Source organism: Bidens hawaiensis, unplaced genomic scaffold (assembly GCF_021521415.1).
Source record: "Bidens hawaiensis isolate Kalapana, Puna unplaced genomic scaffold, B.hawaiensis_p1.1 tig00009076_1, whole genome shotgun sequence".
Lineage (NCBI taxonomy): Eukaryota > Viridiplantae > Streptophyta > Magnoliopsida > Asterales > Asteraceae > Bidens > Bidens hawaiensis.
The window spans coordinates 608,867-673,231 of NW_027491666.1; the positions used below are offsets into that span (position 1 = coordinate 608,867).

The 64,365-nt window shown below is 33.7% G+C and overlaps 1 pseudogene; it reads left to right on the forward strand.

Moving 5' to 3' along the window:
* The first annotated feature begins 37,382 nt into the window (after window positions 1–37,382).
* LOC143531068 (protein LIGHT-DEPENDENT SHORT HYPOCOTYLS 10 pseudogene) lies at window positions 37,383–38,724 on the forward strand (annotated as a pseudogene).
* The last annotated feature ends 25,641 nt before the right edge of the window (window positions 38,725–64,365 follow it).

The window sequence follows — 64,365 nt, forward strand, 5'->3', positions numbered from 1 at the left end:
TTTTGTTAAGAAAATTCCGAAAAGACAAAAAGATTGTGTTTTTTTTTTAGTTTGTAAAGAGAAAAACCAAAAAGATTTTTGCTTATGATCGTTGAAAATTATGTCATTTGCTTCTATTTTTGAAGGACATATACTTGTATATGTTTGGTCCTGATAATTTCTTGTAAATCTTCGGGTTAGCCATTTACCTGACGAATGGATAGTACTTGGGGCGTTCTTTAAGCATTCTACTTTACTTTTAGCTGAGAATTTAGTCAGTTATTTAAGTTTGTGAAGCGTGCATGCATGTTTTGGTCCCGTTCTCTACTTGTAGATGAATAGGATAGCCATTAATTTATGAACTTAAATTAACTGGGGCAATTTAAATCATTTTATTTCATGCTTTTTTAAAGCAAAAAGAGAAAATTATAGTACATTGATTATTTGACCCCAAATCCAGAAAGAAATAAGATTAAAATACTGTGTGCTTAATCATTGGTGCATTGATAGGTCTTAAACAAGCTGCTAGAGTAAAGTAAGTGATATAAACTAAAAGAAAAGCCAAATTGAAAGAGGTGTTAATCTCTAGTAAAAGTCTCGGTAAAGATGGCAGAAATGTAATAACCGGTCATACTCAAGCCTTATAATTGTTGATCACCCAAAAATATAATAAAGCAAATAACAAGCGTTAGGATTCTGGACATTGTGAGTCTTTATGCGGCTTAATCATCTGGGTATTCATAAGCATGAATATTTCACTCGCTTTCTAGAGCAAACCCAAAGTCATTAAACTTGATCACTGCTGTACTTTGTACAATCTAAATTACTGACTTGATCAAAATCCGCTGTTAGTCATACAATTGTTCCTTCCTTGCGTGCGTCTCAATACCAATAAGAAACGGACCCCAGGGGATACAATGTATGTAAGCCGACAGATGGACTCGTGCATATTCACTAACAGTAAAGGAAACTTGATGCATTGCTCAAATATTCAATAATTTCAAATTTTGATCAACGTTATAATGGTTTAAGTCAAGTTGGGGTGATTTGGCAAAAATCAAATTAAGCTTGAACCGAGATTAGGGGCTGATAGTTTCTGATATTCTGTGCACTAATTGAACCATAAATCATATCACAAAAATGCTCGAAGGTTTGTTATAAGATTTAAGTGGACAACAATATCAATAACCGACTTAACGCCAGTCATAATATCGCTAAAATATAAAACTGTGATGGAAGGGCATTTTGGTCAATATGATTCTCTGCTCAAACTCATCAAAAATACAAAAATATGTTTTGTTTTTGATAAATCATTGAAAAACACAAAAAAATTGTCTATTTTTAATGTTCGGATATTCTTTGGTAAATACATTCTTTATTTTTTTACAAAATACCAAAAATATTTTCTTCATTTTCATTTTACATATTATTTAATGGTTTTAAGTTATGTTTCGTAAAAATGAAACATTTTTAAAGTATTTTTGTTATCGGGATAAAATGGTTCTTGGAAATTAATTTAAGTTAATATATATATATATATATATATGAAATTTATTTGATTTAATTTATTATTTAATTCATTTAATTTAATTTAAAATTAAATAAAGATTTTAAATTCGTTGAAAGTTACTTCGTTATTTATGGATAACGAACTAGGTGATTCTTTAGCGAACTAGTTTCTAGTTCGCTCACCTAATTCGCTTCCGCACTCTGTAACGAATCATCCTTCTTTGTTATACATATTTAACGAATCATAGACACGAATTATGTCTCATTCGCTACAATAATGTAACGAACTGTCATAGCGAATCATCTAATTCGTTATTTATAATTCAAACGAATTGGGTAATTCGTACACTGTGTACCTCGGGTAGCGTGTGAGCCTATATAAGACAAGAAACACGAACAGCCCTTCACTGTTCATCTTCTTCCTTCACACTAAAGTCACTCTATTCAAATTTTTTCTGAAATTTCGACTTTCACTTTTCGACATTTCAAGGATATCTCTGTGTGTCTAAGGTATAGATGATCATGGCGATATGATTTTCGTCGAAAATGACTGAGCTTTGATAGTCTAATTATGGATTTTTGTGGTCTAAGTGTTTTCCGAGTTTATAAACCCATTTTATTTATGATTTGTGTTGATGAACTTGATTATTTATGTTTCAATGAAATCGGAATGCATTTCCGATACCCTTGGTGGACTTTAATCGATGTTTGATTATAGTTTGCCGGGTTGATTATGTTTTCATGGTTTATGTGGTTCTATTTGCTTCGGTTAACCTCAGTATATCTGGGTTTTGAGCCTCAATCCCATCACCATCAGCTTATGAGTGTGTATTCGAGTTCAATACGCTCATTATTCTGATGATTCAACGATAGTTATGGACTAATTGATTCTGGGTTCATAGTGTTGACTATCGTTGTTCATCTTAATTTGACTTTGACATTGCAGGTCAAAGATTAAGTCTAATTGACCATTCGTTATCCTTAGCGAATTGGAACTGCTTCGTGTCCAATTCGTTAAGGAATTACACGAACTAGCTCAGCGAATAATTTAATTCACGAATCAGATGTGGATTCGTTAAAATCATAACGAACTAGATCCTTAGTTCGTCATTTTGAAAAGTAATTCATTAAGACTACTTCGTTAGCTTATTTACCTGATAGCGAATCGCTCGATTCGTTACTGAACAGTAACAAATCAGAGTGATACTTAACGAATGACATTTTAATTATTTAATTAAATTTAAAATTCGCTTTTAAATTATATAAAGTATTTCAATCGACTAAACGCGTAAAATAAATTAAATATACATATCTTATGACAATGAATACACCAATTAATAATAAAACATATTTTGATGATTAATATAGATTATATCTTCACATTTCTCATAATTATGTATATTTATACAGTTCAAATGGCTGATCAAGGACAACATGAGCAACCACCACCAGAACAACCTCCACAAAATCAACCACCACAACAAGAACAACAAGACGATGTTATTTTGCTACCCTTTGACAAGAAACATAATATCTGTGCTTACGTGAATCAAGATGTGGCAAATGTGGATGTGTTTGGGGATATGTTAGCCTTCTTACGACGCTCGGCGATACACTATGCTATAACTGCTAGACCTAAAGTGTATCTGAGTATTATCAGGCAATTTTGGAACACGGCTGAATATGTTGAGGACGATAAATACATTCGAGCTACAATAAATCAAACCCCGATCACGATTGTTGTTGAGGTTATTCGCCGCGTACTTCATTTTGGTGATAATGATAACAACCCAAGTGAATTCGACAGGCCGCTGGTCAAGGGTTTATTCACATGCTTGCGTTATGGTGGCGACATTAATAAATCGATGTTGAACAAGAACGGATTATGTCCACCGTACAAGTATCTTCTACATGTTCTACTTCATTGTATGAGTGGTCGTCGTGGTGGGTTTGATGAATGTAGACTCAGCTTGCAGTTAGCTTTTGTTGCTTTGATTCTGAACAAGCCATTTAATTTCTCAGAGTTAGTCTTCGACCATTTGACAGAACAAGTTCAGCAAACACTTCAGTCAAAGAAGTTCTTAATGTATCCTCGCTTTCTACAGCTGATTATTCAAGATTTAATTCCAAATTTGGCTGTTGATCAGACGTTGGTGAACGATGTACTTCATATGGAACACATGACAGCTGAAACTGTGCATCAAATGTTAACTTACAGAAAGGAGAAGCCACAAAATAAACGGATGATTGGTCATATAATCAATCCGAATTATGTATGTCCTCCTAATGAACGCTGGATCCATGACGATTCGGATTCCGAGCATGAAGGGGGAGAAGGTGGGAACGTTGATGGTGGAAATGATGATGATAATGATGGTAATGGTGGAGCTGGTAATGCTGCTTTTCAAGAGCAACAAGAAGCAGTCAATGCTGCTTTAGCTGCCACCATTGCAGCTCAACAAGAAAGGAAAGGGAAAGGAAAAGCGGTGGCAACTGGTGAGACATCAAAGAAGAGACGTGTTTCAGAGGGGGCTGGGGTAATTATAGGTGTGCCACCACCACTTCAATCAACTCCCCAACGCTCGATAGTGCCGCCTACTACTAGCACTCCGATGCTTACATTGACGACAACGTTGGTGTCACATGAAAGGCTTGGTTTAATCCCTCAAATGACATTATCCGAGATACCAAGGCCTCCTGCTACATTATCTACCGTTCCTTCAACACCATCGATGAGGCCTCCTCCTCCTCGTCCTCCTACTCCACCACCTCCTAGTGATGTCTCGTTTATAAGAATCACTCGACCTCAGGGACCGATTCAACCAGTTCATCCATCTCTGTATAACATGCCATCAAACCGTCAGACTGAGATGCTACTGAATCTTCTACATCTTTATGAAAACCAAATGGCAGCTGATTGTCAGAACCAAGACAGACTTATGGAGAATCAACGACGATTGATGAGTAATATCTCATTTTGTCAGAAAGAGACTAAGTCGTTGCGTATGATTGTTGAGTCTCAGGGGTGAAGTTAAAGGAACAAGAGGAGTTAATTCTTCAACTAACATGCAAAGAAGATGCCCTGAAGAAAATCAAAGATGATGATAAAGACCCTGATGAGTCTGGTGCAGGAGGTGAGCCTAAACAATCGCATGGTTCATCTTCTGGTGCTGGTACTAGTGGCGGTGAAGACTCGGGTAAACAGATTATCATATATCAAGATCCAACTGCTGCTAAGCCAATTGAGATGATTGCGGCTAATACTGTGATATTTGTGGATGAATCAGGGGTAGTTAAAAGTGTGGTGAACAGGGATGAGATAGAGGTTGGGGAGTTTGCGGAGAGGTCTCTGACACGGGAGCAGATTTCCATACTGCTTGGGCTGAATGACGAATAATTAACCATGTTAGAAACTGAGCCAGATGTTGAGGTGGTAAACGAGGAAGGATTAGAAGATGATTCGTCTATTCAGATGAATACGAATTTTATTTATGAAGACGAGGATATTGAGATGGAAGACGTCACTGCTGAGGAGTACCCTGACTTCTTTCAACACACTAATGTTGATCAAGGTGCTCCAGTATTCGATGAGCAGACGTTTAAAGAAACAAAGGATGAGTTGGAAAAGATCTTGAAGTGTAAGCGGACAGTTCATTCACTTGAAGTTATAACGGATGATGATATTGCACGATGGTTTAAACATCAAAAAGTGGGTAAAATTATTAGTGCGTATTGATATGTTGATCGAGAACGGAAAGACACAGCTGCTGCATGGGTCAAAGCAAATCAAGTGACCTCCTTCAAGACTGTTTCCAAGGTACATGGTGACATTGTCTCCTGGTTGTATGATTCTGAGCTTAAAGTATGTATAATAAAATGGGAGAAGGGGATTCAATATTACAAGACGATAATGGTTGTTCTTACTTTGCCGCGGTGGGATGTTCGTACCCTCGCGAGACGTCCATTTATCAATCGTGGGGGTTACCGAACGGTTGAGTGGTTTCACCAACACTTAATGTTCGAGGTCAATCACGGCTTCAAGTTCTTCAAACCCCAAGTCCCAAGGCGTAAGCGTATTGACGAGATTGATCCGAGGACTGGCTGGAGGAAACTTGTCCTGAAGGTAAAGCCGCCAAAGATGATGAAATAGGTTCCTGTGAAGACGATGCCCCAACAGTTGCATCTCTCATTCAACCACTGGTACTATGACAATCGTACTAGCGAGGCAGTAATTGTTCTTGGCAGATGACTGGAGACTGAGCTCATCAAGATAATCGACCCGATGTGGTTGGTTAATTTATCAGAGACAGACAATGACGTGCTCCACAGAAAGCAGATTTTGTTGGAGCGCCAAGAAGACTATGACCTGGCTATGCAGTTCCAACGAGTTGTTTGTGTGTGCCATGAGCATGGAATTCATAGTTCCAGAGACTGGCAGTCCAAGCGCTTCAAATAATTTAAAGACAAAGAGCTTAAGACGAGGGGGATTCTGTTAGTGCACGGTTTTGCTTCTTGAGTCTTTGTAATTGTCGTTAACGTTTTGTTTATTATTTAATGTAATAATTAGATAAATTATTATCTAGTTCGTTAGGTTTAAAGTCTAGTTCGCTAGGGGATGTTAGCGAACTAAGACATTAAGTGCATTCCCTCTTGATTCGTTAGGGGATGTTAACGAATCAGGGGGTGTTTCGTCTAATTAATGTATGTAACGAAGTAGTGTCTGGTTCGCTAGGGGATGTTAGCGAACCAGACCTATCTTCTATATATAGTGAACACTGTTCACTGTTAATTTAAGTTTTGAGAGTTAATTATCGAATCTCTGTCCAATCGTTCTCTCAATCTTCAAACTAATATTATACGAATTACTAGTATACATATACTGATAATATATAAACACATACAACACTAAATCTATAGTAATTATGAGCTAGATCTATATAAACGTATTAATCGATTATCCACAGATCTAAGATCTGTTAGTGTTATAGTTATTAGATTGATATGATTCCACACTAACAATGCGGATTGATCCAAGTAAAGTTTTTAGATCCATCCCAAAGAGGACCTACAATTGGTATCAGACCTTTCGTGCTCTACTAGTTGTAGATCTTGGGTCACAACCTTGGATTTTGGTCTTGTTTGTGTTGAAGACAGATTTTCAAGCTTTGTAGTGGGTTACGGGTGCCTTTAACTGAAGAACAAGTGTTCATAAGTTCATAATTTTGTGGGTTCAAGCTTTGAGTTAAAGTTTGTGTGGTCGTTTATGAAGATTGAAAGATTAAATGCTTCAAAAATTTTAAGATTTGGTGTTTGAAAAGTGATAAAGTATGGTTGTTTCTTATATCCATAAAGGATCAAAGTGATTGAGGTGACAAACTTAAAAAGGAAATCTAGAAAAAGTTAGAAAGTTCATTTCGTACTTTCCGCAAGTACAGATCTATAGAATCGAACAAGGTTCCGTTGAATTGAATCCACTAGTTGAATAGAATTTGATTAGCAATCTAATTGAGTTCAAATCTGATCGAATCGAACAAAGTTTGCTTAATCTAATCGAATCCCAAGTGATCTAATCGAATAACAAAGGTAACGAATCGAATCCAGTTTCAATTCTAATCAAATCACAACCTAATTGAATCGAATCATAATTCGAGTAGATTAGTCCATTCGATTAAACTGAATCTCATTCTATTATATGCGTTCATTCGATTAGATTCGTAAGTCATTTGATTACTCTATACTTAACTATTTTCACAAAAGATGCTTAACCATTCGATTACTTTGCGTTCGATTACATTGCATTCGATTACTTTTTACTTGCGTATTTTCAGCAGAATCCATTTGTGTTTGATCTTCAGTTGTTTAAGAAATGGCTAATGCAAGTGAAGAAGCTATAAATGAAGCTGTAAGAAGTTACTTGATCTTTGAGAATGAGGCTGGAACTACAATAAGCCTCCAAAGCTAATGAAATTGGGCAATGACTTTGAAGAGTTCAAATGGCGTTTTACGAATTACATTAGAATTCTTGGTTATAATCATCTTAGACCTCTTGAGCAAGGTCCACACATTCCCATGACTACTACTGATGATGGTCAAATTCCTAAGCCTGTGACTTCTTATGTTGGTAATGATAGAAAGATGTTTAGTGAAGATCACAAAGCTTTTGGTGCGCTTAGTGTCTGTCTCTCACATGAAATTGCCCAAACTCTGAGAGATTATACCACTGCCAAGAATCTTTGGGATGCTTTGATAAGTAAATTTGAAGGAAATACTGAAATGAAGAATAACATAAAAGGAATGTTGAAGGGTGAGTTCAACATGTTCAATCATGTGCAAGGAGAATCACTCACCAGCCTTTTTCACAGATGTGAGACTCTGATTACTAAAATCAAGAGTGCTGGAATTGATTATGATTAAATTGAGATAAATGACAAGTTGTTGAACTCTCTTCCGTACTCCTGGAATAGCAGTGTGATCACAATCAAAAGGACTACGAATCTTCAGATTACCTCTCTTGCTGACTTGACTTCCATTATAAAGTCATTTGAGATGGAAGAAAAGCTCAGATTGGGTAATCACATCAATTCTCTAAATCAGTTGGGCTTTCCACTGGTTCAGGAATAAGCATAACATTTCTGAGCCACACACATCCTACTGTTCATACGGCTAATACTGCCTTCAAGACATATGCTGCACCTCAAGCACCATCAAGTTCAAGCTCATTCCAAGATGTCGTTTATAAAGCCGTTACACAAGCCCTTAAAGCTTATGGGATAAAGAAACCATCAAACAATCAAGCTCATTATGCTCCTCAAACCATGTCAGCTGATGACTCCAATGTGGCAATGATCCATGCTTTTATGGCAAGCCATGAGGAGTTGTTACAAGAAAAGTTGCTTCCTCCTTATTTTGAGCAAGGAGACCTTCCCAAGATCTACAAGAAGGATCTCAAGAAAATGGACATCAAGTACCAGATGGCCATGGCTGTTCATCGAGCATCAAACTTCATGAAAAAGTATGGAACGAGTTTTAGAGATTCTGATGGGTAGAACATTGGGTTTGAGAAAGAAAAGCTGCGTTGCTACAACTGCAATGAATCGGGTCACTTTGCAAGAGTATGCACCAACCCACCTATGGCTGTTAATGACATCAAGATCACCGAGATGTCTGACAATGAGGGTGCTAAAAGATATGACAAGAAGCCCATTCCAAATTACACCTCGAAGTCAAGCATCCCAAGAATTAGTCAAGGACGCACATCCAAGGGAAACTTTGAGTTGAGCTCAAAGGCTATGATCACTAGAACTGTTGGAGCAACTCAACCAGATTGGGAGGATGACCAATTTGAAGAGCTGAATAATCCTCTAACCTTTGCTGGAATGGCCTTCACCAATGAAGCAAGCTCCTCATCATGTCCGTCTACTAGAATACCTACACTTACCTCTATCATTCCCGAGGTACACAAACTTTACTCACAAGCTTGTATAGATAAGGTTATGAACTATAGAACTTATAATGCTACCCTTATAGATGAAAATCTTAGCATTAAATGCTAGTTGAATGATCTAAGGAAAGCTGAAAAGATTTATGTCACTAGGATTAAAACTCAAAAAAATGATATGGCTAAGCTTAATGAAAAACTTTTCTAAGCTGAAAAACTAGCTGAACATCACGAGAGACGTGTTGTTGAACTAAATGCTAAAATTGAGAAATTAGAGTTAGATTTAAGCCAAAGGAAAATAGCCATTGAGAAATTTGAGTTAGCTTCTGATAAGATTAATGGAATAATTGGGGTACAGATTGGGGTGAGACAAAAGACTAGAATAGGCTATGATAATACTGTAGTTCCACCTCCATTTCACGAGAATTATACTAGCCTTTCTCACTTTAGTTTCAATACCCCACCTGAGGATGAAATGGTCTATGGTATTGGTCACGTGCCAAAACCAAAGACATTTACTCCTACTGTCCCCAAAACCTTTGATCCAGTTCTTCCATCAATTAGTCCTAATGGTAGTTCATCTTCTTCGGCGGGTTGTGTAGAAGAAAGTGATTGTGTGGAAACAAACAAGGGTTATGGAGATTTTAAATTCACTTTTTGATTCAAGTGTGAATCTAAAAGCATCTGTTGCCAACCCAGTTTGTAACAATAATAGTTTGAAAATATTTTGAACAATCATGTACGTTGTGAGAGTGTTGATGTTGGCACTTCTCTTAATGATGTGAATGAAAATTATGTTTCCACTTCTGATAGTGATTGTGAAACTGGTTTTGATGAGATTGTTAATGACAGAAACAAGCAAGAAAATGTGTTAGTGGAGACAAACATACCTATCTATTAATCAAGTGATTGTAAAGTAGGGGAAGAAAATGTGACATTCGTCAAAATTCGGATTTCGATTTGTATTCGTGTTGTAAACCTTTATTATACAAACCCGACTCAACATTTTTGTTTTCCTTATTTAATTATTATATAGTATAATTATATATCTCTATCACCAATAAAACGATGTTTGTCACATTATAGTGTCGTAAGAAAAACATAAGAGGTTCAAACTAATTTTCGTAAAGTTGTTAAAAGCTTTTGGAAACCTTTAAACGCATTTTAAACTTTGATTGTAACATGAGGTTCAAAGTAGTAACATTTATAAACTATATATATAAACTTAAAAAAATAAACCCTAAACCTAACACTTTATAACCAGCCGCCATCCCCTTTCTCTCTCGCAATTCCGGCGACTGGAATCGGCTCCGGGGAGCCCGATTTTCCGGCAAGACCACACACCACCACCGGCCAACGCCACCTCCACTTCCAGCGCCGTTTTACTCCCTCTTCGGCCGCCCTATCGTTTTTCCGGTGACCGGAAAACCGGCCACCGGTGTACCGCTGTGCCGCCATGGCCCCAACCCCACTCTCTCGTAGCTCCGCCTCTCCGCCGTGCCCTCACTCTCCCCGCCGTTCTCTCTCTGGTTCTCCCCCTCTCCGGCGAGCTCTCTCTCTCTCTCTCTCTCTCTCTCTGTGTGTTCTCTTTCTCTCTCGGTTTTTCTCTCTCTCTCTCTCTCTGTTTCTCTCTCTCCCTTGCCACCGCCCTCGTCTCCGGTGGGTTTAGCTCGGGTTCTTCCCGGTGTAGAGCCACAAGTTTATACACGTCTTATAGGTAAAGTAATTTCGGGTTTTAGTGCTATCAGTTTTCGTATATCAATTATAAAATTTAAATTGTTAGTAATCGGTTTTATCTTTCGGTTATATTCTTTGAAACGAGTTGGATAGGTATTAGATTGTTTTGTGTTGGGAAAAAGATGGACAGCCGGGTTCGAGTCTCACTATATATCGGTTTTGGTATTATTATTTTTATATACTTAACAAATTTATTTTCACTAATTAATACTAATATCACTACGTATAAATTATTATTAGTATTATTAGGTTTAACTTAGCATTACATTTATTTAGTGTTACTATTATATATTATTATTATTATTATTATTATTATTATTATTATTATTATTATTATTATTATTATTATTATTACAAATATTGGAGTTGTTATTATTAATAAAGATCATATTATTATTTAGTAAAATCATATTTTTATCATTTATTATTAACAATAATATTATTATATCTATTTTATGAATTCGTTTAGAAATCAAACCGACTTTGACTATAGTATCATTATTTACTATCAATATTATTTATCATTATTATTATTATTATTATTATTATTTTTATCAACAACATTTTAATTAGTATTAAGATCTTTATTCTTTAACTATTATTATTAGTATTATTAATAATAATTACGGTTATTATTTTTACCGTCATTATCTTACATATATATATATATATATATATATATATATATATATATATATATATATGAAACATTTGTTTTTAAAATTATCATTATCATTATTATCATCATCATAAATAATATTATTATAAGCTTCATTATAAATTCATTTTTTTATATACAACCGAGCTCTTGATTTTTAAAACCCGTCTCGTTTCTATTTAATATTGGTTTAGTTATTTAAAAGTCCAATAAAATAATATTATTTTATTTTAAGTTATCAATTAAGTGCGAGTCCCTAATCATTAACAAACTAACCGGTAACCCGATTAACAACCAAACCGTCTCATTCATTGTTTCAAATATAATTTCAACTAAAGTTCAAGTTCATTAATATATTTTATTTATTCGTTTTCAATTAGCTTTCAAGTCGAATTCTTTCGTTTCGTCCACAAGCTTTCTATATGTCGATCATTTATTTTTCCCGATTCGTCAAACGAGGTGAGTACTTTCATACCCCCTTTTTCCATCTTCCGTTTTGGGGTGACATTTCATACTTATCAAACTAAATGCTTTATTTACTTGAATCTTTAAACCCACAAACGTGATTATATACTTTACTTAAATAAATGCTCGATTTGGTGTTATATGCTTACATGATTATATGCTTATGTGTTTACCGCTTTTGGAAGGTTGATTCATAAATCCGTGAACTATTTGGTATTCTCTTATAGCACGGTGCCGTTAATGTATTCTTATTAACGACTTCACGAAATCCCGAGTCCATTTGGTATTCTCTTATGGAGGGTGTCGTTAATGTATTCTTATTAACGATAACTATTTTAGCATGAGGCGGGTAGCCTCATGGACACTATGATCCGAGTATACTTGGTTGTTACCATTTAGAATGTGTTTGAACTATTTATCTTTTGCATATCTAAATTGTTGCTATTATTTATTGTTTTGTATACAAGTTTTGTGGCTTTTTATTACTATATACTTATATGCTCAAACTTATGAATTGCTCACCATCCTTTGTGTTGACAAACATTATTTTATGAAATGTTACAGGTTTGACTTTTGTTGACTCGAGGACTTGATGAAAAACGTTACCAAGACTATTAGGGTATTAGTAAAATGAACAATATAATTGCTACTTGTATTCAACTTGTTTGTGTAGACGAGATGTGTTGTTTATTGATTTGTTGAAATAAAATGAGTTAAATAAATATTGTCATTTTAAATAGTGTCTTGTGTATTTGTCCAATCACGTTGCACCCCGGCATGTTCCGCCGCCTTTGGTCGGGGTGTGACATATTGGTATCAGAGCCACAAGACTATAGGATAGGTGGTTAGACGTAACGACCTAGTATAGTTTTTACTTTAGGGTCCTTATACGTGTTGCCTATACGTGTTTACCCTACTTGATTGTTCAATGCACTTGTTTATTTATATACTTATTTATTTTATCAAATCATATATACAGACACATACTTTCAGAGTACTCCAAGGTATCCTTACCTTAAAACACAAAAACATTAGATTTTATTGTGTTTTATGGATCACGAGCTTAAATTGGATCCCGTTGTTTCAAATCTCCTAAAAGATTGTCTCATATGAGATGACCACTATAAGTAGTCGAATGCGAGCGTTCTGTTCGCCATCTTAACTTTCGATGTTGAAACAATAGATCCACGGTGGTACGTGGACTAGTGTTTGACATAACGTTGTATTCCGATTTATTATATTTGTTGCCATCGATATTTATAAATGTTATATTTCTTTTTATATTGTGAATAATTCTTTTATATCTCGATTTTATACGGTAAAGTTTTACACCAATTTTCTTATTTTGATTTCACAAGGATTTTTATTGCAATTTCGTCCATTAAAATCTCTTCGATATAAGTAATTAAAACAAATAAATAAATAAATATATGTATATATATAGTTTGATCTATTCACAATGATTTTTAATATGCCATTTATTTTCAGTAAGACTATTTACAAACACAAATCTTATTATATAAATTTCATCATATTAAGAAGGTTGTATAATAAATTCCACCTCAACTTTTAAGTAAATTTTCCTTTGTATAAACTTTAAATTGTCTTTAAAGTCCTAGTACAAAAAGTTTATAAAAAATTTATTTTTATAACTATTCCGTTTATTTTGAACGATCACTTCAAATTTTAATTATTTAAACTTCTCACGACATTTTTAATTATACAATATTATATAATACACGTGGTAAAATCTTCAGTACCCAAATTTATTTTCATAACAACTTTCATCATATTTGGTTAGTTATAAATTTTCGCAAATAAAAATTACATCATACGATTTTACGCGTTTTAAAATTCTTATGATAGTTTTGTCATTATCTTTCAAGAAAGTCACAAACTTATAGTTTGTAATCTTCTTGAAACTCTCATGCAAAACTTTATAGAAATTTTACTTTAAAGATCAAAATCGTTTACTTATGATTTCTAGATTTACAATGCTGGTCATTTAACTTACCATGATATTTTTGTTACACGATATTAAATAACGAACTTGGAAAAAAAATTCATTTCGCAACTTTGATTTCCCAAAGACGACATTCATCATTTAATATTGAAACTTCATAACAAATTTTAACATTCAATGTACGTATTTTAAATTTCCTCATAAGCAAAAGAATTTTTTTTATTTTAATCTTTATAAATAATAATAATAATAATAATAATAATAATAAAAATTGTGTGATCCACCCGCTCGGATCTCAAAAATTCTATTTATATAATATATATATATATATATATATATATATATATATATATATATATCTTAACTTGTAATTTTTATTATCAAAATTTTCATGGATACTTCAAACATTATTTATAAATTATGATATTTTCAATCTAATACTTATTATTGATAAAAAAAAATCTCCCTAAACGCAACCATAAGCTCCCAAACACCCGTAATCCATCTCAAACTACCGCCTTAAATCAAACCACCCTTTCCACTTCAAAAGTTTTCCCGAACATTTAAATCTTCCCTCAATGGTTTCGAAACCTAACACATCCAGTTATATCCTCACCTACTCAAACCCCATGCAAAATCCAAGATGTACAACATTAACCCAACAAAATCCTTAGATACCGACACTCCCACGCCACGAACACCTATCAAACTCACTATCCAAATACTTCAAAGACATCGACAAACACACCCACAAAATACCTTGAACGTACAATAACCAAAGCTTACCCAACTATGACTCAAATCCTTCGACCCATGCTATGTCAATTCACCAAACCATATCGCCACACCGTTCACATCCAACCATAGAGTTTGATATCAAAATAGAAACCCAAACACTACTTACTAAATACATGTATAAACTGAATCCAAACCCAAACTAGTCAAGGTCGACTTACACAACCCATCAACTTACCCGGACTCAAATAAGCAAGCATCATCCTAATAGCCCAACCACTACTCACACAAATCATCCAAGCTTAACCCACTCAAAAGACCTAAACTCAACAAAACCCATCGATTTAACTTAAGAGAACTCAACTACCCAAGCTGACCTAAACGCTCTCACTTACTACTAAATTTCCAACCCATTCACCGTACGAAGCCTAAGACCCCACCCTACACATGCAAGCTTCGTTTTTCCCTAATTTTTTTTTATTTATATATATAAAACTAGTGTATTTATAACGACCACATGTGTTCAAATAATCATTTATAGATTATAAACTCTTTCAAGATTAACACTTTACATGTTATGTCCATATTTTATAAATTATCTTTGTAAAATGTAATATTGTCATGACAACAAAATTTGATTATGAGGATTTGCTTTCAAAGATTATTAAACGATTATATGAGTGATTTCAAGATTTATAAATATTGTCACCTAAGGTGATAAATCTCATAAAGACCTTATAATACGAGGTTTCATCCTGAATGTTGAATGCGGGATTTATTTAGTAATAAATTACAACTTTCACCATATTGCATAAACTCAATGACCATGGCGTTACAAATCCTTTGGGACGCATTTATAAATACTTTATGTTGTTACACAAATTTTTGTTCAATAACGATTTACGCAAACTATTACTTCTTATTATCGCAAGCATTATTTTAAAAATAAATTTTTATCACAACCGCTTTATTATTCAAATTCCTTTAACAAATTGGACTTACAAGATTTACGCTTGATAATGAACAAAACGTTTCTCTAGCTACGCGATACCGCGATATATTGATATAATTATATTCATTTTCTTGGAAACAATAAAACGGCATTACTTAAGACCTCATTTTCAGTTTTAGTTTATGATACGCTACGCGATTTACATATTTCAACATTAAATTCGAGTCTCACAATTATTGCGATTTTATTTTCATTTGATGAGATGTTTCGATGACAATATTATGCACATGAGATTTCATTTTTGTGTTTTGATTTTCGTGACCGAATGCAAACTATTCAATAACATTGTGTAATACTTTCAAAACCTTAACTTCGCCAAAAATCTCGTTTATCTTTTAAACGATATTTTTATGACTACATTATTTATATTTGAGCATTTATGTAAACACGATTCTATACATTATTCTATATCATTTTATCTAATCTATTAACGGCCTATGTGTGCCGTCTACAAGTTTTGGCGCTATTAGAAACCGTTATTATAATGACGATTATATAAATGGTTTCATAATAGTGGCCGTATTCACGTTTTATCACATTTCATCGATTGTTTTGGTTGTTAATCAATACTACTTTATTTATATTGATGCACGTATGCGTCACCCCAAAGAAACTCACCTCATTTCTCAAGTTGTTACATTTCATGTAATCAAATCCAAATTACTTATAACCTCAAGTTTATTCACGTATGAAACTCATCGTGCGCTATTATTAATTGTAACGTTGTTTACCCCGGCCTCATGTACTCACTATTGGGTTTCTCATTTACACCTATTGGATTTTTCATTTTTCACTCTTTAGATTCTCGTTTCCTTTATTAGATTCTCATTTTCTTCTATCAGAGTTCTCATTATTATATTTCAACATATTTATGCACGTTTCTAATGTTTAAGATTTCAAAATAAATATGTCTTCTAAACCACACAATGGGACGAACCACGTGGACCATACGACGATCGAAATAATTATGGGTGCACACTTAATTATCGAAATCCCTGTATGGAAGTCATAGTAAGTACACTTGTGTGCGATAACTCAGGTTCGAGGATGATAGCGGAAAGACGGTATAAATGCGAATTATGATAAGGGCATGGTGGATACGCCACTGGTACTTCCTATATATATAAGTGCCTTTATTATACTTCCCATTTGTAGCGTTTTTCAAATCATGCATGGATTTGACGTATTCGTTTGCTTAAAATTTGTTCATGCAATTATCTTACTAAAGATAATATCCGTTAATAATTACTTTTCCTTTAAAGTTTATCTTAATTTCGGGACAAACTTTCCAAAAAGTTGGAGATACTGTGACATTCGTCAAAATTCGGATTTCAATTTGTATTCGTGTTGTAAACCTTTATTATACAAACCCGACTCAACATTTTTGTTTTCTTATTTAATTATTATAGAGTATTATTATATATCTCGATCACCAATAAAACGATGTTTGTCACATTATAGTGTCGTAAGAAAAACATAAGAGGTTCAAACTAATTTTCGTAAAGTTGTTAAAAGCTTTTGGAAACCTTTAAACGCATTTTAAATTTTGATTGTAACATGAGGGGCCAAAGTAGTAACATTTATAAACTATATATATAAACTTAAAAAAAATAAACCCTAAACCTAACACTTTATAACCAGCCGCCACCTCCTTTCTCTCTCGCAATTCCGGCGATCGGAATCGGCTCCGGCGAGCCCGATTTTCCGGCAAGAAAACACACCACCACCGGCCAACGCCACCTCCACTTCCTACGCCATTTTACTCCCTCTTCGGCCGCCCTATCGTTTTTTCCGGTGACCGGAAAACCGGCCACCGGTGTACCGCTGTGCTGTCGTGGCCCCAACCCCACTCTCTCGCAGCTCCGCCTCTCCGACGTGGCCTCACTCTCCCCGCCGTTCTCTCTCTGGTTCTACCCCTCTTCGGAGCTCTCTCTCTCTCTCTTTGTTTCTCTCTCTCCCTTGCCGCCGCCCTCGTCTCTGGCGGGTTTAGCTCGGGTTCTTCCCGGTGTAGAGCCACGAGTTTATACACGTCTTAAAGGTAAAGTAATTTTGGGTTTTAGTGCTATCAGTTTTCGTATATCAATTACAAAATTTAAATTGTTAGTAATCAGTTTTATCTTTCGGTTATATTCTTATTAACGATAACTATTTTAGCATGAGGCGGGTAGCCTCATGGACACTATGATCCGAGTATACTTGGTTGTTACCATTTAGAATGTGTTTGAACTATTTATCTTTTGCATATCTAAATTGTTGCTATTATTTATTGTTTTGTATACAAGTTTTGTGGCTTTTTATTACTATATACTTATATGCTCAAACTTATGAATTGCTCACCATCCTTTGTGTTGACAAACATTATTTTATGAAATGTTACAGATTTGACTTTTGTTGACTCGAGGACTTGATGAAAAACGTTACCAAGACTATTAGGGTATTAGTAAAACGAACAATATAATTGCTACTTGTATTCAACTTGTTTGTGTAGACGAGATGTGTTGTTTATTGATTTGTTGAAATAAAATGAGTTAAATAAATAGTGTCTTGTGTATTTGTCCAATCACGTTGCACCCCGGCATGTTCCGCCGCCTTTGGTCGGGGTGTGACAGAAAAGGTTAAAGAATATCGTTTTGAAAAAGAAAAGGCTAGCACTTCGAGTAAATATGTGTCGCCACATAGAACAATTTTTTCCAATCAACTAATTAATTTTATCATCCTCAACTATCAATCAGTCTGATAATAGTTACTATGGTTGTCATCCACAAGATTATGTCAATTCATTCTATTCAAACGTATTTGATGATCGGAGCTATAGATCAGATAACTTGTGTGTTCCTTTACAAGCATCACCTTATTCACCACAACACGTATATCATAGTTCTAAAGAGTTCTACAAGGATAATTGAAAAAGGCTTTGTTATGTATGTGGTAACCCATCTCACCTTGCAAGAACTGGCATAGAAAGCAACGTGAAATGAGCAGCTAGTTTAATCAATTCCCTTTAAGAGCTACACCTAGCTTAATAATAAGAAATGATCAATCTAATAGTTCTACCAGTGGAATGGGTGTGAGATCCAGGAATAAGAAAACCATTACACCACCTTTTTAGATAACCAAAAAGGAAAGAGCAAAAAGGAATTCTAAGACTGAAAAGTCAAGGAATTCACCAAAAAGAAACAGGAAAAGGAATCCAAAGATGGAAAAATTTGAGGATTTTGTTTTAAAACCAAGAAGGAGATAGTCAAGAAGATCTTCCAAAACCAGAAACCTGCACGTGCATGGATTCCTAAGGACAGTTCTTCTGATTCTGACACATCCCAAAACTTCATATTTGATGACACTAAAATTAAATATGGTAATTTTGGGGTCGAACTTCCCGAGACAACTAAGTCTCTGGAACCCATGTCTAATTAGTTTGCTAATGTAGGGTTAGTCAAGAAGGTCTGTCAACAGTATTTGGTACCTAGACAGTGGCTACACCTGACACATGACGGAAGACGAGTCCTTACTGTTCGACGTTAAACCGTTTAATTGTGGACACGTTTCTTTCGCCGGAGACGTGGCAGGTAACATCAAAAAACGTGGGGGAGTGCCAAATGGGATCTTGACGTTTAATGACGTTAATTTGGTGGAGAAATTAAATCACAATCTGCTAAGTGTATCACAAGTCTGTGATTGACAATATTCCACATTATTCACTGAGGATGAATGCTTGATTCTCAAAACAGGTTTCAAAGTCCCAGAATAATGGATTTTGATGCGTACTCCGAGGCACAATGATGCTTATATATTAGACATGAATAGCTCTTATTCACATAAGACCGCTTCATGTAACTATCTAAGGCCTTAGAGAACGACTCATCTCTATGGCATATACGTCTTGGCCATGTAAATTTCAAAAACTTAAACAAATTGGTCAAAGGTGTGCATGTGAGGGGATTTCCTGTTAAATCTTTCTCTTGCATTGAAAAATATATTTCGTGCTCTAAATGCAAGCAACACAAGCTCCCTTACAGGCCCAAGACGATCAACTCCATAGATTCCATTCTTCAGTTGTTACACATGGATTTATTAGGTCCCATTCATCTTTTGGCAATTGGCCAAAAAGCCCATTGTCTTGTGATATCTAATGATTTCTCTCATTTCATCTGGACTTTCCTTTTAGGGTACAAAGATGAACCCGCTCAATTTTCTATCAAGTTCATCACACTAGTAGAGAGAGAGGCGGATAAAAAGGTGAAATGTATAAGAAGCAACAACAGGACAGAGTTTTGCAACCGAACTGTGAATGACTTTTGCAATTCAAATGGAATAGACCGCCACTTCAGTGCACCTTACACTCCGCAAAAAAATGATGTAGCAGACCGTCGAAATCGAACACCGATTGAAGCTGCTAGAACAATGTTGTTAGACTCCAAACTTCCTTTGTTCTTTTGGGGTGAAGCAATCAATGTTGCTTGTTTCATTAAGAATCGTAAGATAATCAATAAGCGCCTGAAGAAAACTCTGTATGAAGTTTTCTACAAGGCAAAGCCGCAAGTCAACTATTTCAAAACTTTTGGATGTCCATGAACCTTGCTTCATACTGGTGCTCAGCCTGATCCAAAGTTAGCTGAAAAGGTAAATGAGTGTTATTTTGTTAGCTACGCTGCTAACAAAACTGCTTATCGTGTCTACCATAAGAAGACCAAGCTGATCGTGGAATCATTCAATGTTTATTGGAAAGAGCTTAACACTACTGATGCTCGCACTGGTTGTTTGATTATGACTACTTGTTCAAACAGTTCCGTGGCATGCATACTCCACCACCTGCAAACACTCAAGTTCCATCTTCTGTACCCGAGCCTCTGTTGATGCAATCCATTATCAACAGTTTGTCTGAAGTGAGTCTACCTGCTGAGCCTTCCAGCATAATAGTACCACATGTTGCACCACCACCTGATCCCCTGCCAGAAAATAATCAAGTTATTAACAATCCTACTCCTCAATCTGTTGATTCAACTGATATAGTTGAAGTTGAAGATGTATCTGACACTGATTCAGAGGACTTCTTTCAGTCTGCCGATAACGTGGAACAACCGCAGATAGAACCTCTGACAGATATTCAAGCAGCTCCAAGCGTGGTAGAATCCGTAGCCACACCTCCCTCTCAAGAAGATGTTATTCAAGCTGCTGCTGCCATCGAAGATCTTGCTGCTCGTGATTCTAGCAATACTGCATCAACTCCCATCGATGCAATTGTTGTTCCATATGGTGAACATCTCTGGGAAGAACAAATTGCTCAAAAATATTGAGTTAATTAACCTGACTCCATTCAATCAGCCACTGATGCTCTTGTCAATGCTCCTCGCATTTCATCCCATAGAGAACTTGTCTGTCAATCTCGAAGCAGAGCCTGTCACCATTGTTGATGATATTCTTGAGTTGCCCATTCATCGAAGCCATCCCACAGAGAACATCATCGATTCTCTATCTGTTGGCATCCAAACAAGGAGCAAACCCGGTACCATTAGCATATGCCTTTTTTCATGTTTTATTTCACTGGTTAAACCGAAGGACTACAGAGTGGCCCTGATGGAAAACTCATGGGTTGAAGCTATGCAAGAGGAGTTGTTTCAGTTCAAGAAACTTCATGTTTGGAAGCTAGTCAAGATGCCAGAAAACAAGAGACCTATTGGGATGAATTGGGTATTAAGGAACAAGAAAGATGATAAGGGGTGATTATTAGAAACAAAGCAAGATTGGTTGTTCAAGGGTTCTCTCAAAATGAAGGACTTAATTATGATGAAACTTATGCACCTGTAGCTAGGCTTGAGGAAATTCGACTGTTTTTTGCCTGCTTTGTACATGAATTTCAAATTTTATCAAATGGATGTGAAGACCGCCTTCTTGTATGGGAAAGTTAAGGAAGAGATCTATGTCAAACAACCTCAAGGTTTCGAGGATCCTGATCGTCCGAACTACGTTTACCATCTTGATAAAGCTATTTATGGTCTTCACTAGGCACCCCGTGCTTGGTATGCAACATTAGCATATCATATTCTAAAGAACGACTATAGCAGAGGTGTTATCGATCAAACACTCTTTATCAAGAAGGCGAAGGATGACCAGATCTTTGTCTAGGTTTATGTTGACGACATTATCTTTGGATCCACATCTGATCTATAGTGTAGAGAGTTTGCCGAGGTCATGCAAAACTGGTTTGAGATGAGCTCGCTAGGAGAGAAGTTCTCTCTTTCTTCTTGGGTCTCCAAGTTGAACAAAAGGAGGACAGAATATTAATACATCAAGAAAAGTATGTTCGAGATCTTGTCTAGAAATTTGGGTTCAAAGACTCCTCTCTTTTTCTCACTCTGATTGCTACCAGACCATTGCTAGCTCTAAATCCATCGGGAAATCTAGTTGATCAACATCTTTATCGATCAATTATTGGGTCCTTGATGTATCTCACTACTAGTAGGCCGGACATCATGTTCCTTGTCTGTCAGTGTGTCAGATATCAGTGTAATCCAAAAGAATCTCACTTGACAGCTGTAAATCGTATCTTCTAATGCCTAAAGGGAAAGCTTGCTTAGGTCTTTGGTATCCCAAAGACTCCCCTATGGTACTGCATGCTTGCACCGATAACGATTATGGGGGATGCAATCTTGATCGAAAGTGAACATCAGGTGGATGTCAGTTCTTGGGTGAAAGGTTGATCTCTTGGCAATACAAGAAGCAAGTCTCCATGTCCACCTCCACTGCTGAAGCAGAATACATTGTCGTGTCTGCTTGTTGTTCACACGTGATATGGATCCAGCATCAGCTACTGCATTACGGTTTGAATTTCTTTAACACCCCCGTTAAATGTGATAATGAGGAAACAGTTTGTATTGTTAAAAACCCGGTCCAACACTCAAAGACAAAACACATTGACATCTGAATGCAGTTCATTCGTGATTGTTATGATCGGAAACTTGTCACTATTGAGTGGGTCAACACTGACTACAACTTTGCAGACTTGTTTACAAAAGTCTTTGATCGTGCCCGATTTTTGTATATCTTGTTGAGTCATTGGGCATGGTCTCCCGCTTGTTTAAAATAAATGTTTCTTTACTTTAATTTTATCTTTTTTATATAAAATTGTAAATATTTTTTAAATTTGTTACAATTTTAGAGGGAGAAAATGAGTTAACTTTAACTCACCAAAAATATTTTCAATTTCTTTAAGAAAAACAAAAATGAGTCACCTTGACTTACTAAAAATATTTTGTATTTTAAGAAAATCAGAAAAAGTATCAAAAAGATATTCTCTCTTTTAAAGGGAGCTTCTGCTTAGAGGGAGTCGAATATTTTAAATTTTTAAAAAAGTTTGAGAAATTGATCCAACCTTTAGAAAATGATAAGAAATTGTCTTTAATGATCCTAGCACATGAAAAGAGTATATCAAGAGCCAACAAGATCATTGCTTGATGTGTAGATAGACTTGACAAATGCGTAAGTTTCAAAGCGATATAAACCTAAATTTCTGCCTATGCTAGTGGCTACACTCTCATGAAGTGGTTACCGACTCCAACATAAGTCATATCGATGAAGGCAAAAATGCTATTAGTTAGTCATACACGAGCCCGTTAGTGATTGATCACCTTAAAAGTTATTCTTGCTTTATATACAAATATTTAAAATCAAAATGTTAAAGCAAAAAAACTACAAAATGCTTAAAAGTATTTAAAATCAACAATAAAAATGTTGAGAAATTAACAAACAATAAGGGGCATATTAGAACCATTAAACGTGGGGCAAAAAGTCCTAATCACTTTATATGAAGGCGTGTAAGTCTGTATGACAAGTAAGTCCATGGTTCAGCCTTTATTGTTTGAAAAGAAAACTTGCAAAAAGTTCAAATAAGCTCAAAATGTTTTGATCAATCATTAGGGGGTCGAAGTCAATTCGGAATGATATCGATAAACACAAACTATGCCCGAGGTATGATGGAGTTTGTAATTTGATAGATTAACCGGGGACCACAAAAGTATAGTGCTTAATTCATACCTTAACGTATCAAATTAACATCAAAATACTTGTTAAGTTTAAAGTGGAACAAAATATATCTACAACTGAATTTGGATTCTTGCCATAATAACATCCACAAAGAAGTGTGATCTATGACGTTATAGAAAATGTGATTCCATGTCGAGATCTTTCTCACCAACAATATGCATGCCTTGTAATATGTAACTTATTTGTCTTTAAAATTAATATAATTAATATAATATCAGTTTCATCTTTACTTCAAATTTATTTTAATTTTAATTTTAGTTTTGTTTACATCTTAGAACTATTTTAAGTATATATTAACTTTTAATTTTATTTTCTCTATTTTTATTTTTATTTTTATTTTTATGATTTTATTGACTTATTTTATCTTTTAGTTAGTGTGACTTTTGAAAAGGATAATGTTTTTAAAACAATGTCCTTATTGCAAAGATTGTCATGTGACGGCTCAACAAACATGTCTTACATATACTAAAAGTGTCCGGATTTGGTGGGTAAATATTTTGAGGATTTGAATTTGTAAATATATTCAAATATTGGGGGTCAAGAGTGTAAAATCGTTGAAAACTCAAGATTTTTTGACCCTATCGTGAGATAGGCTGACCTTATAAACAGGTCAAACTCAAAATATTCTTCACTTTTAACTCTCAATCTCATCCACTCACTTTCTCTCTCTATTTTTTTCTCTCTTCCACCGTCTTCCACCGCCAAACCCTATATCTGTTTCAAATTGCAAATCTGCTATTTAAATCACACCTAAACATCGTCAAATGAACCCTCCTCCAGTGGTAAATCATCTTTATGATGTCTTTCATCTCTGATTCTTGTTTCTAGGCTTATGAACAGTCTCCGACAGGATTGTTCATATCCTATTGGGTTTATATATGATGTTTTCTGTTAAGATTCTTGTTATTTTCTTATTCACGATATCATTGAGAATGTTTTGGTTGATTTAATTGAGTTTTTATTAGGTTTTATGTAGTTCTTATGTTCTTAGGGCTTTTCGAATTATTTTAGGGTTAATTAACCCAAAAAAGTGTTTAAATTGTAACAACTGCTCGAACCTTTTCAAATTTTATATTTCTATTAAAACCCGACCCATTTCAATATTTGGGAAATTTTACCACATTCATCGAGTAAATTAATTATTATTATATTATGGTTTAATTAATTATATAAAATATAATTACAACTTTCAATTTACGGCAAAAACTACCCTAATTTAAAGTATTATCTACTTTTGTTTCCCTCTTTATTTTGTAAGAACAAAAATGCAAATTTTATATATACATATATATATATATATATTATTCCAATCTGACCCGTTTACCCCCGATTATGATACCCGTTTAATCGTAGCTTGAACCGTAATTTTCATAACCAATATGGTTATTGTACCAAATCGCGTGCTATACCTTCCTATTGCGCCCTACCGACGTCCTATTTGGTTAAATCAATCAAATTTGTTCCGTATTTCGTTATATACTTTGCCGACACATAATTAGATTTCGATAGGCATATAAACGTTTATAATAATCCAATTAATCTTGCAAGTTCATTCACCTCACCCTCATCATCTAAACCCCTCTAACCAATTGGATTTTCATATCTGTTTGATTATCCGTTCGTCGTTGTTTTTGGCCGTTTCTGTTCGTACGCTATTAACCATCAGTAAACAACTATTTCGGGTAATTCATTATATGTTATCACTCGTCGTTATGTGTACTTCATTAACCCCATGTTCAATCGGCCAAACGATTAACGTATTGGCCGATTGAATTATTAGGGTTCATATGTTTATCTAGTTATTTCATATTCTGGTTATGTATTTATGTTTATGAGTTGTTAACAATTGCTCAGCTAGTTAAGGTGGTTGGTTGTTTTTGTGTCAAACGTTGGGTGCTGGGGGTGTGGATTCGAACCCCCCCCCCCCCCTGCGCCTATGTTTTGTTTCTTTTTTTTTGAATTTAATTCTTTTAAACCATATTGTTAATATATTAAATCAGTAATATAAACATATTAATTGATTGGTATTTTATAAAAACCGATATACTAATTCGTTATTTTTTGAATCTTGATTTAAAACCATACACACACACATACTTTAGTTATAAATAAAAAAAATTGAATATATATATATATATATATATGATTAAGCTAACTTTACTATCTTAAGTATATATTTAAATTACTTAAATTAACTTTTTATACTTATATATTATGAATAGGTATTTTACATAATATTTTTTATATAATATTAAATATATTAGTTAACCTATATTAAAAGATCTATAAAAATAATAAATGTTTCAACAAATCTAAGTAATATATATTTATCATAATAATAATAATTAATCATCTAGATTTCACAACTGTCTATCAAATCCGTTAAATATTTATATTTATAGTTTCCGCATTTATTCTTTATTAGGCTTTATCTTCAAAGCTTGATCTATCATCCTCATCCTTATTATATTATTACTCCCGTTTACTCATCTGTTAAGGTGAGTATCTCACTCCCCTCTTTTACTTTTTTTATCTTTTGGGGACATATGCGTAACTAGCTATTTTTATATTATATAGTACTAAACCACGACTGTTTATCCTTGTGTGTATATTAGTCTTCCTAACTTGCTATATGCTTACTTGCTTTATTTGAATGCATTTTGGTGAAGTTCCTCATTTATAGTATGATCATACGACTATCGTTGGGAACCGATGTCCATTTTTATGGCAACGATTTAGTTCTTGCTTGGTAACCAATGTCCATTTATATGGAATTGGTTGAGCCCTTTCTTTATGGCTTGATTGATTGTTTATGTGCTATGACTTAACTGTTTATCTCACAGGAACAATTTGCACTTTTATTATTATTATTTTATTATTATAGTGTCTTAAATCTGGTGTTATATTCACTCAACCTAGTGTTGATAAAATTATTGTATTTTTAACGCATATGCAGGTTATCATGTGATCTAGTTACAAGATTTGGTGAAGAACTTAGGATTGCATGCTAGATAGAAGAAACAAGAACTTTAAATTTTATTTTGTCCTTACTTATTCTATTTATGAAATCATGCACTCTGATTTATTGAAATTAAATAATAGATATTGTAACTTTATATATTGCCTGATAGTACCTTGAGAGTTGTGAGTAATCAGCTCACGCCCCGGCATTTCCATCTTAGGTTGGGGTGTGACATGAATATGAGATTATGATTACCCATAAACTCATAAAGGGTGGGTATGAACCCATAAATGTATAAAAAGTTCAAATTTTTGTTGTTTTTCATAAACTCTGGATTTGTAATCGAATATACATTTGATTAGAAGTTGCTGGAAATGAAATTTGGGTTAAGGACATTGTAATCGAATGAAGACTCGATTAGAATTATGTTGGGTGAAAATTGGTTGAGATATGTAGTCGAATTATTCATTCGATTAGATATGTTGGGTTGAGAAAGTATTTTAAGGACAAGCAATCGATTCACCATTCGATTAGAATCAACAATGTGTGAAATCTGTGCAAAGGGAAAGTAATCGAGCTGACATTCGATTAGAAGTATATATGGGAATTGTAATCAAATTGATACTCGATTAGGAAACAAGGAAAAGTGATCGAATGACCATTCGATCAGAATATAATCGAATGGCCACACGATTAGAAAGCAAACTGACATAAAATCCAAGTATTAAGTGATCGAATGGCTATTCTATTAGCCTTTCAATTTCAGAAAACTTTAAGGACATGTGTAATCGAATCACCATTCGATTAAAAGGATCATTAAGATGTGAAATTGACTAGGAAACTCTAATCGAATAAAAGTTATAATCGAATCGAATAGAATATCTAATCTAATCAAATGACCATACGATTCGATCAGATCATTCGGTTAGATTAAACTTGCATTCGATTAGACTAAATGACACTTGTAAAATTAAACCAATTGAACTTTATTATAATCTAATATAATCTATAAATCATTCTAATCGAATGCATATTCGATAAGATTAACTTAAATAAATCATATCACATTAAAACTTGATTAGATTAGTTTTTACTTGTAAGTTTTTAAGTATCTCATGCCTAAACTCATTCGACTTGATCACTTGAGACTTGAACTTTTTGTTGAGATTATGTCATTCGATTAGATCACTCAACACTTAGACAGTTTTCATAACTCAACTTCAAACAAGTTTATCTATGTTTTGTATAGTTTTTAATCCTTTATTTATTTCAGTTTTATTTTTATTTTTATTTTTATTTTTATTTTTTTCTTATCTTTTTTCCCTGTTTAAATTAGATTAGTTTACATTTAATACTCAATTATCAACACTTATGTTTCTTTTTTGTCAAATAGAATCATAACAACTCATGCCCCTTAGAGACCCCAAAGAAAAGGAAATACAAGGTGTTTATATCAATGATTAAGGGACTACGATATTGCCCATTATATTATACAATAACAGCTGCATCTGAAGTTCATAGCTCTTGGATTGAAAATTTTGGGTTAATACCAAAACAAAGAAGGAAGGGACAGAGATCACTTCAAAGGTGGCAGAACAAGAAATAGTGGTGAATGAAGATGTGATTCGTAGGGCGTTAAAGATTAAAGACGATGTTGCAGATCCTTTCACAACATTTTCAAAGGAGGCCATTGCTGGATACCTTCACGAGATTGGATATGCTATCAAGTGGAGCACTTGTCACAAGAAGCATCTTCCCATTTACTGGAAGCTTCTCTTCCACATTGTTGCCAACTACTTGTCATCACAAAAGGGAGGCTTTGATAAGTTGAATGCCGACTGGGTGGGAGTAATGATGTGCTTGACACATAACAGGAAATACAACTACTCAAGGTTTTTCTTCAAGTACATGAAACTTAATGTACTTGCCAAGAACAGATGGATGATGTATCCAAAATTTGTTCAGTTTATTTTGGATGACTTGTTTCCCAACACTCCCAAGCCAGTATACATGGATGAAGTTGACGATGAAAGGAATGTTTTTGAACCATCTGAGCCTCATCATGTGAAGATGGTTCGACAATCCGCATTAAAGGCTATCCTTGAGCCTGCTGGGAGAAGTCTGTACATGTCATACTGAGCCTGGAGTAAAGATTGGTCAATTCCCGGAGACTGAGACTGACAGTGATAAAACCGAGGTTGAGGAGGAGGGAGACAGCGGTGACGATGGTCATGATGATGATGAAGGTCACGATGATGAAGGTGGAGATGATGAAGAAGAACAGGATGAGCCTGTTGATGAGCCTGGGCATGAGGCTGATCCCGAAACGGATGTGGAGGGTGAAAACTGATCAAAGCACAACCATGACAAAGGGAAATAAAAGGTTGGAAAGTCTTCAAAGAAGCATGATGCTGCAGCGGCCACTGACGAAGAGGAGGAAGAGTCGGAGCGTCCGTTGAAACGCTCAAAGAAGACAAAAGACTCCAAGAAGTCTCCGTCTGCCAAACTACCTACTCTCAAGGTACGTTTTCCTTCGACCGTGGATATGATTAGTGAATCCCTAGCTTCCACACCCTCAATCACACAAATCACCACCATAGCTGACCCACGCATAGGATCACCACCACTTTAGCCAAAACCATAGAAGCTCTCAAAGCCAAACATATAAAATTTCCCAAAGCCTAAACCACAACACCATCACAGACCCAAACCAAGCCCAAATCAAAATCACCTTCCAAATCCAAATCAAAATCCCAACCTAGGATCATACTCAAAACCAAATCCAAACCCAAACCCAAAACCAAGACCCCAGCACTTAGAGATGAAGTCGTTACACCTCCTGAAACCTCACCAACCCAACTAGACGAACCCTTACCCTCTATCTTAGAAAACCTATCTTTGACTACCCAAGACAAAACCGAACCAATAGCTCAAACCTTATCGCAACCTAGGACCACTATACCTGTCACATCACCCATATATCAATTTACCTCACCGACAAGAGGAACATCTTTTTGGGCCTCTACATTTACTTCATCCATCCAATCCCAAACCACCACATCAACCTTAGAAACCACAACCGAGCCAACAAGCCTACCCATAACCTTAACAACTTCCTTCGCAATCTTAATCATAACCATGCCTATCCCAACCACACCACACTCAACCATATCAACCACACCTCCCTCAATCCAAAAGAGACCTATCATAGCAGCCACTCCCATCTCAAGTGGCAAGTCGAAGAAGTCACTGGTGTATCGAGATCCTATCCTCGATAGGAGTAAGTCACTGGAGGAAGCAAACGAAAACCAAGCAAAGCGTGAGCTATTGTTGATCAAGTTTGTTAAGGATCAACAAGCAACTAATGAAGAAGTAACAAGACAACGTGATGCTCTGGCCGCACGAGTGGCTGAACTACAAGAACAAAGAGACTTTGATCATGCTTTGATTGTGAGCTAGCGGGAATGGATTGAGAAGGATCAACAATCAGCAAGAGTCAACTAATCAAAACTCTCTACGAAATGCTTATCTACATGTTGAGATTGAACTACTTCGATCAAGAATCTCTGGGTTAGAGTCTGATCTTCCTTCTGCCTCAAATTTTGCAAAAAGTTTAGGAGGGAATTGGACTCTACACTTGACCTTCTGTGGATAGACTTTGAGCGTCTAGCTCAAGAGTCAGTTTGTTGAAAGGAGGATCCAGTTCTTATAGGGAAGTGGATAGACTCATGGCTGAAAGTGTGAGGCTGCATAACATGATTGAGCAGCTAGAAGGCGAAGTTGAAGAACAACATGACTTCAACAACACCCAGAACCAAGTGAACGAGTTCTTGGTCAACCACTACCTTGCAGTTATGGAGGTGATGTGCCTGACTGATTAAGACGTGAACAATCTTAGGACTCACTTGATGGAGACTTTCTGTGGCTTCTTGCGTGTAAACGAGCCAAGGACTGAGCAGAGCAATAAACGAAGATCAGCTCTTGCAAATCTAGTTGTTGATGCTGAGAGGGTCAGAGCTCAAGGAAAGGTACATGTTTTCCTATACACCGGTGAAACCAGGAAAGATGTTGGTGAAGGTGGTTCTGGTGTGAAGGCGAGTGCACATGAGCCTCCACAGGTTGTTGGAACCATAGTAAGCATTGAACTTGTGGTTACTACTGCCACCACAACTGGGCAGGTCAGTTCCACAACTTCCCCACTTGTTGTACCTACTACAGGTGAGCAAGTTAGTGTTGTTGTTATATCTGCTTTGGTTCCATTTGTCTAACAACAACTTGTAGCTCAAGAAGGTAGTGGAGGTGATGGAAGTGGTGATAATGATGATGAAACTTATGATGATAACGATGAGAATGAGGATGAAGGAAATGAAGATGATGACGATGACCATGATTATAACAGCTTTGATGAAGCTCGTGATGGTGATGATGGAAACGGTGATGACAGTGGTGATGGTGATGCCACTGGTGAGAATAAAGCGGCGGAAGATGAGCCGCCAAGCGAAGAAAATAAAACTCGTGAGACGTATGCTGCAATCGAGGCTAAAATTGCCTCTATCTTTAATGTTTATTTTATTGCAGGTACCAGCTCCCCAATTCAAGAAGCCGTGGAGAATTATAAAGACAGCGATGATGACATCAACTACTCACCTAATCCAGACACTCCGGAAATGGTGATTGACGAAACCGTTGTTCAAGAGGAGGTTGTCACTCGAGCCGCCAAAAATTCTCGAGGAAAGTCAATGAAATGTATCAAATATTACAGCGTGAGCAGAATGGCGAGCATGCGATGGAGGTCAAAGCCATACCATGACAACTCTCCAATCCTCTATGCTCGATGGTACAAGGATAGCAGAAGGTGGGATGTTCGAAGTGAAAATGGCGACTTGGCGTATCTTTCATATAGAGATATGCACACCATGTACGTTCTTGACATGAACTACTTCAGAATGTGCATGGAGGAGAAGAGGAGGACACCTTGGAAGGATGGTTCAAGCGTTTCTCAAAGCATGAATGGAGGAAAGGCTACCCAAAGTTTGCTCTGAATCAGGATTCATCATACAAGTCAAAAGGAGTCAATCGTCACCAAAAAGTCGGTTAAGGGATGGAGATACAAAATGTCTGACGAACATGGTGATCCTATCTTTCATGGAACGCCCTTTAACGATGACTTTCTTTTTTACTTCATTACTTGGGAGTTCGACAATGCAAGCAGAGAAGTCATTATTCATTGCAAAAGATCGCATGACCTTCGCTTCTTCGATGAACACGAACTAGCAGGGTTCGGCAGAGTTAACTTGCTGAAGCTTATTGAGTCACCTCTATGCACGGTTGAGGATGTCCGTCGTGACTGTACGGTATGATATTGTTGGGAAATTCAACAAGTTTGTCCGTCTTCTTGTTGATAAGCACCCTTTTCAAACCAACGACGATATCTTCAAGTACGAGTCCGAGTCCAACTGAAGACAAGAGCTAACGGACTAAATACCAAATACTAGAGGGAGATTGTTAGGCCCATTTTGTTATTAGTCTTTCGTATTTGATTGTAATGTATTTTTTATGTAAGTTAGCAAATTGGACTTTGTTCTCACAAAAATATTAAAGTCATCAGAAAATTTTGTAAATATTATTGTTATATAATATTAATTTCATCTTTACTCCTTTTTTTTTCATTTTTCTTGTTTTATTTTATGTTTCAACTTTAAAATATTTTGTATGTATTTTCGTAATTTTAAGACATATGAAAATGCCAAAAAGATTTAAGTTTTTATTGTGTTCGTACATATTTGATTAAACCTTTGTTTTATTCAAAATCATGTGTTTTGTTGTCAAGGTCGTTCATGCAAAGATCGTTGGAAACCTGGGACTTAAACAAATCATTTATAAGTTGAGGGGACATGTTTTGAAAAATAAAATTCTTCTTTGACCCTCAAGAGGGTTTGTGAACGAATCTTATTCGCTCTAAGTTTTGTGCAGCTGCACATGGACAGGTAGATCAATATCAAGTGTCATGGGCTGCAGAGACTGAAGTTGCAGATACTGAAGCGCTTAAAGAAAATGAAAACGTGACAATTGGCGGTTGAACCTAAAAAGGAGTTGATCGTGTCTGAAGATCAGTCGAAGGACAAAGCAAAGAAACAAGTCGGCATAAGAAAGTCAACAAAGGAAAATTAGATGTCAAGCCTTCCACATATAATGTTTCTAAAATTTGTTGTTGCCGATCCTTCCTATAAAATAAAATTGAAGTTCAAGTCTTCAAGAATGGAAAATAAAGATTTGTCCAAGATCTAATCTCGTTCAAGCTCTTGGATCAAGACAATAATTAGATTTCAAGAAATATAGACGAAGCAAGGAACTTGATGAACGTTCCTGGACATACTCAAGCCTAGAGGGAGATTGTAGGGCTAATATTTTATATTAGTATTAGGATTACGTCTTTCTATTTGCTAATTGTCAATGTATTACGTACCTCAGTACGTTTACTTTGTACGGACGAAATGTAAAAGTTGGAGAAATTAGGACCCTATATAAAGGGTTACTTAGCCCATTTCTCCACAACCAACTCTACACACTTCCAAGGAAATAAAGAGAAACTTTTCTCTCAGCAAACACTCCACTTTCTATCTTATCTCTCGTTTTGTTCATACAAACTAAGATCCGATATTCGAGTGTTAGTGAATTCGGCTAACTAACAACACGGATTGATCCGAGTAAAGTTGTTAGATCCATCCCAAAGAGGACCTACATATATTAATAATTTAATAAATTTCTATTCACATTATCCAATTTTCCAGCAAAGTTAACATTCACTTGAACTTTTACAAATATGTTATGTCATCTATATCCTCAAACTCTTTATTTATTTGCATTTACTTGTATATGCTGTAAAAAGAGTTTAACAAAGTTATTTTCTTGTTAAAACCGGATTAAAATTGCATCATCTCGAATTTTTATGAATAATAATAAAATATTATTTTGTAAGTATTAATTTGAGTTAATAGAAAAATAATAATAATATAATAATAATGATAAATGATGGTAGGCTAAAGTATATAGAATTAGATCATGGACTTAAGATGAAGATGGGACTAAGGTCCATGGGCCTAAGGAGTTTATCCTTAAACCCTAAATTCTTTCCATGTCCATCATTCTACACCTTAGCCTACACCATAAAAAACACACACTTAAGCCAAACACTCTATACACCATTATAATCAATGATCCAAGAGCAACCGAAGGTAAAAAATCATTTGTCTCAGTTGACCCAACATTTTAGAACCCTACACCGCAGCCTCGGGATGCCGAATGAGTTGTTTGGATCTAGATCTAACTTTTATCGAGTTTTCAATCTATCAAAAACGAGCTTAAGGGTAACCTTAGCTTGGATCTAGACCACCCAAAGCTACCTGGGCCATAAACGATCAAGATCTGGCCAACCATGGTGGTTAACGGCGGCTGACGGCACCAGAATCACTGAGAAACCCAAAAAAACGCGCTAAGGATGACCTGACCTGCACATATCCGGCGGTATATGCCCAGCGGATAAGTGGGAGCGCATATGTGTACACATACACATATACGGCGGATATGTTGAAATATACGGCAGATGTGTAAATACATATACGGCGAATATGTAGGTTTGACTTATACGGGCGCATATGTACTTATACGTTGGAGAACATATACGTTGGAAACATATACGGGGGTTTGAACATCAGTTTTTTGATAAGTTTTTTAGTAAAGACTTATTAATGAAAATAATATATTTTCAAGCTGACTTAGAAGCTTAACCCTAGCAAGGGGCTTTGCCCCTTGAACACTACTAGGGGCTGCCGCCCCTAGAACCTCGCTGCCAGGGGGCGCTGCCTCCGGACTCCCGTTAGCTAGGAATTTCATTTAACCTAGAAATATAATATAATTAGGAGTAGTTAAGTGATGCTTGTTAATTGCCACACAGTTAGTCGTGCCCAGTTGAGAAGAGGTGTGACCATAAACTCATAAAGGAACAGGACACATGTGAGTTTCTAATCTCATTTCCTTGTTATGTTTTCGGGATTGTGTGCATACTCGATGTGATTACTTAATACACTTACCACGATATGTGAATATTTTATGAATGATATAGAAAATGTTAAAGAGTATGAAAGTATATAATTATAAACATAAAGAAAGGTATTTATGGTTGTATGGTAAGAGGGTGGCAGGCCCTGATAATATCTATGAAAGGAGGGTGGCATACCCTAATAATATATGTGAAAGGAGGGCGGCAGACCCTAATAATTCTGGGAAAGAAGGGTGGCAGACCCTGATAATATATGTGAAAGGAATGTGGCAGACCCTAATAATATCCTGTGAGGTTATTGGGCGAAAGGCTCTTTAAAACGTGTAAGTATGTATGTAAAGTAAGATAAAATATAAAAGTATGAAAGAACAAAAGTATGAAAGAAGAATAAAGGTATATGCTTATGTATGTATAAAAGAAAGTAAAGCAAGTTAAGTATGTAGTATGTGAACATAGTATATGTTGTCTGATTAACTAGAACTCACTCAGCATAACTGACTTTTAGTATGCACACAGATAAATAGGTTAAAGGAGCTAGCTTGAGGACGACACATGGTATGGACTGAATGGATGTCATCTAAAGAAGTAAGACATGATGTTTTATTTTATGATTTTTGTTGAGACAATTTGTGATGTTTTAAGACAAGTATCATATGGTTTGCAAGAAATGGTTGTCTTTTATTATTTTCGCGAAAAGTTTTAATTCACTCTGATATTTAGAACTGTGTTTATGAGTAAATCTAACGATAATGTAGGGCACCGGGACCGAGGCCTTACAAAAATATAAGAAAACCTATTCACGTCCTGTGGCAAATGACTAAATTGATTAGAAGTTTAATTTGTGTATACAAATTGAAAACATATGTATGAATTTTGGTATACATAGTATTGTTGATATATCATTTGGTTAATTGACTTTTAAGGTTTATCATTACTGATGTATTTTTTATTAAACAAAAATTAAAAATTATACAGCTAATTACATGAAAATGGTTATTTGGAGCCACAATATATTCATATGGTCGTTGGCATCCTTTAACTACGGTATTCCAAAATGGGTGTTGCAAAAACAAACTTTTTTGTGACCATATCATACAAACGGCTATACTTACTAGGAATTCATGTGACCGTTTCTACCATTTTGCCACATTTAATGGGATAAAATGCTTAATTACATAACACTTTAGCAACTGTTTTTTGAAACAGATTGGCTACAAAAAAATATTGTGACTATACAATTGAAACGACATACTTACAATACATGCATGTGGCTGTTGCTAAACTTTAGCCACACTTATTTGAACAAAATGCTTGATTACAATAACCCTTTTGCCATGATATATATTTTAAAATGATTGTGGTTAAAACAAATATTTTAGTTACTATATAATAGAAAAGGCCACACTTACAATTCATTCATATGACCATTGCTAGCCTTTAGCCACACTTATTTGTACAAAATGCTTTATTATAGTAACATTTTTTTGGCACAGTGTCACAAATTTTTTTTAGCCACAATTTTGCTAGCCTTTAGCCACAATTTTGTGTGGCAAAAGGTATACGGCCACATTTTTTTTGTGAGACGAAAAATCTTTTTTGGCACAGTGTCACAAATTTATCTTACGGGAGTGTAGTGTAACATTAACAGGATTGTTTCCTTTTTACCTCCCAAAACATACAGTTAGAGAGGTTGATGAACGGTTAAGTCGGGAATGATAGTGAAATCATGTTTTAGCTGGATTTTGGATTGGTGATATGCCACTTTTACAAAGTTTCCAACTTTATTTAACTTGGAAAGATATTAGAGATGCGTGATCAGTGATAGACTGGCCATGTCTCAACCGGAAAGTGGTATCCTATATATGTAACATGGACGGTGTTTTTTCGGTTAGAGCATGTTGCTCTCTATATATAATTATTCGAGCTACATATCTCAACTGTAAAGTAGTTTTCAGTGGAACAAATGGTTCCTGTGAAAGTGAAAGTTTTTGCTTGGAGGGTAGCGACTGTTGATGTTTTAAGAAAAGGAACGTCACAATAGAAGAGGGACGGTGTCCTTTATGCAAGGATGATCAAGAAACAGCGGATCATCGCTTTACTTCAGGTTGGTTCGTTGCAATTATTTGTCGATGGGTAAGTCAAGCACGAGACCACATCCAATAGAGTGGTGAAAGACAAAGAATTCGAGGTACATGTGGATTAGACATAGAGCTAAGGGAGAGACTTTGCAATGGAAAAAGTGGAGAAACTTTCATTTGTAATTTATTGTTTTTGTTTTGGTGGTGTTGTCTGATATTTTTGGTGTTTTGCCTTTGAATGAAATTAGCAGGTCAGAAAAAAGTTACTTTTTTTTTTCTTTTTGAATCGCTCTTCATCTAATTTAGTTGTAAAATGCAAGGCCATAAAATCATAGTTCATTGGGTAAACTTGATCGTTAATCTAATGGAATTACTGACATTTAATCAAACATGTGCCATATGAAAAGCTGAGAAGAAAATGTTACGTACAGTTTTGATGATCAGAGCAAAATAAACTGTCTTACATACCAATTAACATACATAAAATGTATGTTATAATATGCAACAATAATTTTTTTTCAATGTCCGAATTTCTTTAATCCATGTTGTATGTTTGACTTGAACCCAAAACTTTCTCCTCCCAAACCATCAGGTGTCAAGGTTTTGCGTTTGTTAGTGGACCACCACTCCATTGCTATATGGAACAGTATTTTATGTGTACTAATCATATTTTTCAGGTAAATATAATACCATGGTTTTACAATCCAAAAGGAGTAAGTGATGCAGTTTGTTGCCCGTTTATCTTCTATATCAATATCAAAGAACTAACGATTGGTGGAAATTATAATAATACGGGATTAAGTTCATAATTGATTTGGGCAAATATAATACGTGTGGTTAAACGAATAGGAGTGCAAGGTGAATCAAAGATGCATCTTGTCTCCTTACAAATGTAAACCTACTGATCAAACATGGAGAGTAAGACAGATGAAAAAAGAGAGAGGGCACTTGATGCAACTGGCCCCAATTACCATCTCATCAAACCTCTGGTGCCAGATTTGATGTGATCAATATGTTTCACCAATACACTCCCTTTTCATCCCCCCTGACCTCCTCTTCATCAGATTCATTCCCTTATATACCAAACCTATCAAAACAACACTCCACACTCTTAATTTGTTGATCTAATGATATGTCATTTGACAGAGGAAAGGAGGCTTATCATGGGACATCTGGGGATCCACCACCTTCTCCCAGCCGCTACGAATCCCAGAAAAGAAGGGACTGGAATACCTTCGGACAGTACCTGAGAAACCAAAGGCCCCCTGTGCACATGTCTCAGTGCAACAGCCATCATGTGCTTGAATTCCTCAGGTACTTGGATCAATTTGGAAAGACTAAAGTTCATTTGCAAGGCTGCATCTTTTATGGGCATCCGGAGCCACCGGCTCCTTGTGCTTGTCCACTTAGACAAGCTTGGGGAAGCCTTGACTCCCTCATAGGTCGGCTTCGCGCTGCCTATGAAGAAAATGGAGGTTCACCCGAATCAAACCCTTTTGCTACCAGCGTGATTTGGATTTACCTTCGGGAAGTGAAGGAATGCCAAGCCAAGGCTAGAGGAATCCCTTGTAAAAAGAAGAAGAAAGCTACCAAGGGAGGAGATGGCTCAAGCTCCACATGAGTGCATAAATTCTCTTGGTTGTAAGTATTTCATCTTCCATTCATACCCTTTTGGCTTATTAATCCAGATCTCATAAAAACATCAAAAACATACTCTATTTTGATATATAGCAACGTTTGAAAATGATAATCTTAGTAGATCTGAAGTTACATCTTACTCATGCATACAACAACTAATGATATGGCCTATAATTAGGCATAAACTCTAGAGTAGTAGGCTGTCATTCAGGTATGTGGCAGTTGTGTTGTGCCCTAATGCATGCTGCTAGAATCCAAACAAATTTTGCTATCTACTAGCCAAGATCAATTATTCAATCTTCAGATCTTAAAAAGGTCTGTTTAACTTCTTTCCTCCCTTTAAATTTCATTCGTTAAATTTCTTTACTAAAACATTACTGTATTTGTAAGTATAATATGAAGAATACTTTTAAACTGAGTACTTTTGAGGTTATGGGCATATCTTGTGTCTTCTCTCATCGGATCTATGTGTTTTAGCTTAAGTTTAACGGTGCATTTTTTTCAGACTGTTTGTTCAATATGCACTAGTAATTCGTATATTGTTTCTTGATCTACTCATAACAAGGCATACATTTTCAGTACAAAAAATGTTTTTGTTGTTAATTAGCCTCAATTTATACATTAACTAACAGCTTGCTAATGTGATATAGCTAGAAGCCTTTAGACATTAAAATATGTTAACTATATCATTATTATATATTTTAATTATGTAACTAATTATTTTTATTAAAAATATATGTACAAGACTACAAGTGAAAATAATTTATGAAATATATTCGATCAGTGTAGTCCCCTAAAGCTAACCGAAGGGTTTTGATTATGCGGTTAAGGTAATTAGAATCTTAAAATCGAATTTCATTTTTATAATTTACTAGCTTAAGTGTACCTTAATTAGTAGGCCATTCATTTAAAATTGATAATTTATATGTCCATAGGCATAAGATCAACTGTAACACAGTTTTTTTTATATTCATGATAAAGATTAGTGTGAGTTTATGATTAAAACATCCTCCAGAATTCATTCCGTAACATTAACCTAATGTGTACATCGTTTTTTAGCGTTACAAAATAATATTGATGAATATAAATTTTCTTACCCAAAATGTTATCAAATTCCAATTTTAATTTGACTAATATAATGAAGGCCAAGAATTACTACTATGAGTACGGGGATTATATCCCACTTTCATTTTGATAGTAATAGTGTTTGAATGTATATTAAAACTAAATATTATTATATCTTAATTAGTTATTAGTTTTACTAAAATTATAACAAGCTGATTAAATTAAGCTATATATTGATGAGATTAGGGTAAGAATAGTTGGAGGGTTGCTATCATTTCCTAAAGCAGATTTTGTTTTGTTCCTCTCACTACTACTGAGTTACTATGGGCTGCTTTGACAACATTAAAGGACTGCAATGATTTTTAATGGAGCATGTACACGTACCCTAATTCATATTTCATACTGTATATATGTATAATCGGTTCCAACGGTAGTGTTTGAAGTCAACAATATGATTAATGGTCAGGTATAGTGTTTGCCCCCACATGATAGTTGGTTCAAATCCTAATTATAAATGCAACTTAAGATGAAATTTTAAGTGTAAAAGAATGATTTTAGAAAAGAAAACTAACAATACGGTTTTTTTCTCAACGAATAACACACACCCCATAATAAATGATTCACTTAATCAACATTATAATCGCCTAAGGGACATCTCAAAGAGTGTATATCCATTCGACAAAAGTACGGATTTAGTCTTGTTGGAATATGATTAACCCTGTCTCCCCTCAGAAAGAATAATAAAAAGTGAAAAAAACATATCAATTCATCGGATGAATTCGGTTGCAAGAAGCTAAGAAGCTTTGCATAATTCTAGTTTGTGAATACATTTATACTCATACTCTTTTATAAAGCTCCTAATTGAGCAGATGGATAACTTGTTTCTCGCCCCGACTAATCCGCAACTTCCAAGGGTTAACTTATCGGAAAGATTCAAATTACATAGAATAGATAGAAACTCCACTAGGTTTATCAATCATCAATTATCTTCAATTATATGATATATGATAAATCCTACCTCTCTCCTACGGAAATTATCAAAATTATTTCGGCTACACTACACCTAAGAAGGGGCTTATTTTCTATGAAAATTTCCAATGCTTTCGTCGTAAATTACTACACGTGTGCCACCAGTTTTTCATAAAAAAAAGAACCTAATTTTGCAACATGATAGCAACAAAACAAAATAAAATTCCCCAAAACTAAAAAAACAAATATAAGTATTTCTCAACTTTTAAGTGCCCTTGTGGTTCCGAGGTGATGATGATGTTTTTGCTCAGCCATGTATTTTCTTGCGAGGTATGTGGTCATGTGGTCCTCTAGAAGAATATCATGCTCAGTGTAGAACACCAAGCATTCTATTCAAGCTAAATAAGTGTCCATTATCACATCTTATTCTCTTAACAAATTTATTAAATTGTGATGATCATTTTGTGAAAGTAAAATAAACAGTCTTATGCTTCTGACTTATGTTTTAAAAGGAACAACCACATAAACTGACTAAAATCATCAACCATGGTTAAGAAACAGTTGGCATCCGTGAGTGAGGGAGTTATATACCTTCCCTAAATGTCACAATGTAAAAGCTAAAGATAATTTTGGGTTTCATTTGATTTAACGAATAAGGTAATTTGATAAATGTAGCCCTAGTGAAAGAATCACAAAACGTATTATTTGTTCTCAATGAGTCATTTTAAACAAAATCCAAAGAGAAAAGTTTTCCATGTGAAGCACGTGCAAGATGCTTGGGCCATAAATCACTAACAAATGTCATAGCCTTTCTTTTAATTCCCACCACTCCCATCCGATAAACTCATTGCCAGTATTTATATGTTCCAATCAATTTCCTTGAGTGTAAGTCCTACATAGCACAAAAATTCGAGAAAAAGGTTATGGTACTTTGAAGATTATTTGGCAATCGACTTACAGATAAAAGGTTACCTACATGAAATATAGGATGTTCTCAATGGATTTTCCACCTCGTTGAATACAAGTCCCTCTTTCGTACACAGGTATAGAGTCCCGTTTGGTATTGTAAAAGGCAATTCATATGAAGCTTTAATATCGTTAACAGATAAGAGAGACATGTAGGTTGTGTTTGGTGCAACCCGACTCAACAACCCACTTGCTACCTTTGTCGAATCTACCTGGCATATTTGCTACCTGTGGAACATCTAACTGAAAAGGGACGTCATTTCCTACAAATAACTTGAAAAGTTGTTAAGACTGATCTCGATACCCTATTCTCTTAAAGCAACCATCACAGTAACACCCATCTCTGCCTTAAAAATCATAGTCTTTGACCTTGTCGTTTGTGAGGTGAATTTTGCTTGTTCCAGTATTCTTTGGTCAGGTTTTGCTTGGTCCATCCCGCATGCCATGATGTCTAGTTGTGGTTATGTTTTGAAAGGCTGCCATCTCCACATTTGACTTCTTTCCTATGGATGCCACTCTTTATTTCTCATTATTGGCTACCCAATGATAAGCTTGTCCAAAACAGAGTTTGTCTTCAAAGCAAGAATCCGGGTCCTGATGGTTGTGAAGTCTATATCGAGCCTAAGTAAAAACTCATACAACATCTCTTTATCTCGTATTTCATTTAACCTTTCGCTTATACCACATGTGCATCCATCACAAGAACGTCATGTGATAGATAAGGCAAAATGCATCTCATTCCATAAAACCCTTAGTTTCATGTAATAATCAGAAACCATGATTCAATCTTGTCTGGTGGTCGAGAGCAACTGCTTCACTTCATATGCCCTATGGGTTCGTATATCTCCGTGACAGTACTCGCATTTTTCACACCTTGGCCTTATCTATTTATCCATGGTTGTGTTCAACCATCCATTTTATCATAGCATCGCATCTCATCCATGCCATGTATATTGGTGAACAAGTCTATAGATTCTTGAAGGTGTCATCGATGAAGTCGTTTTTGTGTGTGACAGAGAAAATTCAACATCTCTTGTGACCAAGCAAGGTAATTGTATCGCTTAACGCATCATTAACTTGTATTTGTTAGGGATATTTGGATAATTGTAGGTAGTAGGTGTGAGTTGTGGTAATTGGTGTGTGAAACATCTAGGACCTTTCCTATCTCTAGCCATGGTGATCAACCAAGGAGACGACGATTAGGGTTTGGGTTGATGGCTCGAGCGATGGCAATCCTGTTCTGATACCATAAATTATTGTAGGATTTTAATTTTGGTTTTTATTAAATGTGATACTTATATGGTATAAGTACAAGACAATTATATAAATAAGGGAAAAATCACTATTCAAGAAACAGAGAAGAAAACATAAATAATTATCTCATTCTAAAGTAGAAGGCCGGCGGTCTCTAACGTAACATAAGTCTTGTAAATTTCTAATACCTTTTTAAATCTATTTGAAATTAATTCTCAATAATCTTATGCTCAAATGTGATTAAGGTAACACACCAAAAATCAAGGAGATATACTAAAGTTCACACAATGAAAAAGTAACATGTTAGAAACTTTTTGAGCCATAAAAATTATTTACTAGTTAAAAATGTCCTTTAGTAATTAAATCCTATTATTTCTTCATAAATTACCGTGACCACTTGCTTAAGATCTCATGCTTTTGACACATATCTTATGCCTTTACTCGAGCGCCCTACCAACTTCTTGTGATCACAATGGAACGACTTTAACAAAGGTAGAAATCTAGAACAAAAGAGAGCTAAAAGAAAACTCAACCGTATAGTGGTTTATATGAACCGTTATCCGTTGAAGCACAAGTTCTCTTCCAAACTGAGTAGTCCGGTTATAAAAGCACAATGCTTACAAGCTTATATAAGTTTTAAAAAATAGATCTAAGAGAATCAATATATACAATTCAATGATTTTAACCAAAGGTTTTTAAGCTAAATAATAATAGCTTATTTTAGTAACTTATCTTTGTTCTTTTCTTCCTTGTGGTGCGTATACAACAAGATCAATGTAAAAACTCATTATTTGGTTGTTGAAAATCTATTGAAATGTAAAATGAAACTTAAAATATGTGAAATTAATAGCTAAATTGAAAACAAAAATACATACTAAAAATGAGATTGTTTCTTTTTTTTCCCTTTTAAATGAATAAACGTGACTTGCTATTGTTGATTATTTTACTATATACTATTTCACATTATAATTTGTTAAACATTAAGCAAATGAATCAAGAACATCATAAACCTTAAATTTATAGAACTCTTTATGATTCAATTTATTAAGAGAAAATTATGATCTGCATCGCTATGCTTTATGGAGGGGAGACGGTTGCAGGTCCAACTCTGAATTTTCGGGTGGTTTCTGGGCGGGCTCAGTTTAACCCCAACCGTCAATTGACTGTGCTTTGACCCGTTAAAAAATGTTGAAATTACCTTTTTACCCTTCTATCTTCATCTTCATCATCTTATATTCAAGCGACTAGTGAAGAACCCTAAAATCTAAACCCGTAAAAACATCCATCTCATCTTTGCTAATGATCTTAAATCAAACTTACTAACAAGAAACAAATATACATATGAATCCACTTAAAATATATTGTAAAGCTTCAAATTATAGTAGTATATAATTGCATGATTCATAAATTGAATGAAGATTTTAAAAAAGATGTTATAAGTAACTAGATGACAACAAATAGGAACATGCAATTCTAGAAGTCGGAAGCTGTGGTTTTCACGAGTTTCGACACTCGTCTTAATTGATGAATCCATCTCTTCTCTAACCAAGAATCCTAGAAAACTGACCCAATTTCATATCAAAAATTCGAGTTTGGCAAACACATGTTGAAAACAAAATCTTAGGGCTTTGATTTGGATAATAAAAACAAGTGGATTGATATAAAATTTTCCTCTGAGAGACCTCGCCTGAACCTTCGTTTGGTTGCCGGAAAATCGATTTTTGCTGCAATACTATAAACAGCTGGTGTGCAAGAGCAATATGAAACCCTAAATTCTAATTTCTCACCCAATCAATCTCAAAGATTCACAACAAACACTCTCCTAAAACCCCAAAACCAGTCTCATAAATCGAACTTGGTGATGATGACGATGTTGGGGATGTCATCCAGGGATGAGGATGACTGTGTATGGGAATGTGGTGACAGTGATGGAGATGAGGTGGTGACGGCTAAGAATCTAGTTAAGGCACCGGTATCGTGCAAGAAGAAAAGAACAGAGTCATGGCAGGCTAGACGTCCTGATCTCTCAACACAAGTTCTTGATCTTGTAAATGTATTTTTAAATTGGAAGATGCCCTTGGTAAACATCATTAGTTCGCCTCCAAATAATTGCAATGGAGCATCACTTTCTTAGTGAACAAGCTTTTAAGTGTATGCTACAAGTGCTTTAGGTATTCAACTTCTTAAATGTGATTAAGAACATCATCTTCGATTGTTGTCTTTATCACGTACATCACACAGCTTCATTTACCTACCACTTCCTGGTACTATCGTTAATATCGTTTGCGAGTTTTCTTAACTTGATGTGGTTTGTGACCTACCAAAGATCTTAGCTTTGAAGATACCATTTGATACCTGCTATAAATTGTTTGTATTTTTTATGCTTCAACATCTTAATTTCCCCGACAACTTGTAATTCTGCCATCTTTGGGAATCTCTAGTCTAGGACCAGTTCTTCTCTACGATCAGATTCTTCTTGTTGACTTTGATTGATTTTTTCAATCACCAAATCGTTTCATCCACAAAACAGGCGGGAAGAATTTAAGCGAACAAACGGGAAAACTTTTAATAAATGATCTTAAATTGTTTGGTCTCTAATACCAATGAAATATTAAGCACGTGAATCAAGAACACAAACCCAAGATTTGTAGAACTCTTCACGACTTTTTTTATTAATAATCAAAACGAAAATTGTTGCATAAAAACAATAAGATATGCCAACCCATATACAAGCAACTAGAAATGAGAATAACAGAACACCTAAAATTAAGAAATAAAACAAACTCAAATTCTAACATTAAAGTAACTTAGGCACTAAGGAATTAATCTTGGTCTCTAAACATATGATCTCCTTCAAACTGTTACTTTGCGATCAACCATATACTACCCTCGTATTTTCCACATTAAACATTTAGATACTTCTCTTTGATAGTGCACCAAACTTATAAAATGCACATATGTATTAACATTAGTTTACATGTGAATTAACTGGGGTTTTTTTTATTACTTTTTGTTTAAGATCCCACCACAGTAATAAATTAAATGTTAACTAGATAATACCTTGTAAGAAGATGGTTTAAATAAAAAAAAAACAATTGTTTCATGAGAAACGTGAGAAGACTTTAAAGTAAAATACATCATCTAAATATGACACCATGTAAATAGGAAACTATGCAGTTTTTAGATTCTATTATTCTCAACCACTAGAACTTAGATCCAATGGCTTACGCCCTACATCTATTCTTATTCCTCCCACCAAACTATTATTTTACATTAATCTGGCCTACATGCGTGTGTGTGTGTAGTGGAAAGTTGACGTACAAATGAAATTAACGTGTTAATTATGATAATCAAGTAGAATAACTATATATATATAGGATGTGTATCATTATATATATATATATACAAGTATAGTAATTATGTAATTATATCATAGAATAGTTATGTAATTACTTTGATGTAATTACATAATTACTTTACTTGATTCTCACAATTAGCACGTTAATGTCATTTGTATATGATCCAAACTCATATATTAATTACTCTACATTTGTAATTACATAATAGATAGTATGTGTGCGTGTGTAGGCTTAAGTTCATGTGAGGTCATCTTATAAATTTTATTTTCTTTATTTTTCTTTTAATTAAAATAAAAGGCATAATGGTAAAAGTGGAATTATTTTATTTTTGTAACTATTAATTAGTTTGGTAGTTTCAAATTACTTTTTAATTAAAATATGTATTAGATGATAAAAATTAAAAAACACTACATCAAATAGACAAATCATTAAACATATTGATCTTATATGATCACGAATCCCAAATATTTGAAAAACAAGATTGTTCATATTTTTTCCGTCAATATATATTTTGTTTTTTGACTTTAAAAAACAAATTGTATGTTAATATATATTTTGTTATTTAAATTTAAAAATTAAATCATTTAAAATAAATATGGCTTCCGGATATCCTTTTATTTGATTTTAAATATGTATTAATTAAATTAAAAATTATTAAGATCATGTTGACTTCAAGATAAATGATTATCATACAAGATAACATTAGCCAACTTTTTATTTTTTTTAATTTCTTTATGTTTTAATTAAGTTTAAAAACATAAATTAATTTCTTTACTTAAATCCACCTACACATAACTCACATTCATCTAAAAAACTTATTAGTTCATTTTAATTTTAACCTACATGTAACTAATATTCACTTACACATAGCTCATATTTAGCTACATATCTAACTATCTATATAATTTCCTACCATGAAATCCTATGTGTCACTCTCAAGTTGTTCCTCTCATTCTCTAGAGCCACCAGATTACTTGATTTCTAAATGGAGGCTTCTCATGCATTTGACCCGAATTCCGGGTATGGGTCTTACCAAACCCGGATTGTCTTTAAATGGGTTCTAACATCTCATATATTTATGAAACTCTTTCATAATCAAACAATCATTTTGCTGGTCATGGGTCTCACCAAACCCGGATAACTTCTAAACGGGTTATAACATCTCATTTATTTATGAAATAACCTCTTACTCATCAAAGAATAATTTACACGGGTCATGGGTCTTACCAAACACTAATATCCCTCAGATGGGTTATAAGATCTCATTTATTGGTAAACAATATCATTAAACCCTAATTTAATGTATCTTCTTTACATGTTCTCTGTTGCTGGTCTATCATCTTCATCACCTGTTAACTTCCGATACAACCCACCATTGTCAACTACATTAGCATCCCCTTTTTCATTAGACAAATATTTGTGTTCATATTTGTTCATTTAACAAAATCAACATGCTCGTGTCCGTTTATATTTGTTCGTTAAAGATCAAAAAAACCTGCACATCTCAATTGAAAAAACTCACACGTTAAAAAATATAATAACAAACTAATATATATGTATTAAATTAAAACTAAACTACGTTAAAAAATAAAATAAATCATCATAAAATAGCAAAACGATTAAAACAAAAACTTGAATAAACCCTCGTAACACGGGAGGATCAAACTAGTAATTTATATTTTCCTACACATAAAAAATTGGTTAATGTAGATGATTATGTTACATGTGAATTTGTTACCACTCACCTTCACTGAATAATAATACATACTCTCCAAATTAAAATAATCCCTAGATGATGAAATAATAATTGCACTTCAACATGTTATTCACTGAGTTGAAATAATTCATACACGGCTCAATATTAGTATTAATACTACTTATAGTAAAATAAACCCGACACAACCTATACTAAAAACAAACACTTTATGTAAAATTTGAGTTGAAAATCGCAAAACAAACACATGATAATCCGTATTATATATCCTTACACATAATTCTTTCATAAATCCGTTTCAAACGTATATTAAAATCATCCGCTATAAAACATTGATTTAAATGCTTAGTTTTTGATAAAACATTTGCCTTTCTCCACCATCTTTTAGAAACCTTGTATAGTTTTTTTTTCTTAATTATTACAAGTTTGTCACGGTAATCATAGGCCATTAATTAGACAAATCACTGGTTTAGGTTGATTTATCGTATTTCTCGCACTAAAACGACTTCCCGCATAAACCATCCCATATATATATATATATATATATATGCGTGTGTGTGTGTGTGTGTGAGTTAGGTTCAAAAGGGAACTCCAAAAAAGTGGGGAACTAGAGAACAACCTTCCAACACTTATCATTTTCCACATCCTTATGATACACCCTTAATCACATACATTACATTATTTTTGTAATGGAAAAAAAACGCTCCAAAAAAATCAAAACATAATAAAAAAAATTATAAAACAAAAAAAAATGTTTATCTAGCATCCCCCATTCAAAAAAAAATATTGGTTTAGCCTTCAGGTCTAGTTTAACTTTTAGGGGGGGTAGGTTTTTTTTAGTTGACGGATAACACTTTTCATTAATATTTTACACGTAAAACAACAAATCCAATTAGCATTTTACATGTAAAACAACACTTATTTAAGATTTTACATGTAAAATAATACTTTTCATTAACATTTTACATGTAAAACAATAGTTTTTTAAGATTTTACATGTAAAATTAATATTTTACATGTAAAATAACACTTTTCATTAACACTTTATAAAATAACATTTTTCATTAACATTTTATAAGTAAAGCAACAAATGATATTATCAATTTACATGTAAAACAACAGTTCTTTAAGATTTTACATGTAAAAATTAATACTTTACAAGTTTACATGTAAAATAACAATTTTCATTAACATTTTACACGTGAAACAACAGATCACATTAACATTTTACATATAAAACAACAGTTTATTAAGATTTTACATGTTAAACAACACGTTTCGTTATAATTTGATTGTAAATTCAATAATTATATATATATATATAGAAAAACCAACCTACGGTTATCTCACAGAATTTAGTGTTCATAAACATTAACAAGTTATGTTTTTATGTGTGTACAAAATAATGCGGGTTTCAATGTGACGGTTATAATATATTTCTGCATTTTTATTTTCCTATTGGCTTTCCACTGTCACGTGTACAAGAAAAGCTCCCCCCCCTCCAACCTAAAAAAACTTAACCCCTAACCCGGAAAATCTAAACCCTCTAAAAAGCTATCCCTAAAAGCTAAACTAAACCCGAAGGCTAAACCAAAATTTTATTTATTTATTTGAGCGGGGATGGTAGATAAACATTTTGGTTTCTTTACTTTTTTTTTATTTTTTCAATGTTTTGGTTTTATAATTTTTTTAATTATTTTTTGATTTTTTTGGAGGGTTTATTTTCCCTTATAAAAATGATGTGATGTTAGTGATTGAGGATATACCATAAAAATGTGGGGAAATGATCAAGGGTTGGAAAGTGTTCCCCATCTCCATATTTTTTTGGAGTTCCCCAATGAACTCACCATATATATATATATATATATATATATAAGGTTTCAAAGGAAACTCAAAAAAGTGGGGAACTCTTTATTTCACATGTAAGAAAATAATATAAAACTCAATTTCACATGTAAAAAATAGTTATAACATAAACATTTTTGGATTTTTTGTTTATAAATACATATAAAAGACATTCCAATAAAAAATTTTAATTTTTCCGTTTTCTAATTGAAAATATTTTTTTTAAATAGCTTATACATATGTTTATATGTAAAAGCACTAAAAAATTATGTAAAAATATGTTTTTTACATGAAAAATGAATTATTTTTAGTAATTTTTCACCTAAAATGAAGAGTTTCTCATTTTTTTGAGTTTTCTCTTGAAACTGTCCACACACACACACACACACATATATATATGGTATGGTTAACGTAAAAAATAATAGATATGTGAGAAACATAAGAATAGATGTATACCCTTGGATCTAGGATCTAGTGGTTGAGATTGATAGTTTCTAAAAGTTGTATAGTTTTTTATTTACATGGTATAGTATCCTATCTAGATGGTGTACTTTATTTTAAAGTTTTTTCACGTTTCTCACAAAACAATTGTTTTATATTTGAACCATTTTCTATATATATATACTATTTTTTATCCCCCGTGTTACGGGGGTTGTTTTATATTATTTGTTTCTAATTTCTAATATTGTTTTATTGTATAAAAGTTAATAATATACTTATGGTTTGATGATAAATTGTTTCACAAATAAACGATATATTATAACCCAGTTTAAAAGCTATATACCTATATGAGTTTGATGGGACCCAAGACCCGTTTATTTTTTTTTTACTATAAAATTGGTTTTTAATTATAAATAACATATATCATTTTTTAAATAAATCAGATATTAATTTTTAGTATATCCCTACTTTATAGGATTTTTATATAATAAATTTGGTGAGATTAGTTTTTAATTTAATGAGATGTTATAGCCCGTTTAAGAAATATTTGGGTTTGATGAGACCCATACCCACCCGTGAATTCGGGTCAAATGCATGAGAAGTCTCCATTTAAAAATCAAGCAAATTTGGTGGCTCCAAAAAATGGGGAGCGACCATATCGTGACACATAGTATTTTATGGTTTCGTTTATATATATATATATATATATATAGGTTTAAGTTCAAGAAAGAAATCAAATTATTGCAAGAAATGAGAGAAATGAATATGAGCCACTAGTTTTATTTTAGGTTTTAAATATTTAAAAATAAATAAAAAAGATGTAAATGCAACAATAAATGCACTCCCTCTCTCTAATTAATACAACTAATATAACCATAATAAATATCTTTAATTAATATATCTAACTAATTTAACTATAATAATTAAAAAGATAAAAAAACTACTTTAGTTCTATTTTTTATTTACACATTCTTCATTTTATTCAACATAAATACAATTTTATTCATATAATAATATTCTTTATATTAAAAAAATAATTTCCACTCAATTTATTAGCATGTTTTTAACATTAAATATCAAAACATAATATATATATTTTTTTTCAATTGGTATGCCTATAAAAATTATTGTCATAGATAATAATAAAAAAATATCATACAAATGTGTCCATTAAATGTAAACAATAAATATACAACCTACACAAAGTTATATAACCTACACTTGTTTTTAGCGATAAAAACGTACAACATACAAAAAACATACAGCTTACATATGTAATTCGGCATCAACAATTATATAAACTACACAAAGTACACATATCCTACACGTGCGTAGGTTATATGTTTTTCGTATGTAGGTTATATGTTTTTTTATTCTTAAAACAAGTGTAAGTTATATATTTTTGTGTATGTTGTATATTTTTTATTGACATTTAATGCAAACAAGTGTAAGATAGTTTTTTGTATTTTTCATCACAATGAACTACGTGTTAATGGATATTGATATGTTGAGTTTGAAGAAATTGGTTTTGAATAAAAAGAAATTAATGTATGAATAAAATGTATTTGTGTAAGATAAAATTTTCGTGTGTAGTTATATGTTTTTCGTGTGTAGGTTATATGTTTTCGTGTGCGTGTATATTTCATTGATGATAAATTTTGTGTGTAGTTTATATGTTTTTCGTGTGTAGGTTATATGTTGTTTTATTCTTAGAATAAGTGTAGATTATACGTTTTTGTGTAGGTTGTATGTTTTTTTGTTGATTTTTAATGCAAACACATTTAAAATAGTTTTTTGGTATTATTCATTATAATGTATGTTTTGATAGATATTAATATATTGAGTCGGAAGAAATTAGTTTTGGATATAAAGAAATTTTAATGTATGAATAAATTATACTTGTGTAGGATAAAAATTCAAGACACAAAAAATAAGTTACAAAAATAAATGAGTTCTTAATATTTTCCAATTATAATAATTTAATTAGTTATATTAATTAAGTAAATAAATATTATGCTTTATTAGTTATATTAATTGAACAAAGAGAATGATTAATAATTTTTTTATTTAGCTTTAAGCAATTAAAACTTAAAACAAAGCTAGTGGATCATATTCATTTATCGCATTTCTTACACTAATATCATTCTCTCTTGAACCATCCCTTGTATATATATATATATATATTGCCTGTTCTTGATTAGATCTTGAATTCACAACAAATTTAGAAGGAAATAATTTTTGTTTGATAGTTCTAGACTTCTAGGGCTAGATTTTAATAAAGGAATCATATATAATGAGACCTAATTAGCTTTCATTTTGGTCGTCTAACAAGCTGACAAACACCATGGGTCTTTTATGTGTGCTGCTCATATTTCTAACCATCGGGTTTGGTTTTGAAAACTGAAGATTCCCAATAGGGGGTAGGCCTGTCAGTTTTCATCCGAACCCGAGAACCGAACCCGACCCGAATAGACCCAACCCGAAGACACATCCAAACCGCATAACCCGAACCCGAGATACCACGTAACCCGAACCCGATTGCAATAGTTCGGGTCGGGTTTTGGATAGGATTTCCTCAATTCGGGTTAACCCGAAAAACCCGAGAAAGTAGCGATTTAAAATGCCGAAATTTTCAAGGTATGAATCTTTACCTATTATACCTATAATACAATTCAAAAGAGAATAATAATATATGCATACGACACACTCTGTTTCTTCATCAGGCAATACAACTTCGAAGTTCCAATCAAAGAGTTTGCAAAAGGTATGCTCGATCAATGTTTAATTGAAATTAGTTGATTATATTTGAACGAATGCAGTTTATCTAAATTCCAACTCAACAGTATGGTTATTTCTTGTTGAATTGAATCCATTAAAACTAAAGCATTCATGCATTTCTTGTTGGTATACTATTTAATTAACATCAATTGAAATTAGTTAAAGAAGTAACAAAGGTTCTGTTCCTTTTATATTGAAGTACACATATAAGCCACCATCAATTATTCTTTTAAGTATTAATTTATGATGAAGTTTAAATATAATTTATTAAATATTAGTTTTATTTATTTATTTATTTTTTTTGCACAGCATAGACGTAGGCAAAGTGTTTCAAAGTAACATGATGTTGTAGTTTAAATATATTTATTTGTTAAATGCTAATATGTTTATATACGAGGTGGTGTATAATAATACTATTTTAGTGTCATTGTACACTATGATGACCAGAAAAACCCACCTCTTTGTAAATCATTTCAACCCTTTCACAACCTTCACTTATCCCGAAACCCGAATCAAACCGACCCGATCTAACCCGACCCAATAAACCCGAAAACCATAAAACCCGAAACTAGAATGGTTTGGTTTTCGGGTTATATTTCCACTCATAAAAACCCGAAAAACAAATAACTAGAATATATAGAAGATCGAGGAACCATATTTGGTTTTGCAAAACTAGCATAACTTGATGAAACAGATTATTCTATCTACTCAAGAATATTATGTAGATATCTTATTTTTCTAGCATGCTGTTTCTTTATCAGAAATCTTAGATGATTCATATTACTATTCACATATAAGAAATTCCCATTCCCAGTATAGGTAGACTTTGTTGTTTTATATTACTGTTATATGTTCAGTCTTTATGATAAATCTTTGGTGGTTTAAATTAATAATGAAAAACCAGTTTATGATTACTGGTGCAAATTTCTCACGAACCTTAGTTAATCATGTAAACTTTTTGAAAATAAAATCTTAAAGCTTGTTTTGATCTAAAAGTCAAGAACCTTTGCTTGGTTAATAAGTAGTATAGTTGTATTATTATAATATGGATTGATTTTTTTAAAAACCACTCTCAGTTTTAAGAACATGAAGAAAAACTCAACGTAACAATTTTTTTTTGAATTTTTTTTACACGTATGTAATACGTAATTGTAGTAACGTAAAAAAATTGTAGTGTTTTTTTACACACCGAATCCACTTATTACATATGTGTAACTAACATTTAAACTTGTGTAATCATAAAAAATCTTTATCCTCTCTCCTAATTTATTTTTTGATCAAATTTATTCTCAACCAAATACTTAATACTCATATAATTGATTATGTATGTGTTATATACTGAGTTCTTAAAGTTTTTAAAACTTATTAAGTACGAAGATCCTTCCCCATTGTAATATAATACTAATATATTTTGATAGTCTATTTTAAGGAAAATTAAACTAGCTAGTTGATCCGACGTATATAATTAATTAAAGGAGAACTCACGAGATTTTAAATCAATAAAAATAATCACCCAATACCGTAAGAAACAATTAATGGGTCTATGTTATATAATGTGGGGTCAACCAACTCTGTAATTTCACTAATTTGTATATTTTTATATGGTTTTCTTAACAGTCAAGAAAATAAATAATTATAATTAATGACTAGCAATTGAAGCTTTGCCAAATTGTTACAACCACGGTTACCACCATATAATTAACTAAGAATCTATTTCTATAATTGTATATAGCATACTAGCTTTTGAACTCGTGTATTACGCAGGATTTGTCAAATAAAAAAAATAAAAGGATCTATTATTTGAAAAAAATGAACAAAATTAAAGGTAAAAATAAAATACATAGTACAAACAATAAGAAGTCTAGAATATCAAATTTACAAAATCGATTTTTTATATACAATATTTGCATAAATTGTTTTGACCAATTACCCGTGGATAACTATGACGAATGAGATGAAAGATTAGAAAATTATAATGAAAATTATAACTCATTTCTCAAAATTGTTTTGTCCCATAACCTATGGATTGTTAGAATAAATAAGATGAGAAATTAGATAATTAGAAATGAAATTATAACCCATTCGCCAAATTTATCTTGACCCATGACCCATGGATTGTTAGGTAGAATTAATTGAGAGATTAGAGAATTAGAAAGGAAATTATAACTCATTTGTCAATATGGTTTTGCTCCATAACCCATGAATAAGTCAAATGAATTAGAAGAGAGATTAGGCCAAGAATGAATGTTGGATTGCCACATCATCTTTATTATTTTCTTTTATTAGTATAGTTAGATTAGATTACAGTTTTTGATCTTTCCCCAAGTTTTTTCAACATCGGCTATCAAGTTTTTAATCTAAACGGCTGCATTTTAAAAACAACGCGAAAAGAAAAAAAAATAAATATCAAATTTAATTAATTGATAATTGATTTAGATCGAGTTTCTAATTGATCACCCCAAAACTTTAATGTAACTCTTAGTTTTATGGTTGCAACATGTACTTTTGATAAGAAGTAAAGAACTAACTCAAAATACCTCATATTCTCTAAACCAACTAATTATATTTACAACAATATCCACAAATTATATATTATATATGATATGTGTCACCCAGAAGATGCTCTCCTCTTTGTACAAAGAGAGGGGGCCATATTTTGCAGAAACATGGAATAGGTGTACATTTTCCCTAGCACACTTTTGTAGACTGATGGTCGTGTGCAACCGATTCTTTCACTTTTATTGATTTTGTCGTTTTACATTGTTTTAGTCAAAATATATCTTGCTCTTAGTTTTATATTCAGTAAAAAGCCGACAGTGCACGATTTAAGACCCCAATCATGCATTCATGTGCTTTCCTTTTCGGAATCTATCATTGCAAATTTCCAAAAATAATTGTCCGTTTCATTATTTATAGTCAAAATTCACTATTTATAGTATAGTAGGGATGATCAAATGATATTGGGTATTATTCGGTGCTAGAGGTGTATAAACCTGTTTAAAACTTAAAATGGGGTTTGGTTGAACCGGTTCGGTTTTATCAATAAAAGTCAAAACTAATTTATGATGGGTTTTAGTTCGAGTTGAAATTGGTTTCTTGACCAGCTTACAATCGGTTTCGGTTCAGGTTTTGATCAGTTTTGGCCGGTTTCGGTTCGGTCAACTGGTTTAGAAACGGTTTTTGTGGAGAAAATTACAAACCAGTTCCAAACCTATGGTTTAAATCGGTTACAAACCGGTTTCTCCATAATTGGTTTCAAACTAGTTCGGTTTCGGCTCGATTTCCGAGTCGGTTCGATTAACCAGTTTATTTGCCCACCTCTATTCGGTACTAACTTTTTGAGGTTTTATGAATGAGACGGTACTGGAATTTTACCAAATTTCTGTCACTAGTAATTTGGTACTGGTATTGTCCCAAGCATTTTTATTGCGGTCCCAGTCTCCTTTTTTGTGATTTTCAGTATCAGTATCAGTATCTTCGACACCGATCGATGAAACTAATCCCTATTCTATGAGGTCATGCCACTGTTCTAGCCTTGGGACTTTTGCCTTTTGGTGGAAGAACAACGTTAAAATCATGGCCTGAGATAGAGATAGAGACTGATTATTTTTTTTGAAGTAATTTAGGAGTAAAATGTATACGGGTGTATAATCGTTATTCAGAAAAAAAAACAAAAACAAAACATAACATGTTATATATGGGATTTATAAGTGTCAAAATTATTTAGCTTTTATTTTAGTTTTAGTTACCTGTAATACAAAGGATTTGTGGATATTTAACATAATCTAAGGACATGTTTTAAATGAAAGGAAAAATAATTTATTGTCACAAGAATATGATTTATACATATTCCAACCGGTTTTGTCGTAGTAGACCTTCTGACAATAAGTTCTTTTTAGAACATGAGATAGTAGGCTCGGGCTATCTAACGCCATCTTTGACCACGAGCGTATATAGTCACCTTTTCCCATTGAGTTACCCAGATAACCGGCTTTGTTTTTGATTGTTCAAAAAAAGATAATAAGATAAAGACATATATCCTACATAATAAAAATCAACTATCCCCGTAATGACTAAAGAGTTTTTGTGTCTTAGAGGTATAAACGGGTTGGATAATGTTTTATCTTTTCACATGTCGAGAGTTCAAATTTCATGTAAGATAAAAAAAATAGTTAATTGTGTAAATTATATGTTGAAAAAATATGTCTCCTTTCTTATAACAACGTTTAGAACTAACTTCAATACTAGAGTGAGCCTTCTTGAAAGAGAATATCAACCGTCCATACTCATTTTGACAATTCAAGCCTGACTCACGAACACCATCAAGAAGGAATTTCACCACTCTATGAAAACCTTCTTAAGTCAGTTTTGATCTTGAGACTTTAAAATTCTCAAAACTTAATCATCACTCCTATGCTATGATCCAGAAGGCCACTTGCAAAGTTATTCCATTAATACCCCTTTTAACAACATAATAAAAAAAGACGAAAAGAGAACAATATATAGATGGGGATAGTCTAAAACTAATATCGGTTGACAATTTTCTTGATTGAGAGAATCATCAAAATTATTAACTTTTACACATTTGTAAGAACATGCAAAAGTAGCTTTAATCAAGTATTCTCACCTAAAATTCAAATAAGAATCAAATCAAACTCATATGAAACGAAACGAAAAACAAAACAGACGGAAGATCAAATCTTGACTATTATATCTACAGCTAATCCATAAAACAAACTGAAATCATTATATATGTTTCTAGCCATCATCTTTCGTTAATATATTCTCCGTCGTTTAAAAAAAATTAGAAAACTGGAGGATTTAAAGATTCGCCTTGAATGTACGCGTTCAATATCCACATTAGTGACATCTTGTCTTCTGCGATCCTCGATCCTGAACCTTTATATTCAAACAATTAGATAATGAAACAAACTACACCAAGAAGAAAAGTCTATGTTTCTTCTTGGAGGACCCAAAATGAAAAGGCTCCGACGAGGGGATAGTTGAGACACCCTATGCATAGACATAACCTCCTCGACGTAGACACCAAACTTCATTTTCTGTTGAACGTCGAGCAGCTTAAGACGTGTGGCAAATAATTTTAGATTGTATTCGTCATCGAAAGAGGTTTTTAACCAGCGCCAATGAGGTAATTAACATGCTTGGATGCTAAATATTTTAGCGCAATAGATTTGACTTATTGACCAATGTGAATTATAACACACATCAATCAAGTAAGGAAATGCTTGATGCGTGCTTGTTTAAGTAATTAGTCTAACACTAGAGTAATTGTTATTAAATACTTTTAGATGATTAGCGAGGGTTAGTTAGGGTTAATAATTATTACTCTATAATAAATGAACTAGGATAGTCGATTACTCTGGTTAAGATTCAGACCTTCATAATAGTTATGTTAATGTTTCTAGCAATTATCAGGTTAAAAGTTGTATGTATTTGTTTCTAACAATATGTATGTATGTATGTGAAGGGAGGGTTTGGCTAAAACTACACTTTGCCTTAAAAATGAAAAATAAATAAATAAATTAGGCATGTGTTTTAAAATATCATTCCTTGTAAAATGTCTATTAAGCAATAAAGGAGGGTAGCAAAAGAAAACTAGAAGATTCTTTGCATACATAATTATTTTGATTTTTGGATTGTTGTTGCACACATGCATGGTTCCAAGCCATAATTTTGGGATGTGTAACCCTTTAGGGTTATTTTGTTTCAAGATGCATGCTGACATTTACATCATAGTGCTTTAAATTCTATGTTTAAATTCTGACATTATAATTTTTCCTCTTCATGAAATAGGTTACACAAGGGACGGATTTTGCTATTAAAAAATCCATTGGCTTGCAATGTTGTTTTATGTGATCATAAGTAACTTCTATATAAGTGTATTTTCTAAGATTTCGCTCCATATTTTATACTTGTCTTTTTGATAATTTTGTACCCAATGTATTGATTATGTTCTCTATGTTGGAAGTTTGCAAATGTATTAAAAATCTTGCTTGTGTGACGATATCTGCCCGCTAGACAACTGGGTTTGTAGTGATCAATTTGAAAAGCAAATGCAGTATGGACCGTATGGTTTAGTGGGTAACGGTATATGATTTCTAATTAAGTTTATTGAACCTAGTGGACATGTTGGTAAGACAATTCGAGATGACCAGTCTTCCAAAATTATGACCCTTTAAGCGGGTTAGACTTCAAAAAAATGAAGACAAGAAGTGATCAACAAAACTAAACTTTAACTCATTTTTTTTTTCATAAACATAACAAGAAGACCTTATATAGGCTAACAAACTTGAAGAGAGAAACGTGCATACATGTGCAAGATGAGAGCATGGACAAATATGCAAGCACTAACTTAAAGGGATACGTGCAACTTGAACGCAAACATAAATATCAATAAAACTAAACCTGTCTTCTTGAACATGGATAATTAGTTGATGATTTTGGCACGGACACTTTTAAACGTTTTATTTATTCTTGGATATCCATACTTCAAAATAAGTGCACGGTGTACACTATAAAATATTTTAAATATTTAATAAGAGTCTGTCAGTTCACATATCCAAAAATGTTTCAGTAATTTAATAAACATAACTATACTATGCAAAACCATTTTTTAACATTTTATTCCATTCAACTAAAGTAGTCAACTAAAATGCTAACTAATACTATTACCATTTATAGAATTAGTAACAAAGCTACAAATATAAATTTAAAAGTTGTATTAAATGAGGTTTTAGATATTTATAATTTATAAAATTTTATTTATCATTAATATTTATATTTTATGAATTCATAAGGTATGTTATTACACATATTATTAAATTTAATTTTTTTATTGTATCTTTTAACCACCCGTGTATTTAACGGGCTATATCCTAGTATCAGAAAAGAAAAACAAACTTTAGCCGTCATCTCGTAATCATGTATGTTTATTCGGACATGGTTTATGTTGAGCAAAGGGAATCATGACACAAGCGCAGTTTAAACATTCTAAAACAAGCAAGCAAATAGTGGACATGAGATTCGAAAATGCACTTGAATTGTGCTTACAATCCAATTAAGCAATCCAATTTTATGTTCATCTTGTGACTCTATAATACGGGTGGAGTTACAATAAGAAGTGAAGTATGTCTAAAAAGTGTAAGAAGTAATTTGGTGCGTTAGATATGTTGATCTGATGGTGGATATGGAAAGTGTGTATTTTGTGCGGTGTGTTTTATTTTAGTTGCGGTGTGTTTATTGTGCGGTGTGTTTTATTAAATCTAATGATGGAAACACATTTTCTATACTTCTTAGAAAAAATCTACTTCTTATTATAACATTGCTCCTATAAGACACTTATGTCTCCAAGCCAAAGTTCATATATATATGATCACTTATGTCTTAGCCACCTTTTCTCCTTAAAACACACTTTGGAAATATAAAAGATGATGGTTAACCATAATTGAATTTTCATGGAAACCAGTTGAAAATCTAAAAGGAGAGGAGATCATATAACAGTTTAAATTTAATCTTTTATTTGTTGAAAAATATTTGGTACATGTTTACTCCCCCGACTTTATGATACTATTATATAATAGCACTAGTTTATATCACTGTATTACGGGGGTTGTTTTATATTGTTTGTTTTAATATTTATTTATTTTTTGAATTTATATTTTTTTATTGTATTAAAATTAATAATATACTTATAGTTTGATGAGACCCAAGACCCGTTTATTTTTTTTTACTATAAAATTGGTTTTTTAATTATAAATAATATTTATGAAAGTTAATAATATACTTGTGGTTTGATGAGACCCAAGACCTATTTATTTTATTTACTATAAAATTGGTTTTTTAATTTAAATAATATATATATCTTTTTTAAAATAAATAAGATATTAATTGTTTTGGACAAAAATCACTCAAGGATAATGTATCCAAATCTATTATGTGAGGATTAGTGCTATGATGATAATAACGGATATGTAAGCGAAATAATGATGAACACAAGGATTTGTTACGAGGAAAAGCCCTTGATTATGATAATCTTACTTCGGTCAAAGACTGGCAAGGTAATCTTTGGTCGAATTGCTTCGGTCAAGGATTAACAAGGTAATCTTTGGTCGGATGGTACGTGATTATAATAATCTCCGGCACAAAAACCCCGGGTGATGACAAATCGTCTATCACCACTTTATTACTCAAAATCGGGTTACAATGGTGGAGATTATGATCAGTAATACAACGATTTCTAAGTGTGTGTGTGTGTATTGCTGTTGTATTCGCAGTGGATTGTGTGTGTTTTTCCTAGCTGATCATAGCCTCTATATATACATGAAATACAATAAGTAAACTCCTATTTTTTAGCCACTAATCAAGCCATTCCTTCCATTTCTTCATTGTAATTGTTTCCTTAATTATCCACGCGGTTTGTTGACTTGATTGCGAGATTATAGGTTGGAATTGGTAACTAGCCGTTATACCTGCCCAAAATATCAAGATAACAAAGGAAAATCGTTAATAAATAATAAGTACCGAGGATCATTGATCCTGACAGGATCTGCAACATATTCTAAGGATAATTGGTCCATATTGTATGCCAGGATAACATATCCACAGTGTCAAATTTCCGTGCACTAACAATTGCCCCAAAAATGGCGGTTGTGATAAGATCACACCTGTCATTTTGCCTTTGAAATCAAACTTCCTGCAAAACAGATGAGATTTGACAAGCTGGATATAATTGTCATCATGGAGTTTTCCTTGGGAAGTTCCCTTCCGGCTGTATATCCTTTTACCATAAGTATTGATCCTTTTGTGATCCTCGTAATTGAATTTAGGATACCTGATGCAAATAACTTATGATATTAACTAGGATTAAACCCAACAAACTGGGGACAAGCCCAAATAAACTGGGGACAAGCCCGTGCAACTGGGGACAAGCCCGTGAACTGTGGACAAGCCCAAACTGGAGACAAGCCCATAAAACTGGGGACAAGACCAAACTGGGGACTGGCCCAAAGATACGGATGTTAACTGGGGACTCTCCCAAACCGGGATTTAGCCCAAACGTGAGATAACGTGAAAACGTTATAAACCGGTGGTATGGTACGTCTACCATAAATCGTAGGATCCTCCATATAGCCGAAGACAACGAAATTGTCAGCCACTAAACGTGTACTGGTCCCGCTGCCTCGGACTATACGTTGGATAGCGTGCGCTCCAGGCGAGAGTGTAGAAACTCTAATTTATAAGAAAGGTGAAAACCTTTAAACCTTAGGGGATATGACCATCGAGGGTCATATCCAATCGTGGGCTAGGCCAAGGAAATAGTAAAGTACCTTAAGTGTGAGGGAGAGGTGGCCAACCTCTTAGACATTGAACCTCTTATTGAAATCTGCATTGTTATTTAAAACTTGGAAAAAGACAAACGTTAAAAATATATTATCCTTAAATTAATAAGAATCTAAAATGAATAACTGATTGGATAGATATTACCAATTTCAGGATCTTTGATCCTTCTGAGGATACTTGATCCTGATTAGAAAAAGTATTTCTTGAGATGAATAGCATTTCATGCTCTAGGTAACCTGTTGCCTTCCATAGTCAGCAGGTGATATTCCCCCTTTCCGGCTTCTGACTCGATCAAGTAGGGGCCTTCCCACTTGGGTGCTAGCTTTCCATCTGCTGGATTAGTTGTGTTTTGGAAAGCTTTCCTCAAAACTAGATCTCCTTCTTGAAATCTTCGAATCCTGATATTCTTGTTGTATGCCCCAGTTACCCTTTGTTAATATGTTGCCATTCTGATTTTAGCTAGGTCTCTGAGCTCATTAACAGTATCCAGATCTTGGAGAAGGGTTTCGTTGTTGGCTTGAGGATCACGGATGCTTGTTCTGGTAGTAGGAACCACCATCTCCGTAGGGATTACAGCTTCTGAGCCGAACACCAATGAGAAGGGTGTTTGATCTGTTGCATTCTTTGGTGTTGTTTTATCAGCCCAAAGAACATATGGTAGCTCTTCGGCCCACTTGCCTTTCTTGGATCCTAGTTTCTTCTTCAAGTTGTTGATAATAATCTTATTACTTGATTCTGCTTGACCATTAGCTTGAGGATGAATTGGTGTGGAGGTAATCATCTTAATGCCCCAACTGTCACAAAAGTTAGTGGTTCTTTTCCCGATAAACTGGGAACCATTGTCACAAATAATTTCTGAAGGGATACCAAATCTAGTAATAATATTTCTTTTAATGAACGATATCACCTTTTTTTCGCGGACTTGAACGAAAGCTTCTGCTTCTATCCACTTTGAAAAGTAATCAGTCATTGCAAGCATGAATACTTTTCCTCCTGGCGCTTTAGGTAGCTTACCCACGATATCCATGCCCCACTTCATGAAAGGCCATGATGAGGATATAGGATACATAGGCTCTGCTGGCTGATGCAGAATATTGTCGTGTCTTTGACATGAATCACACTTCTTTGAGTATTCCATGGCGTCTCTCTTCATGGTAGGCCAGAAGTGTCCAGTTCTCAGAATCCTAGAGAATAGGGCTCTACCTCCGGTATGATTACCGCAATCTCCTTCGTGAAAGTCTTTGAGCACCTCTTGAATTTCAGGATCTTCGATACATCTTAAGTATGGACCTGCAAGAGATTTCCTATACAAAATATTATTTAATAAAATGTATTGTGATACCTTAAGTTTGAAGGACTTAGGTTTCTCTGTGGCTGGAATCTCTTCATTTTGAATGAACTCTTGATCGGGAGGATCCAAGATCCTTGATTACTTGAGGATAACAGATCCAAAGACACAATATCTTTGTCAGTTGTTATCTCCCCAACTTCTTGTTCTCTTATTGATGGTGAGAGTACATGGATAATTGGGATCTTCATATCTTCTGGAATCTTCAATGATGAAGCTAAATTTGCTAAGGCATCTGCCCCAGCATTCTCTTCTCTTGGTACCTGTATAATACTAAAAGAATCGAAGAACTTTGATAGTTCCTTCACAACATCTAGATATTTGATTAGTTTTTCACCTTTAACAGCGTATGATCCATTAAAGTGGTTAGCCATCAATAAAGAATCTAAAAACACTTGAAGATACTTGATCTTCATGTGTTTAGCTAATTGCAAACCTGCGATCAAAGCTTCGTATTCCGCTTCATTATTGGTGGCTTGGAATGCACATGCAATGGACTGGGGGTATTATGCCCCCCTGTGGCAATTTCAGTAGGATACCCAATCCCGTTCCTCTTACGTTGGATGCTCCATCAGTAAAGAGGATCCAAGGATCCTTGGTTTCTTCCAGTTGTTAAACCTCCAAATCAGCTTCCTCTTGCATGTCACTACTGAAATCAGCCACAAAGTCTGCAAGCGCTTGTGACTTAATGGTTGTTCTGGGCTCATACTGAATATCATATGCACTCAATTTCACAGCCCATTTAGCCATCCTTCCTGACAATTCTGGTTTTCTAAGCACATTCTTAACAGGATAATTAGTTCTTAAAATAATAGTATGTGTTTCAAAGTAGTGTCTCAACTTGGTTGAGGCCATAATCAAAGAAAGAATTAATTTTTCAATGTGAGAATACCTGACCTCTGCGTCTAACAGGCTTTTACTTACATAATATACCGGGTGCTGTTGTCCTTCATGATCCTTGGCCAGAACAGCACTGATTGCATTACCTGACAC